We start from the raw sequence: 72,089 nt of genomic DNA, 5'->3' as shown, positions 1-72,089 counted from the left end.
TAACTATAATATTCTCCGATCTCTGGCTTAGATATCCTCTAAATTATAATTAAGTTATTATGTTTAATTAGTTCCCAAATACTCAAAAAAAAATTTAGGTTAGAATCCCAACCAGCCACTCAGGTCACAGCTTTTCTGTGATGTCACTTCAGTTTCCCCCCGACACACACAATTTGAAAAACAGGTATAAAAGTAAAAATCACTTGCTTACCTTCTGAGATGTTCTCAGGTTCTCTCGCTGACAGAGACTGCTCCTCCACCTCCAATCCTTGACCTGCACAATGCTAATAATATAATAATATAATATGGCACTTACCTTACACCAATGGGTCTTATTATTAGGTTAGAGGAGGAGGGCGGGTGGGAGACACTACACGTGTAGTGTCTCGGGTTTCCTCTCCACCAGAATTTATTGGTTGGGGGGGGGGGGGGACTTGCCAGAGGTCGAACTTCCGGTTCCCGCCGAAATCCAAAGGGCTGCCCCTGTAAAGGTAAGTGCTTTTAAACTAACTACTCACCTCCCAGAAGGCCCCTGCGCACCGCTGCCGCCGAAATCCAAAGGGCTGCTCCTGTAAAGGTAAGTGCTTTTAAATTCACTACTCACCTCCAAGAAGGCCCCTGCGCACCGCTGCCGCCGAAATCCAAAGGGCTGCTCCTGTAAAGGTAAGTGCTTTTAAACTAACTACTCACCTCCCAGAAGGCCCCTGCGCACCGCTGCCGCCGAAATCCAAAGGGCTGCTCCTGTAAAGGTAAGTGCTTTTAAATTCACTACTCACCTCCAAGAAGGCCCCTGCGCACCGCTGCCGCCGAAATCCAAAGGGCTGCTCCTGTAAAGGTAAGTGCTTTTAAACTAACTACTCACCTCCCAGAAGGCCCCTGCGCACCGCTGCCGCCGAAATCCAAAGGGCTGCTCCTGTAAAGGTAAGTGCTTTTAAATTCACTACTCACCTCCAAGAAGGCCCCTGCGCACCGCTGCCGCCGAAATCCAAAGGGCTGCTCCTGTAAAGGTAAGTGCTTTTAAACTAACTACTCACCTCCCAGAAGGCCCCTGCGCACCGCTGCCGCCGAAATCCAAAGGGCTGCTCCTGTAAAGGTAAGTGCTTTTAAATTCACTACTCACCTCCAAGAAGGCCCCTGCGCACCGCTGCCGCCGAAATCCAAAGGGCTGCCCCTGTAAAGGTAAGTGCTTTTAAACTAACTACTCACCTCCCAGAAGGCCCCTGCGCACCGCTGCCGCCGAAATCCAAAGGGCTGCTCCTGTAAAGGTAAGTGCTTTTAAATTCACTACTCACCTCCAAGAAGGCCCCTGCGCACCGCTGCCGCCGAAATCCAAAGGGCTGCTCCTGTAAAGGTAAGTGCTTTTAAACTAACTACTCACCTCCCAGAAGGCCCCTGCGCACCGCTGCCGCCGAAATCCAAAGGGCTGCTCCTGTAAAGGTAAGTGCTTTTAAATTCACTACTCACCTCCAAGAAGGCCCCTGCGCACCGCTGCCGCCGAAATCCAAAGGGCTGCCCCTGTAAAGGTAAGTGCTTTTAAACTAACTACTCACCTCCCAGAAGGCCCCTGCGCACCGCTGCCGCCGAAATCCAAAGGGCTGCTCCTGTAAAGGTAAGTGCTTTTAAATTCACTACTCACCTCCAAGAAGGCCCCTGCGCACCGCTGCCGCCGAAATCCAAAGGGCTGCTCCTGTAAAGGTAAGTGCTTTTAAACTAACTACTCACCTCCCAGAAGGCCCCTGCGCACCGCTGCCGCCGAAATCCAAAGGGCTGCTCCTGTAAAGGTAAGTGCTTTTAAATTCACTACTCACCTCCAAGAAGGCCCCTGCGCACCGCTGCCGCCGAAATCCAAAGGGCTGCTCCTGTAAAGGTAAGTGCTTTTAAACTAACTACTCACCTCCCAGAAGGCCCCTGCGCACCGCTGCCGCCGAAATCCAAAGGGCTGCTCCTGTAAAGGTAAGTGCTTTTAAATTCACTACTCACCTCCAAGAAGGCCCCTGCGCACCGCTGCCGCCGAAATCCAAAGGGCTGCTCCTGTAAAGGTAAGTGCTTTTAAACTAACTACTCACCTCCCAGAAGGCCCCTGCGCACCGCTGCCGCCGAAATCCAAAGGGCTGCTCCTGTAAAGGTAAGTGCTTTTAAATTCACTACTCACCTCCAAGAAGGCCCCTGCGCACCGCTGCCGCCGAAATCCAAAGGGCTGCTCCTGTAAAGGTAAGTGCTTTTAAATTCACTACTCACCTCCAAGAAGGCCCCTGCGCACCGCTGCCGCCGAAATCCAAAGGGCTGTTCCTGTAAAGGTAAGTGCTTTTAAATTCACTACTCACCTCCAAGAAGGCCCCTGCGCACCGCTGCCGCCGAAATCCAAAGGGCTGCTCCTGTAAAGGTAAGTGCTTTTAAACTAACTACTCACCTCCCAGAAGGCCCCTGCGCACCGCTGCCGCCGAAATCCAAAGGGCTGCTCCTGTAAAGGTAAGTGCTTTTAAATTCACTACTCACCTCCAAGAAGGCCCCTGCGCACCGCTGCCGCCGAAATCCAAAGGGCTGCTCCTGTAAAGGTAAGTGCTTTTAAACTAACTACTCACCTCCCAGAAGGCCCCTGCGCACCGCTGCCGCCGAAATCCAAAGGGCTGCTCCTGTAAAGGTAAGTGCTTTTAAATTCACTACTCACCTCCAAGAAGGCCCCTGCGCACCGCTGCCGCCGAAATCCAAAGGGCTGCTCCTGTAAAGGTAAGTGCTTTTAAACTAACTACTCACCTCCCAGAAGGCCCCTGCGCACCGCTGCCGCCGAAATCCAAAGGGCTGCTCCTGTAAAGGTAAGTGCTTTTAAATTCACTACTCACCTCCAAGAAGGCCCCTGCGCACCGCTGCCGCCGAAATCCAAAGGGCTGCTCCTGTAAAGGTAAGTGCTTTTAAACTAACTACTCACCTCCCAGAAGGCCCCTGCGCACCGCTGCCGCCGAAATCCAAAGGGCTGCTCCTGTAAAGGTAAGTGCTTTTAAATTCACTACTCACCTCCAAGAAGGCCCCTGCGCACCGCTGCCGCCGAAATCCAAAGGGCTGCTCCTGTAAAGGTAAGTGCTTTTAAATTCACTACTCACCTCCAAGAAGGCCCCTGCGCACCGCTGCCGCCGAAATCCAAAGGGCTGCTCCTGTAAAGGTAAGTGCTTTTAAATTCACTACTCACCTCCAAGAAGGCCCCTGCGCACCGCTTTCTTGCTTTTGTCCAAAGTTCAGCTTTTTTGTCCATCTTTGGACCAAAGCTGTAATGATATGAGGGGCTGAGTGGCTCTGACGAACCCAAACTGAGCAAAGGCGAAAGCTTGTTGCTGTGTTAGTGTAGCTTGTGGCAACTTTTCAGTTTGTCGAGTACACGCTACCGTTGTAGCTATCTTGTTTATGTTAGAACATTCCAATTATATTAAATGGTTTCCGAACAGCAGAACTGGCCACACAGACAGGGGGGATGTGGCAGCTACCAGACAGATGGAGAACTGGAGTAATTAAATCATGAAATGTCTGTTGATCAACAGACATTTCATGATCTAATTACTGCTCGAATCCTATTCTGTCCTGATGACATGATCAAAATGTATTCATGCGAACGTGATGTGAAAAGAGAAGAAAGCCTTTTAAGGAATTTAAGTATGCAGAAAATGAGGATATAAAGAGTTTTAAGAGAGAGATTTTGAAGAAGGAAAGAGGGAGGAACATCAGAAGCAGGCTTAGCTCGATACTGTGTCTTCCTTTCCGAATGTATGTAATATTCATCCATTAATGTGCGACTGTTATATCAGAGCATTAATATGTATTAAAATTTGTTAGCTTCTTTGCAATAAATGCGTGCTGCTGTTAGAAGCAATTACATTTGTAATGTCTTTTTAAGTCCTACAGGAGTTTGACATAAGACTGAATTAGGTGAGAATAATAGAGAATACAAAAAGGTCGAAGTTAAGTTTGGAGTGTAGGGCTGCAATATTTCAGGGAGTGGGGTGGAAAGTTGGAGGCAACACTGCCACTGCTGGCCCTTGAAGTCCTGACTGGATTTTAGGTTAAACAGGCTGTCAGTTGGTGGTCTTGTGGCTTCTGAGTCCTCTGAGAGTGATGCGCTAAGCGTCAAGAACCACAAAGACATGTGAGACTTTAACTCAGGCTTTAATATACTACAAGGGAGGCTGACCCGACACAGACGACCCCAGAAAGAATGGGGGCTGTCCCCAGAAGAGGTTCTTATACTGACTCCCGGGGGAGTGGCTAAGGCGGAGCTCTCCGTGGCCAGGTCGGGTTACCTACCAGTGACCGAACCTCTGCAGAGTTACAGTACAATACACAGTATTACAGGGCCACGTTACGCACAACTATTATATACTATGTACAATGGTAGGGAGGTACAGTGGTGTATCACCACAGAGAGAGAATATCCCTCTTCCATGAGCTGGCAGCCAATCAGATGATCCTCAGTCCCAGCAGCATCACTAGGGGTGTGGTCACTGCTGAGACAACAGCCGGCCCCAGACCAATAGCTTTTGAGCAGGCAATTGAGATTGGAACTCTGAGGTTAATCTGTCAAGCCCCAGCAACAAGGGAGGGATCAATTGTTAGGGCAGGGAAGGATCTTCCAGCAGGCGTGACATTTGCTGTTGGGAGTCGGCCTCCATGGGCCAGAGTGAACCTGATCAGCAAGCCCTCACTAAGCCTTCAGGAGATCAATAGAGTATATCTCGCTGCAGCGAAGTGCCCAACTGCCACTGGTAAAGTACCAATGGTGGTGGGAAGAGGGGCTTAAGTGACCTTTACTTGACCATTTAAGGATTTCAATTGGCTGAAGGATGGGTAGACTGCCTGCCACCTTTCCTGGCAGTGGAAAATTTCCAGTGGTGGTGGGAGCTCAGTTGGAATGGCACCTCTGGACATCCCTGCCTCCCAGCTTGCTTCCTGGGGCCCATGAAACCCTGGCCCATTAGTGTAAATGTGTGATGTATGATTGATGTGTGTTGGTGAGCTGCAGGCACAAATATCCATGTGGTAATATGATGGACAAGATTTTCCCAGAAATTGGCAAATGCGGGTGGGAATAGCGGCATTGAAGCTGTTGACGGCAATGGGGCTTTCTCCACTGTATAGTGCAGCACCTTGAAACAAAACCTTCAAGGATTGGGTCCACAACGTATCACTGGTGGGATGGCCTCTGATTCGTCTGCTCTGCCAGCAACTTGGAAGCGAGAATCGAGGTGCCATTTAAAAAACAAAAAATTTAGAGTACCCAATTCATTTCTTCCAATTAAGGGGCCATTTAAAGTGGCCAATCCACCTATCTGCACATCTTTGGGTTGTGGGGGTGAAACCCACGCAAACATGGGGAGAATGTGCAAACTCCACACGGACAGTGACTCAGAGCCGGGATCGAACCTGGGACCTCGGCGCCATGAGGCAGCTGTACTAACCACTGCGCCACACTGCTGCCCTTATAGGTGCCATTTCTAAAGACTGCCCTAGCACAGAACAAGCAAATCAGTTAACCCTGGAACTCCCTCCGGGCAACCGCAAGTATTACCTGGGCACTCCTAGAACTGCCCAGGAAACCCCTGGAACAAAATCCAGGCTGTGCCAGCGGGTACGCAGGCAGTGCCATGGGTGTCAGGGTAGGATCCAAGCGTGGCCCTCTCATCTCTGAGCTCTGCAGCCATCTGAGCTCCCCTGGGAGGCCTGCCAAATGCGCTCCTTTGGAGACCAGCCATGATTCACGTAATTCTGCCGTCATGCCGGACTTTCTGACAAGTGGGGGGTGGAGAGGTTTGCTTCCAGCATATAGGTCTGATTATCATGGATAGATTCTCTGGGCTGCCAGCCACGTGTTTCCCGGTGGTAGGTGGCATCACGCCGTTCTCTGGCGGCAGGATTCTCTGTACTTGCCACTGTCAATGGGAATTCCATTGAAGCCACCCAATGCCACCGGGAAACCTGCAGCCGGCGGGACCAGAAACTTCCGCCGCCAGCGAACAGCCGGAGAATTCTGCCCCATATATTAACTTATTCTGTTATAATGACATCCCCGATGTTCAAATGTCAGGAAACGCACCCTGTCACTGATGGGGGAGGGGCAATCTCGTTGTGAGTCATGTAAATCACAACTTTGCAGTTCTCAAGTTGTTTTATGCTCGCATCACCGAACCCATCCGACGTGAAAGGGAGTGGAAAATGGTGATTTATGACCTGCCGATCATTTGGTTTAGTGTGGGGGGTGGATTGGGTGCTTTGTATTCCGAGCTGCGAGGTAGTAAAAACATGTAGTGAAGGAGCAGATATGCAGAGGTTTAACACTTTTTATTAAGAAATATATTACAGTGCTAAAAACAGACAACTGGGGTGAAATTCAGATCCATAGCGCTACTGGAGATGGCATTATGATGCCAATCGCTTTGATCCGACTTTCATGAATTGAGATACCCTCAATTACGACTCAGGAGAGGCGTTTGATAATACAAAGGCTTTAATTACCAGAGAACCAGACAGCTGCCGAGAAGTGTGCTCACTGCACGCTGCCTACTGAACGTAACCTTATATACAGCTTCCTAGGGGCGGAGCCGGAGGCGGAGTCCACCAGGGTTCCAAACCCGGGCTTAAAGGGGCTTACGCATTAAAGGTACATGTGTATACAGATATCATTCATCACATGAATATATATGAAAGGCAGTCATTAAGGACCATGTCTGCATGTTGTGCCTCCACACACAGGTTACTTTTTTGGGGAGCAATTTTGCTCCCGCGTTCTCTGTCAGTGAGATCGGCAACAGGGGCGCAAAATGGCACAAGAGTCGGGAAACGAGATTCTCGCCGGTGAGATCTCATTTCCCGAAGTTCCCACCCAGAAAGGGCGGGAATCTCATTTACATCCATTTTAATGAATATGCATATCATTAAAAAGCCTACTCTTCACTTGATCCATCCTCACAGAATATTCAAACCTCACTGCCATCGGTGAGCTTCACATCAACGTTATTAAGTCGAGGCGATCCTGCCAGGGCATCAAGGTATGTAAGGTCACCGGGGTGAGGGGGACATGTCCAGACAGTACCCTGGCACTGCCTCATTGCATCGGTTGGCACTGTATGATTGGCAGTGCTAATCTGGCAGTTCTAGTCTGTGACAGCCTGTCCCAGCCTGTGCCAGGGGGGACTTGGCAGAGACAGAGGGAAAGGGCAATGAAGGGGGACCTGGCATTGGGGGCGGGGGTACCTGGCAATGAGGAAGAGGGAACCTGGCATTGAGGGGGGGTAGCACCAGCGATGCTGCTGCAGTGGTTGTTGGTTGTGGGGGGGGGGAATTGCACATGACACTGCATCCACAGCAATGTGGTTGACCTTTAACTGCCGTCTGAAATGACCCAGCAAGTCACTAAATTTAAGGGCAATTAGATATGGGCAACAAACACTGACTTTGCCAGTGAAGTTCACTTCCCATTATAGAATAAATTAAGAAAAACATACTTCCATGGGTGGGATGGAAAATTTGACAGATCATTTAAAGGTCCATTGACCTTGGATGAGAATTTCTGGTCTCAGGATGGGCACAACCAGAAAATCCTGGCTTTTGTGTCTATCTGTGTCCTGGCCTATTCACTTGACTCCTTGTATTGAAATATAATGTCGCCACAGTCCCAGAGGCCACTATCCCTTTGAATGAGGGCTGACTGGTGGGTTTTAATTTGTGGGCCAGGCAAGGGGCAAGGTTGAGAAGGGAGGGCCTTCAGGAATTGAACCTACTCTGTTGCCGTTGCTCTACATCACAAACCAGTCATACAGCCAACTGAGCTAACCGGCCGCCAAATATATATCATTAAATACTGCCAAACCCCTTAGATGCCTATTTTCTAGCCTTTACTTCCTTTGCCTTCCATACTCACCTACTAAATTTCTGACTTCTATTTTTAGATTTCCTTAACTCCCTTCTGAATGTATGGTTAGGCTCCCAAGCCCCTACCAAGTTAGTTTAAATTAACCCAACAGCATGAGAAAATCTGTTCTTTGCACCATTCAGGTGCAACCAATCTACCATGTACCAGTCCCATCTCCCTCAAAGCTGATCCTAATCTCCCAGGAATCTAAAGCCATCCCTCCTGCACTATCTCTCTAGCCATATGAATTGACTGGAGGTGATGGGCTGTTCTCCTCAGAACAGGGGAGCCTCAGAGGAGTTTTGACAGAGGTGTTAAAGGTCATGAAGTGTTTTGAGTAAGTATAGGGAAAGTGTTTCCAATGGCTGAAGAATCAATAACCTATGCATACAGATTTAAGTTTGTTAGCTAAAGAACTAGAGGTGCCATGAGGAAAAATATTTTTATGCAATTAAGGTTTCATATGCACAGTTTGATAGGGTGGTGGAAATAAATTCAAAAGGGAATTGGACGACAACTTGAATATTGCAGAAGTATGGGGAAAGTGCAAAGTGTAAAACTAGATTGCTCTTCAAAAGAACAGATGCAGGCCTGAAGGACTGAATGGTCTTGTACTGTGCTGTGTTGTTCTATGATACAACACTTGCATGTAAATTGAAGTTAAGATCCTTCATGCATGGAAATAACACTTCCATATATGTTTGCTGTTACTTCATGCACTTTGTGCACTGCTGCGTGTTGCTGTTTCTGACACTTTTTATGCCCTTTACACTGTTAAATAATTCTATTTTGTCTTTACGTTGTACCAATTTGTGCTGGTAAAACAAACTCTGACCTGCTCGTATGAGGACCCCTGGTGGTAAATAAGTGCAGAGCGAAGGCAACATTTGAGCAGCTAGCCTTGAAATAGTTTCTGTATTCAGAGATTCATAGAATCCCCACAGTGCAGCAGGAAGCCATTTGTGTAAAATGTTTTTATATAAAGCACTCTATCCATTTTTAAATTTGCTGGAAGACAGAAATATCACAGAACCTTTCATGGCTAACAGGTAATGCATTTTCTTAACATAGGGAAAGGCCACATTTTGCAGAGACAATGCACAATATTTTTTAAAATAAATTTAGTGTACCCAATTCATTTTTTCCAATTAAGGGGCAATTTAGCATGGCCAATCCACCTAAACTGCACATCTTTGGGTTGTGGGGGCGAAACCCACGCAAACACGGGGAGAATGTGCAAACTCCACATGGACATGACCCAGAGCCGGGATCGAACCTGGGACCTCGGCGCGTGAGGCTGCAGGGCTACCCCACTGTGGACAATGCACAATATTTGATCATGAATCATATACATGCTGCTTAATGTTCAGAATAAAGTTTCTAGAATGTTTCTCTCTGTCCCGAGAGGTAAATTCAATAAAACTCCAGAATGATTATGTAACCTTACATCCTCCATGACATGTCCTAAACCAATTATTTTCCTTGGCCCACAAGTTCAGAAGTCATCTTGGTTATACCATGTTTGATTAATGTGAACAATGGGCAGCATGGCAGCACAGTGACTATCTCTGTGGCTTCACAGCGCCAGGGTCCAGGTTCGATCCCTCCCTGGGTCACTGGCTGTGCGGAGTCTGCACGTTCTCCCCGTGTCTGCATGGGTTTTATCCCGGTGCTCCGGTTTCCTCCCATCGTCCAAAGACGTGCAGGTTATGTGGATTGGCCTTGCTAAATTGCCCTTAGTGTCCAAAACGGTTAGGACACATAAATATATTAACAAAGTACAGATACATCAATTGGCGTAGTGGGCAAACGGTAGAGGGGAGAATTGACGGAGTCAGGCGAACGGAGGAAGAACAGAGTGGCCTGAAGGCAGACCATGCCAGAGAGGTCCCCAAATAACAGTGCGGCCCGAAGGCAGATTCGCAGACCGGACGACCGGAAGACTTCGATCCGAAAATTGGCTAGACTGAAGTAAGACATCAACTTATTCAATTAAAGTCCCAAGCCGCAACGGCTCGTGGAACTTCCCCGACCGACAAAAGAACCTGAGAAGAAAAGGCTGAGATATTGGGTCTTGCAAGGACTTTAGTCAGTTACCTATCGGAAGAGTTAAAAGAGACGACAGTACAAAGTCCCCACTGTTGTGTTATGTACTCTTGGATTACACAGGCTGCAACTCAATGCAGCTTTGACCAAAAGATACTCCAGACTTTGAAGTAAGTTCAATGTGATTTATTGAGCCATTAGCACAGTTCTCTATGAGTTTGACTCTCCTGCTAATCTTGCTTTAGTAACTCAGTCTAACTAACCAGTCTGCTCTAAGCCACGTGGTGGGTGTGATCTGCCCCTGAACTACTCTCTAAGTGTCGCCTGTGGAAAGAGACAGAGCATGTGTGCCCTGCCCTTATATATGGGTTGTGTAATGCTCCCTTGTGGTAGTGTCACCTCTGGGTGTCTTGACTGCCCATTGGTCATGTCCTATTCTATGTGTTCATCAGCTGTATGAATGCAAATCATGACATCTCTCGTGCTCCCTCTAGTGTTTACTTAGTCGTAGTGTATTTACATTAACCTCTTGTGTATTTACAGTGATGTATATCACCACACCCACTTCTTCTGCACTCCATGGGCAGCACGGTAGCATTATGGTTAGCACAATTGCTTCACAGCTCCAGGGTCCCAGGTTCGATTCCCGGCTTGGGTCACTGTCTGTGCACCTTCTCCCCGTGTGTGCGTGGGTTTCCTCCGGGTGCTCCGGTTTCCTCCCACAGTCCAAAGATGTACAGGTTAGGTGGATTGGCTATGCTAAATTGCCCTTAGTGTCCAAAATTGCCCTTAGTGTTGGGTTGGGTGGGGTTACTGGGTTATGGGGATAGGGTGGAGGTGAGGGCTTGTGTAGGATGCTCTTTCAAAGAGCCGGTGCAGACTTGACGGGCCGAATGGTCTCCTTCTGCACTGTAAATTCTATGATTCTGAGCTGCGCGAAGAGTTAAAAGGGACAAAAAAAAGGGCCCCACTCCTCCTAAGTTTTGCGGAAGAGTTATGGGAGACAATAGTCCTAAAGAATTCTCCATTGCTCCCAAGGGTGCTGCAGAGCTTCTCTCGGTCTCGAGGGGCAGCCGAGCTCCATCAGTTATGTCTACTGAAAATTTTTTCAGAGATCTCGGGCGAAATTCTCCCCCAACGGCGCGATGTCCGCCGACTGGTGCCAAAGACGGCGCCAATCAGACGGGCATCGCGCCGGCCCAAAGGTGCGGAATGCTCCGCATCTTTGGCGGCCTAGCCCCAACATTGAGGGGCTAGGCCGACGCCGGAGGGATTTCCGCCCCGCCAGCTGGTGGAAATGGAGTTTGTTTCCCCGCCAGCTGGCGCGGAAATGCGGCGCATGCGCGGGAGCGTCAGCGGCCGCTGACAGTTTCCCGGCGCATGCGCGGGAGCGTCAGCGACCGCTGAAAGTTTCCCGCGCATGCGCAGTGGGGAGAGTCTCTTCCGCCTCCGCCATGGTGGAGACTGTAGCGGAGGCGGAAGGGAAAGAGTGCCCCCACGGCACAGGCCCGCCCGCGGATCGGTGGGCCCCGATCGCGGGCCAGGCCACCGTGGGGGCACCCCCCGGGGTCAGATCGCCCCGCGCCCCCCCCCAGGACCCCGGAGCCCGCCCACGCCGCCTGGTCCCGCCGGTAAGGTAGGTGATTTAATTTACGCCGGCGGGACAGGCAATTTATCGGCGGGTCTTCGGCCCATCCGTGCCGGAGAATCGAGCGGGGGGGCCCGTCAACCGGCGCGGCGCGATTCCCGCCCTCGCCGAATCTCCGGTGCCGGAAACTTCGGCAACCAGCGGGAGCGGGATTCACGCCAGCCCCTGGCGATTCTCCGACCCGGTGGGGGGTCGGAGAATCTCGCCCCAGCTGAAGTGTCTCATGCCCGAAACTTGGGCGTCATTCTCCGACCCCCCGCCGGGTCGGAGAATGGCCGTTGGCCGCCGTGAATCCCGCCCCCGCCGAAGTCTCCGAAGGGAGAAAAGTCGGCGGGGCGTTAATGGCGCCGCTGCCGCGGAGAATGTCACGGGTCTGCGCAAGGCAGCCGATTTTCGGCCTGCCGATATTCTCCCTTCCGGATGGGCCGAAGTCCCGTCGACGTGATGACCGTTCACGTCGACGTCAATCAAACCTCCTTTTCATCGGCGTGACCCGGTGCTCCAGGCTCACGCCGACCAGCGAGGAGGTGAGTGACGGCCTGGGGGGTTGGCTCTGGGCAGGAAATAGCGTGGCCGCAGACTGATTGCCTGAGGAGAGGTGTGTCTCGGCTTGTGTGTGTGTGCGGCGGGGGGGGTGGGGGGGGTGGTTAGAGTAGGCTGGGCTCTGGGGGAGTGCCGGGAGGGGGTCCGTGCCGGGGTGGAGGTTGGGGGTTGGGGAGGGGGTCCGTGCCGGGGTGGAGGTTGGGGGTTGGGGAGGGGGTCCGTGCCGGGGTGGAGGTTGGGGGGGGGTCCGTGCCGGGGTGGAGGTTGGGGAGGGGGTCCGTGCCGGGGTGGAGGTTGGGGAGGGGGTCCGTGCCGGGGTGGAGGTTGGGGGTTGTGGAGGGGGTCCGTGCCGCGGTGGAGGTTAGGGGGGGGGGGGTCCGTGCCGGGGTGGAGGTTGGGGGTTGGGGAGGGGTTCCGTGCCGGGGTGGAGGTTGGGGGGGGTCCGTGCTGGGGTGGAGGTTGGGGGTTGGGGAGGGGGTCCGTGCCGGGGTGGAGGTTGGGGGTTGTGGAGGGGGTCCGTGCCGGGGTGGAGGTTGGGGGGGGGGTCCGTGCCGGGGTGGAGGTTGGGGAGGGGGTCCGTGCCGGGGTGGAGGTTGGGGAGGGGGTCCGTGCCGGGGGGGAGGTTGGGGAGGGGGTCCGTGCCGGGGTGGAGGTTGGGGGGGGGGGGTCCGTGCTGGGGTGGAGGTTGGGGGTTGGGGAGGGGTTCCGTGCCGGGGTGGAGGTTGGGGGGGGGTCCGTGCTGGGGTGGAGGTTGGGGGTTGGGGAGGGGGTCCGTGCCGGGGTGGAGGTTGGGGGGGGTCCGTGCCGGGGTGGAGGTTGGGGGGGGGGTCCGTGCCGGGGTGGAGGTTGGGGAGGGGGTCCGTGCCGGGGTGGAGGTTGGGGGTTGTGGAGGGGGTCCGTGCCGGGGTGGAGGTTGGGGGGGGGGTCCGTGCTTGGGTGGAGGTTGGGGGTTGTGGAGGGGGTCCGTGCCGGGGTGGAGGTTGGGGGGGGGGTCCGTGCTTGGGTGGAGGTTGGGGGTTGGGGAGGGGGTCCGTGCCGGGGTGGAGGTTGGGGAGGGGGTCCGTTCCGGGGTGGAGGTTGGGGGGGGGGTCCGTGCCGGGGTGGAGGTTGGGGAGGGGGTCCGTGCCGGGGTGGAGGTTGGGGGTTGTGGAGGGGGTCCGTGCCGGGGTGGAGGTTGGGGGGGGGGGTCCGTGCCGGGGTGGAGGTTGGGGAGGGGGTCCGTGCCGGGGTGGAGGTTGGGGGGGGGGGGTCCGTGCTGGGGTGGAGGTTGGGGGTTGGGGAGGGGTTCCGTGCCGGGGTGGAGGTTGGGGGGGGGTCCGTGCTGGGGTGGAGGTTGGGGGTTGGGGAGGGGGTCCGTGCCGGGGTGGAGGTTGGGGGGGGGGGTCCGTGCCGGGGTGGAGGTTGGGGAGGGGGTCCGTGCCGGGGTGGAGGTTGGGGAGGGGGTCCGTGCCGGGGTGGAGGTTGGGGGTTGTGGAGGGGGTCCGTGCCGGGGTGGAGGTTGAGGGCGGGGTCCGTGCTGGGGTGGAGGTTGGGGGTTGGGGAGGGGTTCCGTGCCGGGGTGGAGGTTGGGGGGGGGTCCGTGCCGGGGTGGAGGTTGGGGAGGGGGTCCGTGCCGGGGTGGAGGTTGGGGGTTGTGGAGGGGGTCCGTGCCGGGGTGGAGGTTGGGGGGGGGTCCGTGCCGGGGTGGAGGTTGGGGAGGGGGTCCGTGCCGGGGTGGAGGTTGGGGGTTGTGGAGGGGGTCCGTGCCGGGGTGGAGGTTGGGGGGGGGGGTCCGTGCCGGGGTGGAGGTTGGGGGTTGGGGAGGGGTTCCGTGCCGGGGTGGAGGTTGGGGGGGGGTCCGTGCCGGGGTGGAGGTTGGGGAGGGGGTCCGTGCCGGGGTGGAGGTTGGGGGTTGTGGAGGGGGTCCGTGCCGGGGTGGAGGTTGGGGGGGGGTCCGTGCCGGGGTGGAGGTTGGGGGTTGGGGAGGGGTTCCGTGCCGGGGTGGAGGTTGAGGGGGGGTCCGTGCTGGGGTGGAGGTTGGGGGTTGGGGAGGGGGTCCGTGCCGGGGTGGAGGTTGGGGGTTGGGGAGGGGGTCCGTGCCGGGGTGGGTGATGGGAGGGCAAATGAGTTGGTCCACCTGGCCAGGTGCCAGCCTCCAACAGTTGGACCCATGCGGTCCATGCCACCTGGCTGGGGGGAGGAGGGGATATGGGCAATGATGACATGTCGTCGTTCCCCTCCCCCCCACCAGGTCGTCATGATTTCAGACCATCCAGCGATGTTCGCCGCCGTGGTGGCAGCCGCTCATGTCTATGTTGCCCTGGATGAGGAGGAGGAGGAGGAGCGTGCCAGAGAGGCGGCGCAGGCTGCCGCAGAGGGGCAGGCGGCAGCCGCCCAGGCTGGAGGGACACCTGACCGACAGGACGAGGAGGGGGAGGAGGACGTCGCGGCCCCACGGCAACGGAGGCACCCGAGGGCGCCCCGTGTGTACCGGCCCCGGCAGTCATACCAGGACCTCACGGACCGGGAATGCAGGAGGAGACTCCGGATGAGCCGGGAAACCGTGGCACACATCTGCCACCTGCTGGCACACCTGTCACCGCGTGGCACTGGCGGGGGACACCCTCTCCCCGTGTCCGTCAAGGTTACGGTGGCCCTGAACTTTTATGCAACGGGGTCATTCCAGGCACCGAGTGGGGACCTGTCCGGCATATCGCAGACATCGGTGCATCGGTGCATCCGGGCAGTGACAGATGCCCTTTATGCCATGGCGCACCGCTACATCCGCTTCCCCGTGGACCGGGCCAGCCAAGATGCCCGGTCCGTGGGCTTCTCTGCCATTGCCGGGTTCCCCATGGTCCAGGGCGCGATCGATGGGATGCACGTCGCCGTGCGGCCACCTGCAGATAACAGGGCCGTGTTCACTAATAGGAAGGGGACCTATTCGATGAACGTACAGGTGGTCTGCGACCACCGCATGATGATCCTGCACGTCTGCGCCCGTTACCCAGGCAGTGTACACGACTCACTCGTGTTGTCGCGGTCATCCATCCCCGGCATGTACGAGGGACGCCATCCCCGGCTGAGGGGCTGGTTGCTGGGCGACAGGGGCTACCCATTGCGATCGTGGCTGATGACGCCTATACGGAGGCCACGCAATGAGGCGGAGAACCGCTACAATGATGCCCATGTAGCGACAAGGGGAGTGATCGAGAGGTGCTTTGGCGTGCTGAAGATGCGTTTCAGGTGCCTGGACCTCTCTGGGGGCGCCCTCCAGTATCGGTCAGATAGGGTCGGCCGCATCATTGTGGTGTGCTGCGTCCTGCACAACATAGCCCAGCAGAGGGGCGATGTGCCGCAGGCAGAGGAGGGCGGAGTGGAGGAGCAGCAGGAAGAGGCCCAGTCCTCCCCAGATGAGGGGGATGGGGGCAATGGTCAGGGCAGACGGGGTAGACACAGACGGGTGGCTGTCCACCGTTACCGGCTGGCCCAGCGGGCACGGGACAGACTGATAGACGCCCGCTTCACTGACTAGATGGGCGTGGGAATCGGGTAGTATGGCCACAGACCGCACACCATGACAACAGCCGGCCACCCACACCCCCCACCCATCCATCCACCCAGCACCATCACCCCCCTCCCCAACCCCACACACCCCACCCGCATGCACACCACCCCCCCACTCCCAATTGCCGATCCACCGGCGGCACAACGGGCCGGGCTCACCCAGTTGCGGGTGGACGCGTGTCTATCGCAGGCCATGGAGAATGATGACAACTCGCCTCCGATGAGCTCCTGGCTCTACATCGTTGGACTATGTCTGACCCATGGCCACAGTACCACCATCCACCCGGACCATCCCTGCATGCGGCTGTGACACTGCAGCGCACGGTCCCGTCCTCTGCCCGGGGGATGTTGATGGCGGCCCAGGGGGAAGGGGGCAGACTCACCTGGGGCTGAGGTAAGACCACCCCTCACACACACACTTGCGCTCAACGTACATGACACCCCCGCACACTTTGGACAGAGCACAAAGGCAGCTTCGGTAGGTGTAACATTGACTTTAATAACCAAAGGAGTTCATGCACGTGCCCTCGCGCCTAAAATTCATCTGTGCCCTGCACCCGTGCCAACTTACTCAGTGTCTAATTGTTTGGCCTTACGGGCCCTTTGACTACGTCTACGTGGTTCCCCAGACGGTACAGCAGAACTGGAGGTGGACTCCTGTGATTCCTGCCCTCTGACACTGGATCCCTTTGGCGGCCGTTTCCTGGGGCGTCCTGGCCTAGATGGGCCAGGCTGCGGCCCGGGCGACTGGGATGGCGAGCTGCCAGCCTGTCCTGCCCGTTGCCCACCCGATGCACCTGGGACGGAAGGGGGGGAGTCCGAGGTGTCGCGGTGTACCGGGACCTCCCCTACAGAGGGAGCCGGGACGGACCACACCACCTCCTCCTCCCTCGGGGTGCCCGATGGCCCCCAGGCCTCTACATGGGTGGGGGATGCGAACGGACTGGCCATCCGACGCGCCCCCGACATCTGGCGCTGCCAGTCCTGGAGGCCCGTGCTGGTATCGACAGGGGTCTGCAGGTTTGCAGCCATGGAGCCCAGGGGGTTGTCGAACCCTGTCTGCGACAGTGCGACGCCAGCTCGCACATGGCCACTGGCGCCGATGCCCTCAGCGATGGCCTGCTGAGACTGGGCCATGGCCTGCAGAGACTGGGCCATGGCCTGCAGAGACTGGGCTATGGCCTGCTGAGACTGGGCCATGGCCTGCTGAGACTGGGCTATGGCGTTGAGCGCCTCTGCCATCTGGCGCTGGCACTGGCTCATGGCCTCCTGTGAGAGGGCAGCCATTTCCTGGGCCACAGACGCCGCCTGCACGGAAGGCCCCAGGCCTCGCAAACCGTTCCCCATGTCTGACACCGTCGCACCCATTGCCTCCACCGCGGACGCCACCCGTGCGGTGTCAGCCTGGGTGGCACGCATGACCGGGACCACTCCCAGCTCCTGGACGCGGGTGGACTCCTCCACCTGCGACCGCAGCCGCCGCAAGCCACCCGTCACCCTATTCGCTCGTCTCCGTGTCGGTGGTTGCATCGGATCTATGTGTGGGTGTGGTAACTGCAGGAACCCGGGATCCATCTGGGCGGCAGATGTTCGCTTGGCCTGGGCTGCCCTCCGACCGCCCGGTCCCTCTGCTGCTCCTACCTCCACCTGCTGTACCGGGACGGCTGTGTTGTGCGCACCAGTGAGTGTACCAGACGCCTCATCACTAAAGTGCCCAACCGTGGTGAGTGTTTCTGCGATGGTGGAGGGTGTTGGTGACAGCAGTGGCGTTGTGTCGTGCTCTTCGTCCCACTCTGAGTCCATGGCACTTTGGGGTGGGGGTTCGTCTCCACCCATCCACTCTGAGTCACTGTCCGGTCTTTCGTCTTCCCGGGTAGGGGTGTCCCGGGTAGTGCTGTCCCGGGTAGTGCTGTCCCGGGTAGTGCTGTCCCGGGTAGGGGTGTCCTGGGTAGTGGTGTCCCGGGTAGGGGTGTCCTGGATAGTGGTGTCCTGGGTAGTGGTGTCCTGGCTCGGATGTGACGGGGGCCTGTGGCTGCCCCCCTCATCGCTGGGTGGTCGCTCCCGCACGTGACGGGGGTGTCGTCTCCCTGTTGCTCCAGGTCTCTCCGTCTCCCGTGGTCTCCGAGGGGCATCCTGCGGGCGTCGCATGCTGGAGGGTTCGGGTCTCTCCGTCTCCCGTGGTCTCCGAGGGGCATCCTGCGGGCGTCGCATGCTGGAGGGTCCGGGTCTCTCCGTCTCCCGTGGTCTCCGAGGGGCATCCTGCGGGCGTCGCATGCTGGAGGGTGCGGGTCTCTCCGTCTCCCGTGGTCTCCGAGGGGCATCCTGCGGGCGTCGCATGCTGGAGGGTGCGGGTCTCTCCGTCTCCCGTGGTCTCCGAGGGGCATCCTGCGGGCGGTCTGCATCTGCGGGGATGGGTGCCTGGACGTTTGGTCCTGCGATACACAATGAAGCATGCATGGTTAGACATCAGGCAGTGATCAGGTGATACGGGAGAGGGGGATATAGGGGAGGGGGGATATGGGGACGGGCTGTTGGTGGCTCACTTGCTCGTGGGGCCCCGACCTCTGCATCAGCAACCTCCCGGTCCTCAGGTCCGCCAGCCAGTTCCAGGGCCCTTTCCTCGTGTACGGTCAGTGGCCTCTCATCAGCGGGCCCTCCTCCAGTCCTCACATGCTCCCTATTGTTGTGTGCGCGCTTCTCCTGGGGGGGGGGGGGTGGCAGGGGTAAAAGGCAACAGTGTTAGGCAGGTATATGAATGCACGCCATCGGTTGCGCGTGCATTGCAGAGGTTAAGGTTAGGGCTGGATTCACTTGGGGATATGGGGGATATGGGGGCGGGGGGATATGGGGGAGGGGGGATATGGGGGATATGGGGGAGGGAGGGTATGGGGGAGGGGGGATATGGGGGATATGGGGGAGGGGGGATATGGGGGATATGGGGGAGGGGGAATATGGGGGATATGGTGGAGGGGGGATATGGGGGAGGGGGGGATATGGGGAATATGGGGGAGGGGGGATATGGGGGATATGGGGGAGGGGGGATATGGGGGATATGGGGAGGGGGGATATGGGGGAGGGGGGGATATGGGGAATATGGGGGAGGGGGGATATGGGGATATGGGGAAGGGGGGGATATGGGGGAGGGGGGATATGGGGGATATGGGGGAGTGGGGATATGGGGGAGGGGGGGATATGGGGGATGGGGGGATATGGGGGAGGGGGGATATGGGGGATATGGGGGAGGGGGGATATGGGGGATATGGGGAGGGGGAATATGGGGGATATGGGGGAGGGGGATATGGGGGATATGGGGGAGGGGGGGATATGGGGGGGGGATATGGGGGAGGGGATATGGGGGATATGGGGGAGGGGGGATATGGGGGAGGGGGGATATGGGGGATATGGGGAGGGGGGATATGGGGGATATGGGGGAGGGGGGATATGGGGGAGGGGGGATATGGGGGAGGGGGGATATGGGGATATGGGGGAGGGGGGATATGGGGGAGGGGGGATATGGGGGATATGGGGGATATGGGGGAGGGGGGATATGGGGGAGGGGGGATATGGGGGATATGGGGGATATGGGGGAGGGGGGAATATGGGGGATATGGGGAGGGGGGATATGGGGGAGGGGGGGATATGGGGGAGGGGGGATATGGGGGAGGGGGATATGGGGGATATGGGGGAGGGGGGAATATGGGGGAGGGGGGATATGGGGGATATGGGGAGGGGGGATATGGGGATATGGGGGAGGGGGGATATGGGGGATGGGGGGATATGGGGGAGGGGGGATATGGGGGATATGGGGAGGGGGGATATGGGGGATATGGGGGAGGGGGGATATGGGGGAGGGGGGAATATGGGGGATATGGGGGAGGGGGGATATGGGGGATATGGGGAGGGGAGGATATGGGGGAGGGGGGATATGGGGGATATGGGGGAGGGGGGATATGGGGGAGGGGGGATATGGGGGAGGGGGGTATATGGGGGATATGGGGGACGCTCACCCTGCCTGCTCTGACGAGGTCGTTCACCTTCTTGTGGCACTGGGTGCCTGTCCGTGGTGTTAGGGCCACAGCGGTGACGGCCTCTGCCACCTCCCTCCACAGACGCCGGCTGTGGCGTGGGGCAACTCTGCGGCCGTGCCCGGGATACAGGGCGTCCCTCCTCTGCTCCACCGCATCCAGGAGCGCCTCCACATCGCGTGACTCGAACCTCGGGGCTGAGCGACGGCCAGCCATCAAGTCGGGTGTTGCGGTCGGCTGTTCCGGTCGGGTGGGGGGGAGCTGCGCGGCCTTATGAGCCGTCACGCCGTGCAGCGCGTATGACGCTGCACGGCGTGAACCACTGCGCAAGCGCGGATCCCGTTACGTCGCTGCTAGCCCATTTCGGGCCGCAGACTATCGGCCCATTTTTATGACGTGACGCAAGTGGCATTTGCGCCGTTTTTTGCGCCGATCGGCGGAGTTTCCGCCGATAACGGAGAATTTCGCCCCATGTTTTTTCCTGAATGAGAGGTAGAGGGCCTTCAGGACCTTCATAGAACAATGCATTCAACTGCATTGTTGAACATTGCATTCAACTGCTCCAGGAAGTTAAAAACCGTAACAGCCCTCAGCCCCAGCCCAAAGCAGCAGCCGCTGCCAGAAGCGCAGCAACTCCAGCAGTAATTACTCCTCCACCTCCGGTAACACCAACCCTAAACAATTCCAGAAAAGAGAGGAAATGTATTTTTTGTGGTGAAGACGGCCATTTGCGAATTCATGCCCTTTCAGATTGCAGGGGTTCAGATTACATGACTACAAAATGGATTCCTACGACCAAGACCCGTCCAAGTCACGTATCATAGGATACGTACAGGGAACTACATCGGCCCCGCCCACGTTCACCACGTAGTGACGAATTTGATGACAATGACGCATTGATCGACATGTTAAAAAAATTAACCAAAGAACTAACTAATCCCACTCTCATTCACGTAGCTTTAAATTATTTAATTGAAAACAAAAAGGATGGACTGTATTTATCATTGAGAGTGGGAGGCCAACAAATTGAATTTATTATTGATATTGGAACTATTTTTACCCATCTTCCTAAAACATTTGCCCCCTTGGTTTGATTAAAAAGACAGGAGATGGAAGTTTGTGCAGCAAAAGGTGAACCATTAACAAACAGAACCCATGTTGCTTGAATTCGGCACACATCAACTGATAGTCTCCATCTGGATAGGGCCAATAACACACGCCCTTCTGGGCATGGACATACTGGCACAATTAAATTTTTCTCTTAATTTTGAAAATGGAAAAGTCACATGGTCCATCAGACATTTCAAAAATAAACAACTGGAGCCACACACAATTTGGGCAAAGGACAAAAATAATTGTGGCCTATTCAACATGGAACCAACATCAGCAGTTTTGAAAGAAACTAATTTTTACTTCCACCATGCAAACACCGTAAATCCATCATCCTTGCTCCTTGGGGAAGAGCAAAAGGGGGTAGAAGACGAAAGACATGATTATGTGGAAGTAACAGAGGCAACTTCAGCCAGGAAGGCTACAGCCATCCAACACAATAGTTTCCTGCCAGGAACTATTGACTTATGAAAGCCAGACAGTGATGCTTCACTTAGTTATTGTCAAAAACTAACAGATGTTGTCAGTTCTGCTTATCAACAGGTTTTGACGGCCTGGAAAAATCTTCCTGAGGGGAGTCACGACTTGGGGCCCGGCAACCCATCTACATAAAAGAACTACAGCACTAGCCAGTAGGGACCAAGTGGGAAGGTCCTTATGCGAAGCGCGCGTATCAAAATCAGGGGCAAAATTCTCCGGTATCGGGGCGATGTCCGACGACTGGTGCCCAAAACGGCGCAAATCAGTCGGGCATCGTGCCGCCCCAAAGGTGCGGAATGCTCCGCATCTTGGGGGGCCGAGCCCCAACCTTAAGGGGCTAGGCTCGCGCCGGACGAGTTTCCGCCCCGCCAGCTGGCGGAAAATGCCTTTGGTGCCCCGCCAGCTGGCGCGGAAATGACATCTCCGGGCGGCGCATGCGCGGGAGCATTAGCGGCCACTGACGGCATTCCCGCGCATGCGCAGTGGAGGGAGTCTCTTCTGCCTCCGCCATGGTGGAGACTGTGGCGAAGGTGGAAGGGAAAGAGTGCCCCCACGGCACAGGCCCGCCCGCAGATCGTTGGGCCCCGATCGCGGGCCAGGCCACTGTGGGCCAGATCACCCCGCTCCCCCCCCCAGGACCCCGGAGCCCGCCCGCACCACCTTGTCCCGCCGGTAAGGTTGGTGGTTTAATCTACGCCGGCGGGACAGGCATTTTAGCGGCGGGACTTCGGCCCATCCGGGCCGGAGAATCGTGGGGGGGGCCCGCCAACTGGCGCAGCGCGATTCCCACCCCTGCCGAATATCCGGTGCCGGAGAGTTCGGCAACCGGCGGGGGCGGGATTAACGCCAGCCCCCGGCGATTCTCCGACCCAGCGGGGGGTCGGAGAATCTCGCCCCATAATCTGTAAAAATGTTTGCCACAATATTTATTTTCAGTTACATGATTGGCCTAACAGGCCTTACCCAGGAGTTAAATGACATTACGTTTCTTCATATGTCCAAAGTTTATGCTGAAAATTTTAACATCTCCAGATGTTGTGTATGTACTGCAATTCCTACCCACTCAGAAGGAGGCATTCCTTTCTTACATATTCCTTTTAACACTTCAGAAACAGCAGAATGGTATATTTTTCAGAGCGCCACCCGCTTATCACAGATCCGTGAAGGAGCAGACACATGCTGGAAAACTAAGTTTCAAACTATGACTCTGTCTGTGAAAAAGCATTTTTGCAAACTTTAAACCAAGGCCATTCAGAGCAAGTTGATAAGGACAAGTACAGCTCCCTTTGCGATTATGAAGGGAAAAGCTGCCCTAAACATTCAGTCATATATTCTCCCTTCCTGTGTACTGGCAAGTGAGCAACAGTTACTGTGTTTAGCTCTAAAATATATTTAAAATTAGATTGGATAGGCAATCAAACCTCATGCAATGTGAAACTCTGATTTTTAAAAAAAATTCAGACTGCCAGGATTCAAGAGAGAGGTTTGAAAGTAAGCAACCCATGTTTAGGTCAGACTGTTCCAAAACAAAGATAAGATGAATTTGGCAGCAATCCAATTTTAACTCCCCAGTCCATTTGGGTGATAAAAAAAAATGTTGATCACTTCGAGAGATGCAAATGGCATCATTCCAAGTTCTCCGCCCGCTCTCTGCCCCTTTTGTTTCTGCAGAAAAAGTTACCATTTCAGCAGGCATGTTGATCTGTTTGGATGGCACTTGACTATTTGCTGGCTGAAAAAGGTGGCACCTGTGCCCTGATTGGTGCAGAGTGTTGCACCTACATCCCAGATAATTCAGAAGATGTCAAAGACTTGGTAATACACATCCAAGACGAAGTTAAAAAAACTTGACCAACCCTCTGATTACACTCTTTGGGATTGGCTTTCCAGATGGTTGGGTGGCACAGGAGTTAACATAATTCAGGGACCTTTCCTATTTTGCATATTTAGACTTATCATTTACATACTGATGTTGCTGATCAGATGCTTTTACTAATGCAGGCCTACCCATAGTGCCACACCAATCCACGTGGTTCATGGTAATCCATATGCACCACCAGGCAATAACATCGAAATGAATAGTTTCTGTTGAACTATTATTTACTGCATTATTATTGCATTATTAATCATTTTATTACTGAATTAAATAATCAATTTACTCAACTTCAATTATTAATCATTTGTTATTTTACTTTATAATCATTTTATTTGCACACATGAAATATTATCAGAATGTTTATAATGCTTTGGAAAGCTTTGCCCGCTCCATTGTTGAAGGCTGTTCTCAAACAAGTGAACCATTAAAGACAATGTGAATGAGTTTCTCTCCACGATTATCTCTATCCTATTGCTTTTCTTCCTTAATTTCTATTTTATTTTGATTCATCTCATTTAACCTTTCGAATAATCAAAGGGGGGACTGATAGAAATCTACTTTTCTTATAGGTAATAAAAGTTTAAAGGAAGAAATGATTTAGTGACATTATACTATTAAAAGTCATATATTAGCCATGACAGCAGAAAAGGCTGAGAGCATGGGAAAAGATCAGATAAGGAAGTCAGTTTGAAAACGGACTATACACTACAAGGCCACGCTGCAGAGTAAACTCATTGTTATCATTTGTGGGCAAAAATCCCAGTTCTAGAAAACATGGTGGGCAACAGGTGGTTTGATCACACCATATTATGGAAACATTTAGAAATTATCTCATGCCACATTATCTCTTAAAACGTGATAGACCGACAGTTCGGTCAAATTAGATGAATTATAATTATTTTAACCCAATCACAGTCCGAAAATGGACAGAACCTTAAAGAGTATGATTTTCTTATGAGACCAGGAGAGAACCTTTTTGGGGGGCTCTCCATAGTCATCTTTAACCTAACCTTTAAAATCTGTTCTTTTTGCTTTAGCTTTGCAAACCAGGGGCTAGTTTAGCACAGGGCTAATTAGCTGGTTTTTAAGGCAGGCCAGCAGCACGGTTCAATTCCCGTACCAGCCTCCCTGAACAGGCGCCGGAATGTGGCGATTAGGGGCTTTTCACAGTAACTTCATTTGAAGCCTACTTGTGGCAATAAGCGATTTTAATTTCATTGTTCATTTTTCAAACTGCCATTTTGTTTTGTTTCATTTTTGTATTGTGCATTTTGATCTAAAGAAATTACCATGAACTGAATTGTATTTTGAATTCAACTCAACCATCTGTATTTGCGTTGGACAAACCAACTTTCTAGATTCTGTACTCACCTAAAATTTGACTTGATCAGTAGACTTTAAAACTGACATAAATAAAGCCATACTTTACTTCACCCAAGAAGCTCAATGATGCACTATCAATTACCACAAAGACGAGAGTAGTGGAGCAATCGAGGCTTTATTGAGCAAAGATGTTGCGCCTCCTGTCGCTTCCACCAGAATGGCTGCAGCACCGGCGAGCACACACATTTATACTCCGCCTACTGGGCGGAGCCAGCAGGCAGGGATTTACCCATGTACCTCTATTATATGCGTTATACCGTAATACATATAATACTGCTAGTGGTGACTACCGCACTCAGTCTCAAGTTCTGTCGGTCAATATAGTGCAGCGACACATAAATATATTAACAAAGTACAGATCCATCAGAGGGGTTATTGGGTTAGGGTGGAAGTGAGGACTTAAGTGGATCGGTGCCGACTCGATGGGCCTCCTTCTGCACTGTATGTTCTATGTTAGCACCGTGACTTCACAGTGCCAGGGTCCCAGGTTCGATTCCCGGCTTGGTTCACTGTCTGTGTGGTGTCTGCACGTTCTTCCCCTGGCTGCGTGGGTTTCCTCCGGGTGCTCTGGTTTCCTCCCACAAGTCCTGAAAGAAGTGCTGTTAGGTGAATTGGACATTCTGAATTCTCCCTCAGTGTACCTGAACAGGCGCCAGAGTGTGGTGACTAGGGGATTTTCACAGTAACCTCATTGCAGTGTTAATGTAATCCTACTTGTGACAATAATAAAGATTATTATTATCTCTGGGTCATTTTGAGATTGTTACGTAACATGTGGAATTTTTGAATTTATTAATCCATACCAGGGGATCAAATTTTAAGGCTAATGACAGTAATCAAAGTTTGAATGGTTGAATGTAATCACAGAATTTCCATCACATCACCACTGGCTCTTCGAATGAGCAATTTACTTAGTGCCATTCTCTCTCCTTCTCCCCATAATCCTGCATATTGTTCATTTTCAAATAACAGTCTAATTCCGTTTTGAATGCCTTGACTGATCCTACCTCCACCACATTCTCAGGGAGTGCATTCTAGATCCTAACCACTTGCTGCCTGAAAAGGCTTTATTCTCATGTTGATTTTGCTTCTTTTGCAAATTACCTTCAACCTGTGCCCTCTCGTTCTCGAGCCTTTCAGAAGCAGGAACAGTTTCTTCCTATCTACTCTGTCCAGATCCCTCATGATTTTGAACATCTCTATCAAATCCCCCTCAGCCTTCTCTTCTCCAAGGAAAATAGTCTTAACTTTGCCAATCTGCCTTCATAATTGATGTCCCTCATCCCTGGAACATTCTGCTGATTTGTTTCCTCACTATCTCTCATACCGTCACATCCTTTCTAAAGTGTGATGCCCCGAACTACAGGTAATATTCCAGCTGAGGTTGATTTAGCGTCTTATACAAGGTCAACATGATTTCCTTGCTCTTATATTCTAAGTCCTATTAATACATCCTATGATATAGTCTGCTTTATTTAACTGCTCCATCAACCTGTCCTGCCACCTTAAAAACTCATGTGCTTATACACCCAGATTCCTCTGCTCCTGTACCCCATTTAGAGCTGAACCCTTTATTTTATCTTATCTCGCCATGTTCTTCCTACCAAAATGAATCATTTCACATTTCTCCATATTGAACTTAATCTGCCACTTGACCACCCACTTGACTTGTTTATGTGCTTTGAAGATCGATACTATCCTGCTCACATTGTGCAATGCTTCCAAGTTTCATATCATCCACAAGTTTTGAAACTGCTCTGTACACCAAGGTGTAGGTCATTAATATATATCAGGAAAAGCAAGCGCCTTAACATTGGCCTCCACTATAAACATTCCTCCTAAAAAACATGCAAGAACCACTACTCACTGCTTCCTGTCACTCAGCTAATTTTGTATCCATGTTCCTACTTTACCTTTTATTTTATGAGCTATAACTTTGTTCGCAAGTCTGTTGTGCGGCATTGTATAAATAAAGTCCATGTACACCACATCAACAACATTGTCCTTATCAACCCTCATTGTCACCTCTTCAAAAAACTCCTGCACATTAGTTAAGCACAATTTTCCCTTGAGAAATACCTGTTGCCTTTCTTTAATTAACCTGAATTTCTCCATATGACTATGTAGTGCACAATGACTTACGAGAGAGACGAGAAGTGATGAAGTCGATTCAGGCTTTATTAAGCGAGACTTGTCCCCAGCAGCTCAGCAACAGAATGACGCTGCGGGGAGAAGCTCGGGTTCTTATACTCCGCCTTCAGGGCGGAGCCAGGAGTCGGCAGCCAACCAGGACCCGGGATCTGTCAGCCAATAGCATCACGGCTTCACAGTCCCACATGACCCCTAATACATACCACCACATTCACCCCTTGTTAAAAAGGAACCCGGCGGGGTGGTGGTTCGCATGGTGGTAGGGGTTTACAAGGCTGGCCCTGGAAGGAAAATTTCGGGCATGTTACTACAGTTTTAGCCCTACACTGGGCTATGTACAAGTTTGTGAAAACTATTTACAATATTAGCAAAAACATTTCTTTTTTGTTACAACAACATTCTTGGTGTCACGCGGATTCCACGAGTCGAGCGGGCGGTCTGGTCTTCCTCGTCGATCGCCTCAGCCCCGGTGGTGGTGCAGGTGCTTGTTCAGGCGTTGTCGTCTCCGGGAGCGTTTCGGTGTTTGTTCCTGTTTTACTCCTGGGCGGGCACGGGAGGAGGACTGATCCCCCCGGGAAGGGGGCGGTCGCGGGGTGCTCCGGTGGCAGGGAGGGGATGATCGGTGTCGGGGGGGGGGTGTGTTGCCGGCAGGCGCCAGGTCCCGCAGGGAGACCGTGTCCTGTCGGCCATCGGGGTACGCCACGTAGGCGTACTGCGGGTTCGCGTGGAGAAGGTGAACCCTCTCGACCAACGGGTCCGATTTGTGCGCCCGCACATGTTTCCGGAGCAAGATGGGTCCTGGGGCCGCCAGCCAGGTCGGCAGCGATGTTCCGGAGGAGGACTTCCTGGGGAAGACAAGGAGGCGCTCATGAGGCGTTTGGTTAGTGGTGGTACACAGCAGCGACCGGATGGAGTGGAGAGCATCTGGGAGGACCTCCTGCCACGGGGAAGCTGGGAGATCCCTGGACCGTAGGGCCAGTAGGACGGTCTTCCAGACCGTGCCGCTCTCCCTCTCTACTTGCCCGTTCCCCCGGGGGTTGTAGCTGGTCGTCCTGCTCGAGGCTATGCCCTTGCTGAGCAGGAACTGGCGCAGCTTGTCACTCATGAAGGAGGACCCCCTGTCGCTATAGATATACGTGGGGCAACCGAACAGTGTGAATATGGTGCCAAGGGCTTTAATGACTGTGGCCGCTGTCATGTCGGGGCAGGGGATGGCGAAGGGGAAACGAGAGTACTCGTCCACCACGTTCAGACTTGTCCCCAGCAGCTCAGCAACAGAATGACGCTGCGGGGAGAAGCTCGGGTTCTTATACTCCGCCTTCAGGGCGGAGCCAGGAGTCAGCAGCCAACCAGGACCCGGAATCTGTCAGCCAATAGCATCACGGCTTCACAGTCCCACATGACCCCTAATACATACCACCACAGACTATTAATTTTGTCCTGAAATGTTGGCTGAATTTTCCGCCGTCTTTGCCATCAGGATTTTCCGGTCCTGCTGTCAGCGCACCCCAACTGTGGGTTTCCCAGTTGCGAGGGGAGCATTCAATGTTGACAACAGTTCTGCAGCTGGAAAATGACAGGCCGCCTCCGCCACCCCAAAACATGCAACAGGTTGCGTGGCAAATCCCACCCACTGTTTCTAGAGGTTTCCCTGCTACTGAAGTTAAAGTGACTGGCCAGTATTTGCTAAGCCTATCGTGTTGTATGGATAATTTTCGTTGTAATTTACAACATTCCACTGTTGAATTTAGTTTTTTTTTCTGGAAAAGATAAATCAGGTTTGGTGAACTACAAAGTTACAGTTTGAACACTTTTGAAGCACTTATTTATTGAGGTATGAAGCTTGTCCAACACTGTTATTGTGCTGGCTGCCTCCTCCCCCAACTTCAATATTTTTCTTTGTAGTGAAGAAGTAATTTACTCCTTATTTTATTTCCAACATCAAATTGCTCAATGTCATGACAGGAGGCGAGAAACTCATCTGCCCTGATTTTGGACATCGGGGTTGTGATTCGTGAAATCCTGGGTCTGTTGAGATGGAGGTAGGCAATACACACATAGAAACATAGAAAGTAGGAGCAGGAGGAGGCCATTCAACCCTTCGAGCCTGCCCCACCATTCATTATGATCATGGCTGATCATCCAACTCAGTAACCTGTTCTGGGTTTCCCTCCATATCCTTTGCGCAGGCACAGTAGCACAGTGGTTAGCACAGTTGCTTCCCAGCTCCGGGGTCCCAGGTTCGAGTCCCGGCTTGGGTCACTGTCTGTGCGGAGTCTGCACGTTCTCCCCGTGCCTACGTGGGTTTCCTCCGGGTGCTCCGGTTTCCTCTCACAGTCCAAAGATGCGTGGGTTAGGTGGATTGACCATGCTAAATTGCCCTTAATGTCCAAAAAGGTTAGGTGAGGTTGCGGGTGAAGGTGTTGGGATAGGGTGGAGGTGTGGGCTTAGGTAGGGCGCTCTTTCCAAGGACTGGTGAAGACTCGATGGGCCAAATGGCCTCCTTCTGCACTGTATATTCTATGATTCTATGAACCCTTTAGCCCCAATCTCACTGGGCGTCAATGCGATTGAAAGTCTCTACGACCTTAACCATGGAACTATTGGTGGAGAGGAAACAGCTACAGTTGGAATTTTACCTGCTTTCTACCAGGAAAGCCGCGCATGAACTCCGCCAGACACGGGGGAACCTTTTATGAACGTGGACACAATGCCAGCCTCCTGCTGTTTCATTGACTGAGAAAGTAGGTGAAGGACAGGGACGGTAAGCTAGTCACAGTGCCAGATAAGATCAATGAGGCTATTGCAACTTTTTACTGGGAGCTGCACACTTCTGAGCCCCCAGGGGGACACTTGAAGATGGGGCAGTTTCCCAACAGGCTGGGCATGCCAGCTGTGGGGGAGGAAAAGAGGCAGGGTCCGGAAGCACCACTATAGCTGGGGGAAGTCATGCAGTCAGGGAAGACAGCGGCTCCAGGCAATACCCGGTCGGCTTCTATAAAAGATTTGCGGCAGCACTGGTCCCACACCTGCGGGAGATGTTCAATGACTCGCTAGCGAGAGGGACCCTGCCAGTCATGCTGGCATAGGCCTCGATATCACTGATCCCTAAAAAAGGCAAAGAGCCGACAGAGTACGGATCATATAGAACCATCCCGCTCCTAAACACTGATGCCAAAGTCCTGCCGACGGCCCTGGGGAGGCGACTGGAGAGTTGCAGGATGAGGTTGTCGCATGGTTACCTTCAGGTCTCATTACACATTCCCCGTTCTCAATCTATAGATATTCAAGTAATAATCTCCCTTCCTTTCACATAATCTCTCACATTTATCCAGGGCTGTTTAGCACAGGGCTAAATCGCTGGCTTTGAAAGCAGGCCAGCAGCATGGTTCAATTCCCGTAACAGCCTCCCTGAACAGGCGCCAGAATGTGGCGACTAGGGACTTTTCACAGTAACTTCATTTGAAGCCTACTTGTGACAATAAGCGATTTTCATTTCATTTCATTTTTCATTAGAACATAGAACATAGAACAATACAGCGCAGTACAGGCCCTTCGGCCCACGATGTTGCACCGAAACAAAAGCCATCTAACCTACACTATACCATTATCATCCATATGTTTATCCAATAAACTTTTAAATGCCCTTAATGTTGGCGAGTTCACTACTGTAGCAGGTAGGGCATTCCACGGCCTCACTACTCTTTGCGTAAAGAACCTACCCCTGACCTCTGTCCTATATCTATTACCCCTCAGTTTAAGGCTATGTCCCCTCGTGCTAGCCATTTCCATCCGCGGGAGAAGGCTCTCACTGTCCACCCTATCTAACCCTCTGATCATTTTGTATGCCTCTATTAAGTCTCCTCTTAACCTTCTTCTCTCTAACGAAAACAACCTCAAGTCCATCAGCCTTTCCTCATAAGATTTTCCCTCCATACCAGGCAACATCCTGGTAAATCTCCTCTGCACCCGTTCCAAAGCCTCCACGTCCTTCCTATAATGCGGTGACCAGAACTGTACGCAATACTCCAAATGCGGCCGTACCAGAGTTCTGTACAGCTGCAACATGACCTCCTGACTCCGGAACTCAATCCCTCTACCAATAAAGGCCAACACTCCATAGGCCTTCTTCACCACCCTATCAACCTGGGTGGCAACTTTCAGGGATCTATGTACATGGACACCTAGATCCCTCTGCTCATCCACACTTTCAAGAACTTTTCCATTAGCCACATATTCCACATTCCTGTTTTTCCTTCCAAAGTGAATCACCTCACACTTCTCTACATTAAACTCCATTTGCCACCTCTCAGCCCAGCACTGCAGCTTATCTATATCCCTCTGTAACCTGCTACTTCCTTCCTCACTATCGACAACACCACCGACTTTAGTATCGTCTGCAAATTTACTCACCCACCCTTCTGCGCCTTCCTCTAGGTCATTGATAAAAATGACAAACAGCAACGGCCCCAGAACAGATCCTTGTGGTACTCCACTTGTGACAGAACTCCATTCTGAACATTTCCCATCAACCACCACCCTCTGTCTTCTTTCAGCTAGCCAATTTCTGATCCACATCTCTAAATCACCCTCAATCCCCAGCCTCCGTATTTTCTGCAATAGCCTACCGTGGGGAACCTTATCAAACGCTTTGCTGAAATCCATATACACCACATCAACTGCTCTACCCTCGTCTACCTGTTCAGTCACCTTCTCAAAGAACTCGATAAGGTTTGTGAGGCATGACCTACCCTTCACAAAGCCATGCTGACTATCCCTGATCATATTATTCCTATCTAGATGATTATAAATCTTGTCTCTTATAATGCCCTCCAAGACTTTACCCACTACAGACGTGAGGCTCACCGGTCTATAGTTGCCGGGGTTGTCTCTGCTCCCCTTTTTGAACAAAGGGACCACATTTGCTATCCTCCAGTCCTCTGGCACTATTCCTGTATCCAATGATGACATAAAAATCAAAGCCAATGGTCCAGCAATCTCTTCCCTGGCCTCCCAGAGAATCCTAGGATAAATCCCATCAGGCCCCGGGGACTTATCTATTTTCAGCCTGTCCAGAATTGCCAACACCTCTTCCCTACTTACCTCAATGCCATCTAATCTATTTACCTGGAGCTCAGCATTCTCCTCCACAACATTATCTTTTTCCTGAGTGAATACTGACGAAAAATATTCATTTAGTATCTCGCCTATCTCTTCAGACTCTACACACAACTTCCCATCCCTGTCCTTGACTGGTCCTACTCTGTCCCTAGTCATTCGCTTATTCCTGACATACCTATAGAAAGCTTTTGGGTTTTCCTTGATCCTTCCTGCCAAATACTTCTCATGTCCCCTCCTTGCTCGTCTTAGCTCTCTCTTTAGATCCTTCCTCGCTACCTTGTAACTATCCATCGCCCCAACTGAAACTTCACACCTCATCTTCACATAGGCCTCCTTCTTCCTCTTAACAAGAGATTCCACTTCTTTGGTAAACCACGGTTCCCTCGCTCGGCACCTTCCTCCCTGCCTGACCGGTACATACTTATCAAGAACACGCAATAGCTGATCCTTGAACAAGCTCCACTTATCCAGTGTGTCCAAAACTTGCAGCCTACTTCTCCACCTTATCCCCCCCAAGTCACGTCTAATGGCATCATAATTTCCCTTCCCCCAGCTATAACTCTTGCCCTGCGGTGTATACTTATCCCTTTCCATCCTTAACGTAAACGTCACCGAATTGTGGTCACTGTCCCCAAAGTGCTCACCTACCTCCAAATCCAACACCTGGCCTGGTTCATTACCCAAAACCAAATCCAATGTGGCCTCACCTCTTGTTGGCCTGTCAACAAACTGTGTCAGGAAACCCTCCTGCACACACTGAACAAAAAACGACCCATCTAATGTACTCGAACTATATCTTTTCCAGTCAATATTTGGAAAGTTAAAGTCTCCCATAATAACTACCCTATTACTTTCACTCTTATCCAGGATCATCCTCGCCATCCTTTCCTCTACATCCCTAGAACTATTTGGAGGCCTATAGAAAACTCCCAACAGGGTGACCTCTCCTTTCCTGTTTCTAACCTCAGCCCATACTACCTCGGAAGACGAGTCCCCATCTAGCATCCTCTCCGCCACCGTAATACTGCTCTTGACTAGCAGCGCCACACCTCCCCCTCTTTTGCCTCCTTCCCTGAGCTTACTAAAACACCTAAACCCCGGAACCTGCAACATCCATTCCTGTCCCTGCTCTATCCACGTCTCCGAAATGACCACATTATACTGCATCTGCACTGTGACCACATCGCTTTATGTGCTATCAATGATATTCGCAACCTCGCGGGTGATCCACAGTGTCCCAAGATGTTATTCAGATAATAATCTCTCTTCCGGTTTTTGCTAGCAAAATAGATAACCTCACATTTATCCACATGATGCTGCATCTGCAGTGTGACCACCTCTCTGCATGTGCTATCAATAATATTCTCGGTCTCGCGAATGCTCCACAGTGTCCCCAGCTGCTGCTCCAGCTCTGAAATCCAGGCTTCCAGGAGATGCAGATGGAGACTCTTCATGCCCACATGCTGACCCCTAGCACTAGAAATGTTCCTGGCTTCCCACCTAGAGCAGGAGTACACCACGACTTTGACCTATCCTGCCAAGAATTATCCCTTAAATTAAACCTTTTGGCAAATACCTAAAATCAAATAATATCAAATTACTCTTGGCCATTCTTCCCTGGTCCTTGTCACTACAGAATATAACCCTTACAAACTGGAAACCGCAGAATAAAGACTTTACAAACTGTAAGTGATAAAGGTACGAAATACTCACAGACCGTACTCGCCCAATCAGTTGATTCCACTTGCCCCATGTCACTTTTGAATCCTCATGAGTTCCAAACTACAAGCTAGCATTCAGATTTCCCACTGTACTCTCTCGCTGTTTTCAGTCTCCTGACAATCAGCCCTCCCTTGTCACCTCTACTCTAGCACTAGGTGCTACTGACCGTCTGTCCCAATGTCCTCCTCTCGCATTCCAATCTAGGTGCTGCAATATTCCAGGTGACACAACATGCATAAACCCATCTGATCTTGGCATGGTGGCACAGTGGTTAGCATTGCTGCTTCATAGCGCCAGTGACCCAGGGTCAATTCCGACCTTGGGTGACTGTCTGTGTGGAGTTTGCACTTTCTCCCTGTGTCTGCGTGGGTTTCCTCCGTGTGCTCCGGTTTCCTCCCACAGTCCAAAGGTGTGCAGGTTAGGTGGATTGACTATGCTAAATTGCCTCTTAGTGTCCAGGGATGTGCAGTTTGGGTTACAAGGAAAGGGTGGGTGGGGGAAATGGACCTGGGTTGAGTGCTCTTTGGGAGGGTTACTGCAGACTGAATGGATGGAATGGCCTCCTTTTGCACTGTAGGCATTCTACGATTCTATGGCATTCTATAATCTGAATGTTTGTGGCACCAGCCAATTCACCTCTAAAGTTTATTTCTGCCTTTTAATGCTGCTAAAGAGCTCTGCACATAACTGGAGGCCCCAACAGTGTTGTTGATCACATGGCACAGACTGCCTGTTCTCTTTTTAAGGGCAGGCTGTATTGATAGGAAATCGGCAGAATGAAGTTGCCGCAATGGAAATCCTTGGACTCTGGACACCGGGGCAGACTTAAGGATTCATAGTGATTGTGGTGTTGGGTGCTCTGATGTACAGATGAGCCAACACGGTTGTATTTGGTACAACGCTGTTTTATTCTAACATGCTATTTACAGTTCTGTCTTGATACTCTGCACGTGGTGACTCCCTGAGTGTGTTGTTAATCAGGTCCTGTCCTTGTCCTGGTCTCTCGATGGACTGGCCACCAGGTGTCGTGTTTCTTCTCTTATACTGTCTCTGTCCTTGTCTGTGATTGGCTGTCGTGTTGTGTGTGCTGATTTGTCTGTTGGTCTGTCTATCATGATGTGTGTGTTTGAATATCATGACATGCCCCCTTTTTTACAAGATTATGTGCCTACGTGGTTATAAATATGAATGTGTCCTGAGTGCAGCTAAAAGTGTGTGTGCGTGATATTTACAGCATGTACATGTGGCGTAACTATATACATGGGGCGATGTCGGGTGTGTCATGCTAACGAGGTTGTACCATAACAAAACAAGAAGAAAAAACTTTGAAGTGTGGCCCGGTCAAACGAGATCTGGAATGATAAAACAGTAACATGTTACAATACAATAGTTTCTAAACTTTAACGTGTGAACAGTCTCATAAGTCCAATCTAGTAGGTGTGCGACGAATTCGGGTTGACCGTCAGGGTGGCACTCCATTCATCGGCCGGATTGATGGTGTTGACCCTGTTCACATCAATGACTGCAACCCGGAAGGCATCTTGGTCATCTGTGTCATCGGGCTGGATGTCCTGATGTGCGCCAGTGACAGTGCGTCATCAAAAAACACGCGGCTGAGGAGGTGGAAAATTCACATTAAGATCTCTGTTCATCGTTATCACCCACAAAGCACACATGGTACAAAGCACACAATTTTAATTTCCATTGACATTTGGATAAATCCAAAATCATATACTCGTATTCCATGGGATAATTTCAGATTCTTTGTCAGATTAATTTACTTTTATCATGCAAAACTAACATGTTTTACTGAATTATACTCACTCATTTGTTATCGGTAGCGCCAGAAGCATTAACCACCTTGGTCAATAACTTATTCTTCCCACTTCCTGTTCAGTTGTATAAAGACTGCTGTTGCTTCTGTGCTGAACATATAGAACTGTCAAAATGAGAAATTTACTATCATTGGTCATCACCGCAGCCTTCTGCCTGTCCATGCAAGATTGTAAGTATGCAAAATAAGTCCTTTTGTATTTTTAAATCTTTGGTCTGCGTTTTATTATTGCATCTTGACACGATTTGATATTGTGAAATAAAACTAATCAAACTTAGCTGCTTACACTCCATAATTTAATCTTTGTTTCTCCATTGTAGGTGATTGTTTGGATATAATTGGGGGTTATGATGTTAAGAATCATTCAAGACTTTACATGTCCTGGATGTCCTGATGTGCGGGCTGGACGGTCCTTACGTGTCTGCAAGGTTGTTGGAGATGTGTAGGATCCATCGGTTGAGCCGCTCGACAGTAGGCAGCGTAGTGGCCCATCTTGCTACAGCGTAGGCATTGTCGGTTTTTTGCAGGACATTGGCCTTTTAAATGTGCAGCTCCACAGTTGCCGCACGTCATGACGTCACGGCGTTCGTTACGCCGCTGCGCATGTGCAGTTCGGTCTTGCATCGGGCGTGCCTGCGCAGTGCGTCCCTCGATGTTGCCGTTGGTTTTGGCGCGCACAAGCGCGGGAGACCTCGAAAAGCGCGCGAAACGGCCGCCCTCGTCCGGGCCGCGGGCCGGGAGATACTCGATTGCCTGGATGCCTTCGGCCTCGTGGGTGGCCTGGCTTGCCGATTCGATCGCTAGGGACCCCCTCCGTGCCGATTCGGTCGCCTGAAATTGGGCAAAGCGGCTGGTCGCATTTTCATGGAGGACACAAGCTTCCACCGCAGATGCTAAGGTCAGGCCTTTAATTTTAAGAAGCTGCTGGCGTAGTCCACTGGAGGCAACCCCAAAAACGATCTGGTACCGGATCATGGACTCTGAGGTGTTGCCGTAACCGCAGGACTGCGCGAGTATGCGGAGGTGCGTCAGAAAGGTTGAAAGAGCTCATCCTTACCTTGCAGGCGTTGCTGAAAGATATACCTTTCAAAGCTTTCATTTACCTCAACGTTGAAGTGCTGGTCGAGCTTGAGGAGGACCGTGTCATACTTGGATTGGTTCTCGCCTTCCGCGAACACCAATGAGTTGTATACATCGATGGCGTGCTGACCTGCGGTAGTGAGGAGCATCGCAATCTTTGTCTCGTCCGAGGCACTCTGTTTTTCGTTGGCTCGCATGTACAGTTCAAATCGCTGCTTGAAGAGCTTCCAATTGGTGCCCAGGTTCCCAGCGACTTGCAACGGCTGCGGTTTGTTGGTGATGTCCATGGCTCAGGATGGCAGCTTTGCCGGCAGGTATCGATCCACTCACTAGGTACCATGTGGTGTTGGGTGCTCTGATGTACAGATGAGCCAACACGGTTGTATTTGGTACAACGCTGTTTTATTCTAACATGCTATTTACAGTTCTGTCTTGATACTCTGCACGTGGTGACTCCCTGAGTGTGTTGTTAATCAGGTCCTGTCCTTGTCCTGGTCTCTAGATGGACTGGCCACAAGGTGTCGTGTTTCTTCTCTTATACTGTCTCTGTCCTTGTCTGTGATTGGCTGTCGTGTTGTGTGTGCTGATTTGTCTGTTGGTCTGTCTATCATGATGTGTGTGTTTGAATATCATGACAGTGATGGATGCAACACTGGAGGTCACAGTGGTGAATGTTGACAGAAAAAGAATTTCCATGGTCCTGTGGCGGGTTCGAAGGCCCTCAAGGACCACCCTTGGAAGAGAGTGGAAGCAGATGGTCAAGAAAGTCAACGCCTGGAGTCTGGGCCTGAGGACCAGGCAGCAGTGCCACAAGTAGCCTAATGACTTCACTCAGGTGCTCAACATTAATGAATGAATCTTCACATGAAATCTACCCACTAATCAACTGGCCTCTCACAGCAAGCAATGCATCACATGGGTGCCCGGTAGCACAGTGGTTAGCACAGTTGCTTCACAGCTCCAGGGTCCCAGGTTCGATTCCCAGCTTGGGTCACTGTCTGTGCAGAGTCTGCACGTTCTTCCCTGTCTGCGCGGGTTTCCTCAGGGTGCTCCGGTTTCCTCCCACAGTCCAAAGATGTGCACGTTAGGTGGATTGGCTATGCTAAATTGCCCCTAGTGTCCGAAAAGTGGGGTTACGGTGATAGGGTGGAGGTGTGGGGAAAGGATGGAGGTGTGGGCTTGGGTAGGGTGCTCTTTCCAAGACCCACTGCAGGCTCGATGGGCCGAATGGCCTCCTTCTGCACTGTAAATTCTGTGATTCTAGATTCTATGATCACATGCCTATCATTCATACAGCACCACTCAGAATTCATGCCTATCAACCAGATAATCCACCTCACTCTCACACAGCTATGAATGCTGTGAGCCTCCCACCCAGCTCTGCCTGCCTCCATATTCTGTTATCTGTGGTAGACACATCTCACAAACACGTTACTACACAATCAGACATATTCTGCCCTCTGTCTTGCAGGAGAAAGTGACACACAATAGAAGGCAGCAGACGCAAACTGCCACATGGCAAGGTAACCTGAATTTCCTGAGCCCTATGGAGGAGCTGACTCTAGGCATCATGAGGGAATCCTGCAGCATCCGGCATCGCTTTATGTTGCTTCCCAACTCCCAGCTCTCCATAATCCTACTTTAATTTTTTTATGAGTAAGCTCATGATGCTGTGAATTTTGAGGTCCTGATTCCCATCCCAAAACTCTTCCCTCACGCCAACCTTCCCCTTCCGAGTTCCTGCTTTCCAACATCCCAGGAGGTGGAAAGAGAAAAACTGCACAATGCACTGCACTTAACATGGACCGAGTCCAGGGATGGGAGCACAACATTGTGAGTCATTTAACAAGAGTGGGTTGGAATTAGGCCAGGGGAAATGGATGGTTCATTTGCCCTTTCAGTGGAGGACGAGATGGCGCACAAGTACTGCTGCAGAGGACTCAGATGTAGCCCTCAATGTGCAGTGCACAGAGGAACATTCTGGGCATTTGACCTGAGATGCTGGGGTATTGGCTGGCCAGCCAGACAGTCACCTGCCAATGTCCAGCAGCATAGAGAAATTCAGTTCCAACATGATAGGGGGCATTTAGTAGAGCTGGCCCTCTCTACATTCACTGCTCCAACTCTCTGTTGTGCTGCAGACCCTGAGCTACAGCCATAGCTGTCATCTACTCCCCACAATCCCAACGAGGATGTGGCAACACTTTCTGGCAGTTGCAAGAACTCACCAAAGCATCTTCAAAAACACTCCTGAGTAGTTTAATTCAGTTCACAAAATGTTCCAAAAATGTAATTCATCTGCAATCAAGGTGCCTGGTTGTTGAAATAACATCATGCTGCTTTATGCTTCTTTATTTAAAAGTGGACATTGCATAGCAGACATTGACACAAGCTTCCCCACACTAAACAAAAGAAAGCAAAACAAATCAGTGGCATCCAGCTGGGAATCAAGAACTTGGGACCAAATGGATGTGATCGGTTGACTTCTTTCTTTGCTAACATCGATGTTACTGGTGTCATTCGATGGAGACTGAGGTAATCACCACAAGCCTGGGAAAGCTCCTGCTGACCCAGCTACTTATTGGTCCATTTCACTGTGGTATGTGGTGATATGTCCGTGCACAGTTTTGTAGATAGTTAGTAATGCGACCTCCAACCTGCTGGTGGCATCAGACATCCTTCACGTGACTTGAGATACCCGCCGGCTGGTAGTACGACGCACGAGAGGATAGTCGCACTTAGAGCAGTTCCAGGAGAATTCACTGAATTCATTTAGTAGTTATTGTCTGTATAGTAATCTATTAGTTATCTTTCCATATGTTCATTAATAAATAATCTTTCTCGTCAAACAACTAGATGTTCTGCGTATCTCAGTATAACAGCCATATCACTGAACACGACATGGTACCAGGTGTAATGAACGTTTAAAGATAACAACAGAGAAGATGAGGCGAAATAGGCTGAAGAACGAAAAGAGAAGATTCTTCCGCTGATCTGGTGAATTACATCTACACCTCAATGCAACAAACGACGGTGAATTTCAAGATGGAAGGTTTAAAGGCATCCCACCAGCTTCAAGTCTCGGGTAACGTAAATGAAAACTGACGTGTTTTCAAGCAATAATTTAGACTCTGGACTGGATTCTCTGCACCATGACACCAAAATCGCGTTTGGTGACGGGGCGGAGAATCCGTTTTCCCGCATGAAATTGAGACCGGCGCCGATTCTGCTATTCTCTGCCCCCCAAAATGCGGCGTACACGGGCAGTACGCCATGCCGAATATCCACCGCCTCAAGCCATTGCCTGAGGCCAGGCCCGCTATTCCCCGTCTCCAACCAGCTGAATTCCCGATGGCGTGGTTCTAATCTGGTCCTGCCATTCGGGAACCTTGCGTGGCGGCTGCAGACTCAGTACGGGGTTGCCACAGCCGGAGGATGGGCGATCAGAGGGCAGGCGGGGGGCTTCATTTGGGACTGGGAGCTATGTGGGCAGGCGGTCCGGGTTGGGCGAGCGGCCAATGCGGGCCCTATTTCGGCAGTCCAGGTCCGCGGGCTGAGTCCGCCATGGAGCACGGCGCAGCCGCTGGAGGTCGCCGCTGTGCGCATGCGCGGCCTCTGACCTGGAAGTGCGGGGGGGGCCATATCGGCAGCTGGAGCTGCAAGCTCCACGTCAGCTGCCTGCTAGCCCCGTGCAAGACAGCGAATCTGTAGCCCTTTGACGGCAGTTTTCCTGGTGTAAAAGACCACAGTTTTCACAATGATGTGGGGACATAGCCTCAAAAACGGAGAATTCAGCCCTCAGTGTTTCAGTCCTTGGCCTATGGCACAGTCTGATGAGAGGCGTATTGCATCGCTGCTCACGGTAGCAGGTCCTCAAACAATAGAAATATACAATACCTTTGCTTTTGACAGTGAAGAGGAAAGTAAGAGCTCCGATGAAGTGATAAAGTACTTCGATCAGCATTGTTCTCCGAAGAAAAACAAAACATTTGAACGATACACATTTCATACGCGACCCAAAAACAAGGCAAATCTTTTGATAGCTTTGTGACCGACTTGAGGCTGAAGGTTCAGTCCTGCAATTTCAGTAATCTAAAGTCGTCGATGATCTGCGACCACATAGCGTTTGGGATATCGAATGATAAACTCCATGAGAGATTGTTACTGGCAGAAGACCTGAAATTTGAAAATGCTATTAAGATTTGCCATGCGGGTGAGTTGGCTGCACAGCAGATCAGTACACTCAGCTTGAAACATTTTGGTGCCGAATTGGAAGAAGGCGCCAGCACCATCAGCACTGTGATGCAGTTCAATAAAATATGTGGCGTCAGTGCCGGTGGCCATTTTAAGTGGCTGTCCTGGTCTGCCACTTTATGCCAGAGATGCGGCAATTGTCACGGGCCACGGCAATGTCCAGCATATGGAAAAGTATGTTCCAAGTGTGTCTGTACAAATTATTTTGTGAAGCAATGTTTTTTGCATCCTACAATGGACGAAACAGAGTCAGTTAATCCGATTGATGAGATGCCCCTTGAAGAATTATTTTTCGTTGATCTGATTTCAACCAATGATAAACTCCGTGAGAGATTGTTATGAATCTGCACATGACAACTGAAGAAGTCTTACTGACCAGTTTTCACAATAGTGATGATGAAGCTGATACCAGAGTAAACTGATGGACAATTCCAATGATGTTGACCGACACATTGATAAAATGCAAGCTCGACATGAGTGCGAGGGCAAACCTCCTCAGTTTGTCCGATTTTCATGGGCTGCGGGTCAAACCAAAAGTCGTCGATCAAACGAGATTGCGGAAAGACTACAGTGGGAATGCGATTGAGACGTGGGTGTATGTAAACTCGAAGCATGGGGACACAACAGATGTCACATCGTACCATTTTCCATTGTGGACAGGAAATGCAAGTCCATCATAGGAGAGGATGTGTGTGAAGCCCTAAACCTAGTTGAGTGGCTGTACATTCCAGACTGCGAAGCAACAGAAGATCATTGCGACTCGTAACGAGATACAGCGGCGCAATTATCCAATGAGATACAAGCGATAGTGAAAGTGAGGAAGATCAACCAGAGACAGAGATGGAGGATCCAAAGGGAACTCCAGAGTCCTGGTTAGTGGTCTTCAAAAATGAGGATTTGCTCAGTGGTATGATACAGGAGCATGATAAGCCTATCCTGAAGCATCTACAAGATGTATTTGTAAATGTTTCAGATCCGGGACAGCCAATGAGCTTTACTCTGGAGTTTAAGTTTGAACCGAATGAGTACTTCACAAAGGAAGTACTCACAACAACATACCAGATGGCGTCACGGCCTGATGGCTCAGATTTCTTTGTATTTGCAGTCACGGGATGCACAGGGTGCCACATTGACTGGAATAAAGGAAAAATTGTCACACTGAAAATCATTAAAATAAAGCGGACGCATAAGAGTCGGGATACTCGTAAAACAGTTACGAAAACTGAATTAAATGATTGCTTCTTCAATTTCTTCACTCCTCCTGAGTTTCCAGAGCATGGATTGCTAGATGGAAGCTCTGCAGCAAGACTCGCTGATGACTTGAAAATTGTTCATTTCCTACATGAACACATAATTCCACGAGCAGTGTTATACTTCACGGAAGACAATATTGCAGACAATGATGATGAGTACGGTGATGCTGACTACGGTGATGATCATTACAACAATGAAAACCACGACAACCATCGAAAAAGGCTAAACAAAGTGTTCAGGAAAAAAAGACGGGCAAGAAAGCCGGTATTCCAGAAGCATAAGTGACGTTGAGAAGCTGGCAAGAGCCCAGAAGATCAACGGGGCGATGCTGTCGTAGATGTACAATAAACTGTGCACAAGGAAACGGTCATCAGGCATATCATGTTCTTAAAAGCACAGTTGTATATATATATATAAAACATGTGTTAAATAATAATACAGATCATGTTTTTGCAAGACAGTTATATTTAAATATAAACATGAACATTTCCAAAGGAAGAGGGATGTGGGGATATGCCTATGTAGTTTTGTAGATAGTTCGTAATCATAGAATTTACAGTGCAGAAGGAGGCCATTTGGCCCATTGAGTCCGCACTGGCCCTTGGGAAGAGCACCCGACCTAAGTCCTTACCTCCACCCTATCCCCTCACCTCCACCCTATCCCCGTAAACCCCACCTAACTGTTTTATTTGGGCACTAAGGGCAATTTAGCATAGCCAATCCACCTAACCTGCACATCTTTGGACATCTTTGGACCTCCAACCAGCAGGTGGCGTCAGACATCCATCATGTGACTGGAGATACCCGCCAGTTGGTAGTAGGACGTACGAGAGGATAGTCACACTGAGAGTAGTTCCAGGAGAATTCACTGAATTCATGTAAGTAGTTCTTGCCTGTATAGTAATCTGTTAGTTATCTTTCCATGTGTTTGTTAGTAAATCATCTTTCTAGTTAAACAACTAGAAGTTCTGTGTATCTCATTACAACAGCCATATCACAGAACACAACACGGTATACCTCTTAGAAACTGGTTGAGCATTTTTTAAATGTATTTTTCACACAATGGAGGTGTTGCTTGCCAGACCGTCATTTTTTGCACATCCCTAATTTCCCTTGAGAAGGTGGTTATAAGCCACCTTCTTGAACCGCTGCAGTCCACATATTGTAAATACACCCACTGTGCTGTGAGGTCAGAAGTTCCAGGATATTGAACCGGCGACAGTGAAAGAATCACGGTATTGTTCCAAGTCAGGATGTTGTGTGGTTTGGAAGCAAACTTGTAGTTGGTGATGTTCTCATGCACCTGCTGCTCTTGTCCTTTTAGGTGGTTACAGGTTTGGAAGGTGCTGTTAAAGGAGCCTTGGTGAGTTGCTGCAGTGCACCTTGTAGATGACACAAAATTCTGCTCAATTGTAACTCCCAGGATGTTAATGGTAGGAGATTCAGCAATGGTAATGTCATTGAATGTCAATGGATGATGGTTAGATTCTTTTTTGTTGGAGATGGTCATTGCTTGACACATGTGTGGTATGACTGTTCCTTGCCACTTATTTGCCCAAACCAAAATTTTGTCTAGGTCTTGCAGCATATGGATATGGACTGCTTCAGTATCTGAAGAGTCGTGACCATTGTGACCATTGTACGATCATTAGTAAACATCCCCACTTCTGAGTTTGCAATGGTCCCGGTCTGGCTCTCTTGACTGGTGGAGCCCAGCCTTTCTGAGGAATAAGCCATTTTCAGACCTGATAGGACGTGAATTTTCCACTGGCGGAATTTTCCGATTCGCCGGCAGTGCACCCCACCCGCGTGTTTTCCAACAGTGTGGGGTAGTTACAATGGGAATTCCCATTGGCTAGCGGTCGGAATGGAGAATCCCACGGCCAGTGACAGTGCGTCATCGAAAAACACGCGGCTGGGGAGGTGGAAAATTCACATTAAGATCTCTGTTCATCGTTATCACCCACAAAGCACACATGGTACAAAGCACACAATTTTAATTTCCATTGACATTTGGATGAATCCAAAATCACATACTCGTATTCCATGGGATAATTTCAGATTCTTTGTCAGATTAATTTACTTTTATCATGCAAAACTAACATGTTTTACTGAATTATACTCACTCATTTGTTATCGGTAGCGTCAGAAGCATTAACCACCTTGGTCAATAACTTATTCTTCCCACTTCCTGTTCAGTTGTATAAAGACTGCTGTTGCTTCTGTGCTGAACATATAGAACTGTCAAAATGAGAAATTTACTGTCATTGGTCATCACCGCAGCCTTCTGCCTGTCCATGCAAGATTGTAAGTATGCAAAATAAGTCCTTTTGTATTTTTAAATCTTTGGTCTGCGTTTTATTATTGCATCTTGACACGATTTGATATTGTGAAATAAAACTAATCAAACTTAGCTGCTTACACTCCATAATTTAATCTTTGTTTCTCCATTGTAGGTGATTGTTTGGATATAATTGGGGGTCATGATGTTAAGAAGCATTCAAGACTTTACATGGCATCTATTCAGGTTAACAAAAAACACAATTGTGGTGGAGCATTGATTCACCCTCAGTGGGTATTGACTGCAGCACACTGCGGCACGTAAGACACTGACATTTATTTTACGTCCAGAATATGTTCCATTTGCAGGGGGCAATGCAAGTTTGGAATAAAACTTTAGCTGTCAGAATTGGCTCAGTGGTAGCCTTCTTGTCTATGAGTCAGAGGGCCCTCTCAAGAGGCATGGCCACATCCCCGCGGCTCTCAATTCAGTCCAGCACAGTCAGAGATGCTATCTTCTGGGTGTGATTTTAAACAGATCTCTTCTCAGATATATTTGTTCCTGAAATAAGAATAGTTCAGGTCATTATCGTGTGATCAATTTCAAAGTGCTGTTGGCAGGTGCCTGACAAGGTTTTTGCTTCCCTCCATCACTCTATGTATTAACTGTGGTATTTTGTTAAATCCATTCATTGAATTCCATTTTATGTGACCTGTGATTCTTGCCCCAGTCTAACCCAGCAGTAGCGTAAATGCATTAAGTAGCCAATTTGACAGAAAGCTTATAATAGAATTGAACTTCATTGGGCTGCATTGGGGTTAAGGTTATTTTCCTTGCAATAAAAAAAAATTGTCACTTTTGACTTGAAAGTAATGAAATTGTGCTCAAAACAATTATAGAGATGTACACGTGGAAGGACTAGATGTGGTTCTTGGAACTCATTCACTTTCCAAACAAGAAAGCAAACAGAAAATAAAGGTGATGAAGATGTTTCCACATCCAGGCTTCAACCGTCCAGCTGGAGCAAATGACATCATGCTGCTTCAGGTAGAATCTTCATATTTAGAAGAATATCTAATGGGTTAAAAATTCATTCAGTTAATACCACTATGTAGGCTTACCGTGATTCCCTGCCAGCACGCAACACCATGGACAACGAGCTACGTGACTTTTGCACCATTCTACTGCACCGCCCCTACCCCTCCCCCTTTACACCTCTGGTGAGCTGACAAGGGAACCATCATTTACCCCTGATATGTTGACAGCCAGTGACTCACCATGTCCTGATCTCAACTCAAAAACTAGAATCCAAGGTCAGTGGAGTTCCATTGTCTCAGCTAATTGCTGCGAGTGTCACTTCTAAGGATAATGAATGAAATGAATGAAAATCGCTTATTGTCACAAGTAGGCTTCAAATGAAGTTACTGTGAAAAGCCCCTAGTCGCCACATTCCAGTGCCTGTTCGGGGAGGCTGATATGGGAATCGAACCACGCTGCTGGCCTTGGTCTGCTTTCAAAGCCAGCGATTTAACCCTGTGCTAAACAGCCCAGGCCTCTTCATCAGTTCTGTGCTGCTACTTTCTTTCCTCCCGGAGCTGCTGGGTCAGGGAAAGTGTAGTTCTTGGGTGTCTGAAAGTAGTAGTTCAAGAAGGGAAAGCTGTTGTGAAGGAAAACGCATGGGATGAGATGATGCAGGAGAGGCCATGGTGTAGTGTCATTGGCACTGGACTAGTAATCTAGAGACCCAGAATAATGCGTGGTGGGTTCAATAATAAGTCGTGGGTTCAAATTCTACCATGGCAGATGGTGAAATTTGAATTCAATTTAAAAAAAAACTAAATTAAGGCTAATGATAACCATGAAAGCTGCCTTCCTTACTCGGTCTGGCCTACATGTGACTCCAGACCCATACAGCGATGTGGTTGACTCGTGACTGCCTACCCACTGAAATGGCCTAGCAAGCCACTCAGTTCAAGGGAAATTAGGGATGGGCAACAAATGCTGGCCAAGCCAAATGATGCCCATATCCCAAGAACAAATATCCCAAGAACGAATTTAAAAAACAACATTTTATCTCTAGGGTTCAAGAGATACAGGTATCCTTGTCCCCTACCAACACTGACCACCTCCGTCACTGCCACTTCTACCATGAGGCGAGTGTGAGAGGAAGACCTTGGGACAGGCAATCAGTAGAACCTGGAGGTGACAGCAAGAGGAGGATTCTGGGTCAGGTAGTCAGCAGCATCCTGAGGAGACCGCAAGAGGAGGACCCTGGGTCTGGCAGTCAGCAGCACATAGTAGAGAGTGTGAGAAGAGAAACCTGAGACAGGGTGCCAGCAGAACCTAAAGGAGTGTGCAGGTAAAAGAAAAATAAAAGGTTCACGAGAGGGGTGTGTTTTGAAAACATCCAAGAGTGATGTCACGGCGAAACAGAAGTTCATCAGTTGGGACCTGGAGCCAGTGTGAGGGGAGCTGTGGCCTTGGTAAGTAGGACCTGGTGAGTATTTCTACTGTATAGTCTTTAAAGTAAAAATTGGCCTTAGTTCAGATTAAGTTGCATTTGAAGTATAAGAAGTAATTATATTTAAAATTCTTTAAACTAGGGGAATAAACTTAAAGGGGGCAATTTAAAGATAAACATTTGCAGGGCAGCTTGGTCATGTGGAATGCTCCTCCTATGAGATGTGGGAAGTCAGGGTCATTTTCATTGTCCAGAGCTCCCCTATGTGCAGAAAGTGTCTCCAGCTACAGCCACTTGAAATCCACATTTAAGACCTGGAGTAGTGGCTAGAGTCACTGGAGCATCCATAGACAGCATGTACATCAAGGTGGTCACACCGCAGGTAAAGAGTGAGCTGGCAGAATGGATATGGGTGATTGCCAGACTGATTAAAAGCACAAGGCAGATAATGCAGGAGTCCCCTGGGTCCATCTCCTTCTCAAACAGATTTTCCATTTTGGATACTTCTGGAGGACATGGGTTCTCAGGGAACTGGAGCAAGAGCCAAATCTATGGCACCACAAGTGGCTCAGTTGCGTGAGGGCGGAATAAAGTGCGGGAGAGCAATGGTGATAGGAAATGCTGCTGTAAGGAGAACAGATAGACATTTTGGCGGCTGCAGACGTGACACCAGGATGGTATGTTGCATCCCTGGGTCAAGGATGTCACTGAGTCGCTACAGGGGGAGGGTGAACAGCAAGATGTCGTGGTCTATGCTAGTGCCAATGACAAAGGTAAAAAGAGGGATAAGGTCCTGCAAGCAGAACATATGGAGCTAGGAAATGCATTGAAAAGCAGTAATGTGTGAGAGGGTTTAAACTAGTGTGGCAGGAGATGGGAAAGTAAGTGGGGAACCGCATCAGAGAGAAATGAAGAGAGAAATGAAAGATAGAAAAGTAGAAAGCAAAAGTGGAAGAAAGAGGAAACAAACAGCAAACAGCGGCAGAGTACAAAATAGAATGTGTAAAAATGTTAAAAAGACAAATCTAAAGGTAGTGTATCTAAATGCACAGAGCATTTGTAATAAGATTGACGTAGTAACAGCACAAGTAATTGTAAACAGGTACGATTTGATTACAATTACAGAGACATGGCTGCAGGGTGACCAAGGCTGAGAACTAAATATCCAAGGGTGTGGTAGTCACCACTGATGTATATATTGTAGATATAGGATGTTGATATATGTGCTTTATGGTAAGGCCCCTGTACTACAGGTACGGGGGTAGTCGGTGGAAGATTTCTAGCGCGCCCTGCTCCCCCTAGTTAGAGACTATGACTGTCAGGCCTTTTCGGCTACGGAACACTTGAATTTGCTAATGAGAGACGCATTTGTTGCGGGCATAGGGTCTGACTCCATCCGCCAGTGCCTCTTAGAGGGGGCCACGCTCCACCTCGCGGTGACCAAAAAACTAGCAATTTCACTTACGGTCGCATCACGCAACATTCAGGCCTATGCCCCTGACCGCGCAGCCCACCACCCATGTGCATTGTGGACTCCGCAGATGGCTGCCCCATCGTGGAACTCATCAGCGACCATCCTCAGCTAATCCCACGCCTGTGCCGCGCGGCAGCCAACCAACCCCGGGGATCCCAAATGCTACTTCTGTGGGCAATCAAAACACCCCCGACAGTGCTGCCCGGCGCGGAGCACCCTCTGCAAGGCCTGTGGCAAGAAGGGACATTTCGCTGCAGTGTGCTAGGCCCACTCAATCGCCGCTATTGTCCCGGCGCCGCCCCCCCACGTGCAGCCAGTGGGCGCCGCCATCTTCCCCTCCTAGGACCACGCACGGCCAGTGGACGCTGTCATCTTGCTCGACTCGCAACATGTGCGGCCCGTGGGCACCGCCATCTTGTTCCTCCTAGGACCAACGGGCGCCGCCATCTTGCTTTCCCCACGACACATGCGGCCCGTGGGCGCCGCTATCTTACCCGACTCAGGGCCCATGCCCGTCGGGCACCTCATCCGGCCCCTCATCGCCTGCAACCGCCAATGACCAGCCGCGTCTTGCCTCTGTCACGATTGACCAGTCTCGACCACACAACCTCGCGACTGCGTCAACTAAAGTGAAGGTCAACGGGCACGAGATCTCCTGCCTGCTGGACTCCGGGAGCACTGAGAGCTTCATTTACCCCGATACGGTAAGGCACTGCTCCCTCGCGGTATACCCCGCTAACCAGAGAATTTCCCTTGTCTCCCCGGGTCCCACTCCTTGGCGATCCGGGGGTACTGCATCGCCGCTCTCACTGTCCAGGTCATGGAGTTCAGTGGCTTACGCCTCTACGCCCTCCCCAACCTCTGCGCTGCCTTGTTACTCGGCCTGAACTTCCGTGCAACCTCCAGAGCCTAACTCTGAAATTCGCCGGGCCCCTACCACCCCTTACTGTGTGCGGCCTCGCGACCCTTAAGGTCGACCCACCTTCCCTTTTTGCAAACCTAACCCCGGATTGCAAACCTGTCGCCACCAGGGGCAGATGGTACAGTGCCCAGGACAGGACCTTCATTAGGTCTGAAGTTCAGCAGCTGCTTCGGGAAGGCATCATCGAGGCCAGCAACAGCCCCTGGAGAGCCCAAGTGGTAATGGTCAAAACTGGGGAGAAAAACAGGATGGTCGTTGACTACAGTCAGACCATCAATCGGTACACGCAGCTCGACGCGTCCCCCTCTCACGCATATCTGATATGGTCAATCAAATTGCACAGTATCGGGTCTTCTCGACAGTAGGCCCAAAATCTGCCTACCACCAGCTCCCCATCCGCAAGGCGGACCACCCATATACTGCGTTCGAGGCAGACGGCCACCTTTACCACTTTCTTAGGGTTCCCTTTGGCGTCACCAATGGGGTCTCGGTCTTCCAACGGGAGATGGACCGAATGGTTGACCGGTACGGGCTGCGGCTACTTTCCCATACCTGGATAATGTCACCATCTGCAGCCACGATCAGCAGGACCATGACGCCAACCTTGCCAAATTTCTCCACATCGCCAAACTCCTCAACCTAATGTATAACAAGGAGAAGTGCATGTTCGGCACCAACTGCTTAGCCATTCTTGGCTATGTGGTGCAAAATGGAGTTCTAGGGCCCGATCCCGATCGCATGCGCCCCCTCATAGAACTCCCCCTCCCCCACTGCCCCAAGGCCCTCAAACGATGCCTGGGGTTCTTCTCATACTATGCCCATTGGGTCCCTAACTATGCGGACAAGGCCCGCCCACTCATTCAATCCACTGTTTTTCCTCTGATGGGCGAGGCTCACCAGGCCTTCAACCGTATCAAGGCCAACATAGCCAAGGCCGCGTGCATGCGGTCGATGAGACGCTGCCCTTCCAAGTCGAGAGCGATGCATCAGATGTCGCTCTGACTGCCACCCTCAACCAGGCAGGCAGGCCCGTGGCATTGTTTTCCCGCACCCTCCATGCCTCCGAAATTCGGCACTCCTCTGTCAAAAAGGAGGCCCAAGCCATCGTTGAAGCTGTGCGACATTGGAGGCATTACCTGGCCGGCAGGAGATTCACTCTCCTCACTGACCAACGGTCGGTTGCCTTCATGTTTAAGCATGGCAAGATCAAAAACGATAAAATCTTGAGGTGGAGGATCGAGCTCTCCACCGACAATTACGAGATTCTGTATCGCTCCGGTAAGCTCAACAAGCCCCCCGATGCCCTATCCCGAGGTACATGTGCCAGCGCACAAGTGGATCGACTTTGGAACCTGCACGACAACCTCTGTCACCCAGGGGTCACACGTTTTTACCATTTCATCAAGGCTCGCAACCTGCCCTACTTCATCAAGGAAGTCAGGGCAATCACCAGAGACTGCCAGGCCTGAGCGGAGTGTAAACCGCAATTCTACCGGCCAGACCGCGTGCGCCTGGTGAAGGCCTCCTGCCCCTTTGAACGCCTCAGCGTGGACTTCAAAGGGCTGCTCCCCTCCACCGACCGCAACACGTACTTTCTCAGTTTGGTCGATAAATATTCCCGATTCCCCTTTGCCGTCCCATGCCCCGACATCTTCACTCTGTTCGGCTTCCCCGCCTATGTCCACAGCGACCGGGGATCGTCATTTATGAGCGAGGAGCTGCGCCTGTACCTGCTCAACAGGGGCATTGCCTCGAGCAGGACAACCAGCTACAACCCCAGGGGAAACGGGCAGGTGGAGCGGGAGAATGGGATGGTCTGGAGGGCCGTCCAGCTGGCCCTACGGTCCAGAAATCACCCGGCCTCCCGCTGGCAGGAGGTCCTTCCGACGCACTTCATTCCCTTCGGTCGCTCCTGTGCACCGCGACCAACGAAACCCCCCATGAACGTCTCTTTGCCTTCCCCAGGAAGTCCACCTCCGGGGCTTTGCTCCCAATGTGGCTGGCAGCTCCAGGACCCGTTCTCCTCCGCAAGCACGTGTGGCTCCACAAGGCGGACCCGTTGGTTGAGAGGGTACAGCTACTCCACGCAAACCTGCAGTACGCCTACTAGCGCCAAGACACAGTCTCCCTCAGGGACCTGGCACCAGCTGGTTCCACACACACACCCCCATCCGACCCGGCGCCACCCTCCCTCCCCCCCGGCCCACCCCACCGCAGCCCCCGCTCCGGGACAATCCGTCCTTCCCTTGCTCACACATTAGTGGAAGTTGCCTACAGGCCTCTAAACATTAGTGGCAAGGCTGGGAATGGCATAAAACAGGAAATTAGAGATGAATGTAATAAGGATTCTGCAGTAATCATGGGTGACTTTAATATACATATATGGCAAACTACTTCAGCAACAATACTGTGGCGGACAAATCCCTGGCGTATATGCAGGATGTCTTTTTGGGCCTGTATGTTGGTGAGCCAGCTGGGGAACATGCTATCCTAGATCTGGCATTGTACTTTGAGCAGGGGTTAATTAGTAATCTTGTTGTGAGGAGTCCTTTAGGGAAGAGTGACAATAACATAATAGAATTCTTCAACTGGTCCAATCTGAAACGAGGGTCTTAAATCTAAACAAAGGAAACCAGAAGGTATGAGGGGTGAGTTGGCAGCAATAGATTGGGAAAGTTAATTGAAAGGCAGGATCTCCAGGAAACAGGGCTCCAGCCTCAACGCCAGCATCTTGGTCAAAAGCTATTCGTCTGCATTGAGCAATAGAATTGGGCGATATGACTAGCATTCTATGGGATCTTTGTCCTTTTTCAGGAGAAGGGAGATGGATGCCTGCCCAAGCGTCTCAGGGAGAGAACCCTGCGTCAGAGAATCATTAAACATCCTCATCAATAACAGAACCAGCTGATCCCCAAACTTCTTTTGAATTCCACTGGGAAGCCATCCAGCCCCAATGTCTTTCCTTACGACGTTCGAACCTCCTTCAAACCCAGCGGGGTCTCCAGATCTTCCCGCAATTCCACCCCAACCCTTGGGAAAACCAGACTCTCTAAAACTCTGCCATTCCCAGCTCGTCCTCTGGCGGCTACAATCTATAAAGCCTCTCTTGCAAGGCTCAAACTGCCCACTCACTTTGTCTGGGGCAGAAACCAGCCTACCCTCCGCCTTCCTAACCTGAATAATCTCTCTAGAAGCCTCCTGCCGCCTTTGCTGGTGAGCCAACAAATGGCCTTCTCGTCATATTCATACAGTGGCCCCTTCAGCTGCCTCAGATGGTGCACCGCCCTGCTCATAGACAGCAGGTCAAACGGCATTTGCAGCTTTTTCCTGCGTACTAATAGTTCCCGAGTTGGGTCATTCACATACTTATTGTCCACTTCCAGGATCTCATCCACCAACTTCTGTCGCTCCTTCTTAGCCTCCCCGTCCAGGTGTGATACGATCTCCCCTCTAATCACATGCCTTCAACGCCTCCCACAGAGTAGAGGGCAAGACCATCCCATTCTCATTGAACTGCACATATTACCTTATGACTCCCAAGACCTTCCCAAAGAACCCAATATCTGACAAAAGCCCTACAACTAACCTCCATCCTGTGTGCTGCGCCTGGCCCGCCTCCAACACTCGGTCTACCAAATGTGGAGCATGGTCAGAAATAACCACCGCCGAATATTCCGCCTTTCTCATCCCGGGGGGGGGGGGGGACACCCATGACAAAACAATCTGTCCTGGAGTACACCTTGTGTACCAGGGAAAAACATAGAACTCCTTAACCCCAGGGTGCATAAACTGCCAAGGGTCCACACCTCCTGAGTCCTCTATGAATGCACCCAGCAGCTTCACCATCCAAAAGGGGCCATGACTTCGGCTTGGAGCGATCCAGCTTCGGGTCAAATACACAGTTTAAATCCATGCCCCCAGAATCAGTTGGTGTGTTATTAGAGGTATTACGGTACCTGATAGGCTGGAGCACCATTGGTGGAAACTGTATGTTTTCCATTGGTTAGGATGTATGGTAACTCCGCCCTGCTAGGCAGGGTATAAGAGCCCGTGTCGCCCCAGCAGCCCTCATTCTGGACCTGAGCTGCTGGGGGAAACATCTAGCTTATTAAAGCCTTCAGTTGGACTACAACCTCGCTTTAGTGGTCATTGATCATGCATCAAATTAATAAGCTAGTTTTTTTTAAAAAAGGGATGGAGCTTCGAATCAAGCCAGAGTGTCTGCAACTCAGCCCCCAGGCGGCGAACTCAGCGGCAATCTTCAAGCACTTGCTGGCGTGCTTTAAAGGGTATCTTGAGACGGCCAAAAACACACCCACCGGAGAGCAGAAAATGCAAGTCCTGCACTCAAGGGTGAGCCCGGAGATTTACACCCTCATCAAGGAAGCGGAAGACTTCGATGCAGCAATAGAGCTGCTAAAAGGACATTATATTCGCCCGGTAAACCAGGTCTATGCCCGGCACCTGCTTGCATCAAGGCGACAAACCCCTGGGGAATCGCTGGAAGAATTCTACCGTGCACTCCTGGTGTTGGGGAGAAACTACAGCTGCCTGCAAGTTTTGGCGAGCGAACACACTGAACTCTTGGTCCGGGACGCTTTCGTGGCAGGTATGCTATCCTCACAAATTCGCTAGCGACTGCTAGAGAAAGACACTCTGGGTCTCAAGGAGGCACGGGCCCTTGCCGACTCCCTGGACGTGGCCTCCAGGAACGCCCGCGCTTACGTTCCCGACCGCGCAGCAGCCCCATGGGCAGCGTGGCACCCCTCCGCAGCCGACCCCGAGACATCCCCCAGCCCCCCCACAAGCCTGTGCTGCAAGGTGGCCTGGCAACCCCGGGGGGCCCCGCTGCTACTTTTGCGGGCAGGCCAAGCACCCCCGCCAGCGATGCCCGGCCCGCTCATCCACCTGCAAGATAAATGCATGTTTAGCACCGACCGCCTAGCCATCCTTGGCTACGTAGTGCGAAATGGAGTTATAGGCCCCGACCCTGAACGCATGTGCCCCCTCATGGAGTTCCCCCTCCCTCACTGCTCCAAGGCCCTGAAGCGCTGCCAAGGGTTTTTCCATTACTACGCCCAGTGGGTCCCCAACTATGCGGACAAGGCACGTCCCCTGATCCAATCCACAGTTTTTCCCCTGTCGATAGAGGCCCGCCAGGCCTTCAGCCACATCAAAGCAAACATTGCAAAGGCCACAATGCACGCAATCAACGAGTCCCTCCCTTCCAGGTCGAGAGCGATGCGTCTGACGTAGCTCTGGCGGCCACCCTCAACCAAGCGGGCAGACCAGTGGCCTTCTTCTCACGTACCCTCCATGCTTTCGAAATCTGCCACTCCTCAGTCGAAAAGGAGGCCCAGGCCACAGTAGAAGCTGTGCGACATTGGAGGCATTACCTGGCCGGCAGGAGATTCACTCTCCTCACTGACCAACGGTCGGTTGCTTTCATGTTTGATAATGCACAGCGGGGCAAGGTAAAAAACGACAAGATCTTGCGGTGGAGGATCGAACTCTCCACCTACAACTACGAGATCTTGTACCATCCCGGGAAGCTAAATGCGCCTCCTGACGCCCTGTCCCACGGCACATGTGCCACCGCACAAGTGGACCGCCTCCGAGCCCTCCACGAGGACCTCTACCACCCGGGGGTCACTCGCGTTTTCCATTTTGTCAAGACCCGCAACCTGCCCCACTCCATCGAGGAGGTCAGGACAGCCACCAGGGACTGCCAAATCTGCGCGGAGTGCAAACTGCACTTCCACCGGCCAGAGAAAACACACCTGATAAAGGCTTCCCGTCCCTTTGAACGCCTCAGCATGGACTTAAAAGTCCCTTCCCTCTACCGACCGCAACACGTACTTCCTGAACGTGATTGATGAGTACTCCTGGTACCCATTCACCATCCCCTGCCCCGACATGACCGCACCCACCGTCATCAAGGCCCTCCATAGCATCTTTGCACTGTTTTGTTTCCCCGCTTACATACATAGTGATAGGGGGTCCTCCTTATGAGCGACGAACTGCGTCAATTCCTGCTCAACAAGGGCATCGCCTCGAGCAGGACGACCAGTTACAACCCCCGGGGTAACGGACAGGTAGAGAGGGAGAACGGAACAGTCTGGAAGACCGTCCTACTGGCCCTACAGTCCAGGAGCCTCCCAGTCTCCCGCTGGCATGAAGTCCTCCCGGATGCCCTCCATTCCACCCGGTCACTGCTTTGTACCACCACCAACCAGACACCTCACGAACGTCTCCTTGTCTTCCCCAGGAAGTCCCTCTCTGGGACCTCGCTCCCGACCTGGCTGGCAGCACCCGGACCCATCCTGCTCCGAAAACAAATGCGGGCGATCAAGTCGGACCCGTTGGTCAAGAGGGTCCATCTCCTCCACGCTAACCCCCAGTACGCCTACGTGGCGTACCCCGATGGCCGACAAGATACGGTCTCCCTATGGGTCCTGGCGCCCGCCAGAGCCCCACACACATCCCAGCCACGAGTCCCACCCTCCCCTCCACCGGGGCACCTTACAGTAGGATCGGTCCTTCCGTCGGCCCTGTCTAGGCCCCCCCACCAACCGACGCTCCCCGCAGGCGCTCCCTTCCCAGGTCAGCTGTTTGCCCTACCAGCGCCGTCTAGGAGTGCCGAAGCTGCCATGGAGATCGAAGCCACGCTCCCGGAGTCACAGACGCCCGAGCCTCCACCGGAGTCACCACCGAAGCTGCGACGATCACAGAGGACGACTAGGGCTCCCGATCGATTGATTACTTCATTTTAAATTGTAAACTGTAAACTGTAAACTGATTGCTCCATTTTAAATTGTAACCTGCAAACTGTAAACTGTAAATTTAAATCATCAATAGTAAATAGCTATCAGAATTGTAAATAGTTACAAAACACTGTACGGAGGTATTACAGTGCCTCCATAACTAATTCTACCACGTTGCCATGATTGTAGTATCAGGCCACCACCCCCGCCGGACTCTTTTTTAACAGGGGGTGAATGTGGTATTAGAGGTATTATGGTACCTGATAGGCTGGAGCACCATTGGTGGAAACTGTATGTTTTCTATTGGTTAGGATGTATGGTAGCTCCGCCCTGATAGGCAGGGTATAAGAGCCCCTGCCGCCCCAGCAGCCCTCATTCTGTACCTGAGCTACTGGGGGAAACATTTAGCTTATTAAAGCCTTCAGTTGGACTACAACCTCGCTTTAGTGGTCATTGATCGTGCATCAGTTGGTGAATGTCTAAATCCAGTACTGCGGCCTACGACTGCTTTATAAATATTCCATCCTCTCAATTCAGGGTGTTAACATTCACCAAGACCACTGACTTTCCCACCATGTAACGACCCCCTGATCAGCCAGAACTTCCCCGTCTGGAAGCAAACCCTTCTATTGATAAACCCCCCCCCCCCCCCCCCCACCCCCCCCACACCCCCTGCCAACACCCATCACTCCCCGGGACCTGGCTCACCCAGCCTTCCACAGCCTGGGCCCCGCAGGGAGCGTCATTGAGACAGCCGACCAATTTGTTTTTGATAGCGAAGCCCACCCCATAGAGATGACATTCTTCTTCTGGTTTACCTTTCAGAAGAAGGTGTATCCACCACCTTGTTCTTTAAGCCTGGCCTTTTCCTGCCTGTCTTGTCTCGCTCAGGGCGGTGATGTCAATGTTGTGGCGTCAGAGTTCCCGGGCTATTATGGTGGTGCGTCATTCAGGTCTATTACTGGTGGGGTTTCCCATAAGGGTCCTGACGGTCCCGGTCCTGAAATTCATATGGGTGGGTGAAATTAATTTGGGTTCCTTCCTAAGAAAAGATATACTTGCCATCGAGAAATGCAGCAGAGGTTCACTGGACTGATTCCTGGGATGGCAGAATTGTTGAATAAGGAGAAATTGGATTAACTGGGCCTGTGTTCACTGGCATTTAGAAAAATGAGGGGATCTAACTGTAATGTATAAAATTCTGAGATGGCTGGATATACAAGGTGTCGGGACGTTGCTTCCCTGGCTGGGGTGCCTTGATCAAGGGTTCATGGTCTCAGGATATGGGGTAGGCCATTTAGAACTGGGATGAGGGTGGTGAACCTATGAAATTCTCTATCATAGAAAGCTGTGGAGGCCAAGTCACTTCATATACTTAAGAAAAAAATAGATTTCTAGACAATAAAGGCATCAAGGGATATGGGGAGGAAACAGGAGTATGGTGTTGAGAGAGAGGATCAGCCATGGATCGGATTGGATTGGATTGGATTTGTTTATTGTCACGTGTACCGAGGTACAGTGTAAAGTATTTTTCTGCGAGCAGCTCAACAGATCATTAAGTACATGGGAAGAAAAGGGAATAAAAGAAAATACATAATAGGGCAACACAAGTAGCATTGTGGATAGCACAATTGCTTCACAGCTCCAGGGTCCCAGGTTCGATTCCGGCTTGGGTCACTGTCTGTGCGGAGTCTGCATATCCTCCCCGTGTGTGTGTGGGTTTCCTCCGGGTGCTCCGCTTTCCTCCCACAGTCCAAAGATGTGCAGGTTAGGTGGATTGGCCGTGATAAATTGCCCTTAGTGTCCAAAATTGCCCTTAGTATTGGGTGGGGTTACTGGGTTATGGGGATAGGGTGGAGGGGTTGACCTTGGGTAGGGTACTCTTTCAAAGAGCCAGTGCAGACTCGATGGGCCAAATGGCCTCCTTCTGCACTGTAAATTCTATGATAATCTATGACAAGGTATACAATGTAACTACATAAGCACTGGCATCGGATGAAGCACACAGGGTGTAGTGTTAATGAGGTCAATCCATAAGAGCGTCATTTAGGAGTCTGGTGACAGTGGGGAAGAAGCTGTTTTTGAGTCTGTTCGTGTGTGTTCTCAGACTTCTGTATCTCCTGCCCGATGGAAGAAGTTGGAAGAGTGAGTAAGCCGGGTGGGAGGGGTCTTTGATTATGCTGCCCGCTTTCCCCAGGCAGCGAAAGGTGTAGATGGAGTCAATGGATGGGAGGCAGGTTCATGTGATGGACTGGGCGGTGTTCACGACTCTCTGAAGTTTCTCACGGTCCTGGGTCAAGCAGTTGCCATACCAGGCTGTGATGCAGCCAGATAGGATGCTTTCTATGGTGCATTAGTAAAAGTTGGTAAGGGTTAATGTGAACATGCTGAATTTCTTTAGTTTCCTGAGGAAGTATAGGCACTGTTGTGCTTTCTTGGTGGTAGCATCGACGTGGGTGGGCCAGGACAGATCTTTGGAGATGTGCACCCCTAGGAATTTAAAACTGCTAACCATGTCCACCTCGGCCGGTTGATGCTGACAGAGGTGTGTACAGTACTTTGCTTCCTGAAGTCAATTACCAGCTCTTTAGTTTTGCTGGCATTGAGGGAGAGATTGTTGTCGCTACACCACTCCACTAGGTTCTCTATCTCCCTCCTGTATTCGGACTCATCGTTATTCGAGATCCGGTCCACTATGGTCGTATCGTCAGAAAACTTGTAGATGGAATTGGAACCAAGTTTTGCCACGCAGTCGTGTGTGTACAGGGAGTAGAGTAGGGGGCTAAGTACGCAGCCTTGCGGGGCGCCGGTGTTGAGGACTATTGTGGAGGAGGTGTTGTTGTTCATTCTTACTGATTGTGGTCTGTTGGTCAGAAAATCGAGGATCCAGTTGTAGAGTGGGGAGCCAAGTCCTAGGTTTTGGAGCTTTGATATGAGCTTGGCTGGGATTATGGTGTTGAAGGCGGAGTTGTAGTCAATAAATAGGACTCTGATGTAGGAGTCCTTGTTGTTGAGATGCCCTTGCAATGAGTGTAAGGCCAAGGAAATGGTGCCTGCTGTGGACCGGTTGCGACGGTCTGCGAATTGCAGTGGATCAAGGCTTTCTGGGAGTATGGAGGTGATGCGCTTCATGATCAACCTCTCGAAGCAGTTCATTACGATTGAAATCAGGGCCACTGGACGGGTGTCATTGAGGCACGTTGCCTGGTTCTTCTTTGGCACCGGTATGATGGTGGTCTTCTTGAAGCAGGTAGGGACCTCGGAGTGGAGTAGGGACAGGTTAAAGATGTCCACGAACACCTCTGCCAGCTGGTCCGCGCAGGCTCTGAGTTCACGACCAGGGATCCCGTCCGGGCCTGTCACCTTCCGAGGGCTCACTTTCAGGAAGGCCGATCTGACTTTGGAAGCTATAATGGTGGGTAGGATTAATTATGGGCTGCTGAGGCACTCTACAGCGGATTGTTGGTTACCTGCTGGAACCGAGCATAGAATGCATTGAGTTTATCGGGGAGGGGTGCGCTGCTGCCGGAGATACTGCTCGGCTTCGCTTTGTAGCCCGTTATGTTGTTTAGTCCTTGCCACAACCGCCGAGCGTCTGTCTGTGACTCTAGCTTGGTCTGATATTCTCTCTTGGCATCTCGGATGGCTTTGTGGAGGTCGTACCTGGATTTCCTGTCTAGGCCAGGGTCGTCTGAGATCTGTCCTTCAGTAGGGAGTCAATCTCGCGATTGAGCCATGGTTTCCGGTTGGGCAACGTACGTACTGCTTTCTTTGGCACGCAGTCGTCCACACATTTGCTGATGAAGTCTGTGACGGTGGTGGCATACTCATTTAAGTTGGTCGCTGAGTTCTTAAATATGAGACAGTCCACTGTCTCTAAGGAGTCACGTAAGAGCTCTTCTGTCTCCTCGCACCAGCACTGCACAACCTGCTTAGCTGGATTCTCCCGCTTGAGTTTCTGCTTGTATGCCGGGAGAAGGAGCACCGTCTTATGGTCTGATTTCCCAAAGTGCGGTCGGGGGATGGAATGGTAGGCGCCCTTGATTTTTGAGTAGCAGTGGTCAAAAGTGTTGTCGCCCCTGGTGGGACAGGAGAGGTGCTGGTGGAATTTTGGCAGTACACTCTTGAGGTTGGCCTTGTTGAAGTCCCCGGCCACGATGAACAAGGTCTCCGGATGTTCTGTTTCATTATTGTTTATAACTGTGTACAGTTCGTCCAGCGCCTTCCTCACTTCTGCCTGGGGTGGGATGTAGACCGCTGTGATAATTGCTGAAGTGAACTCACGTGGAAGATAGTATGGGCGGCACTTCACAGTCAGGTATTCCAGGTCCGGGGAGCAGTAGGTCGCCAGGGTCGCCACATCCAAACACCAGGAGGAGTTGATGAGGAGGCACACCCCTCCACCCTTCACTTTGCCTGATGATGCCGTGCGGTCCGCCCAGTGAATTGAGAAGCCTTCAGGTTGTATGGCACAGTCCGGTGAGGCGGGGGTGAGCCATGTCTCTGTGAAACAGAGCACACAGCAGTCTCTTACTTCCCTCTGAGAGGTAAGTCTGGTGTTAAGTTCATCCAGCTTGTTTTCGATCACTTGGACGTTTGCCAGGAGTATGCTGGGGAGAGGGGTCTTGAAACCACGTTGCTTCAGTCTACCCTGCAGACCGCCACGTTTCCCTCGCTTCCTCAGTTGGTGGCTATGGCTGGATGGTCCCGGGATCCGATGGGAGAAGTCTGACCTTGTGAAAGGTAGGTGGTTGCATCTGGTGGGGTCCTGGGCGCTGGCGGGGATCAGGGCTCTGGTTACATTTCCGGGGTCATGTCTGGCAGGGCCCCGGGCTCTGGTTGAGGTAGAGGGGTTGCTAGGGGAGCATGTTTGCGATCCGGATGGGTCCCGGCATTCTGCGGGCATGGGAATACCTTGCAGCGCGTTCGTGTCCTCGTGCGGGGTCTCCGCCATTTCGGGGGTCCTGGGTCGTGGACAGGGGCTTCCTGAGGCAGGTTGGGCTGAGTCCCGTGGTCTGTTCCCTCCCTAGGCGCTCCTGGAGTTGGGTCTTGAAGTAGGCCCAGACGGGCCTCCACGTAGATTTTTCTTTCTTCCATCTCCAGGTAGGTCGGGTTGCTGGGCGGGCCTCTCGGGGTTGAGTTGGGCCGGGTCTCGTCATCGGGGGTTGGGTCGGGAGCTCCGGGGGCTGGGCCGGGCGATCCGGGGGCTGGCGTCGATTGTTAGGCCGGGTTGGGAGCTCCGAGGTCTGAGTCGGCTCCAAATCGAGGTTGGGCTTCACTTTCGGTTTGGGCCCGATCCACTTCCAGGTCGTGGAGGTTAGGTCGAGTCGGGTCAAAAGGTCTCCACGGGCCTCGGAGGATGTTCAAGCCTGCAAGAAAAGATAAAAGAGAGAAGTTAGTAATAATGTTAGAATTAAATTTTGAAAGATTAGAACGAGTATAAGTTATGTAAAAAGTGGATCTGTTGGGGAGAGCTTGCAGAGTGTCGCCCCGCTCCAGCGCCATCTTCTGGTTTAACGCACTGTTCTTCGATTCTTTGTTTCTATAATATTTGAATCATTATCCTCTTGTCCTTTCCTTTCTTAGTCCTTTCTCCAAAGAACAAAGCACCCCGGCTTCACAGTGGCACAGTGGCTAGTACTGCTTCCTCACAGCGCCAGGGACCTGGCTTCGATTCCAACCTTAGGTGACTGTGTGGAGTTTGCATGTTCTCCCCGTGTCTGCATGGATTTCCTCCAGATGCTCTGGTTTCCTCCCACAGCCCAAAGATGTGCAGATTAGGTGGACTGGCCATGCTAAAATTGTCCCTTCGTGGCCAAAGATGTGCAGGTTATGTGGGGTTATGGTGATAGGGTGGGAAGTGGGCCAAGATAAGGTACTCTTTCAGAGGGTCAGTGCAGGCTTGATGGGAAGGGTGGCCTCCTTCTGCACTGTAGGGATTCTATGGATTCTATGGGATGCTTTGGAAAACCTGGGGGTCCTCCCGAATGCTGGATATCCCTTTTCCCATCATAACTAGCCTCCTCCGAACAGTAATGTGATCAATTATTCAGGGAGTACAAACTTGAAACGCTTTTACAGACAAAAGGGTGGTAGAAGTTTGGAACTTTATTACCTTTTAATCTGCGATTGTAGACTTTTGTTAACCAAGGGAATTGAGAGGATATGGGGAGAGAGCAAGTATATATGAAGTTAGAATGCCGATCAACCATCATCTCATTCAATGGCAGACCAGGCTCGGGGGACTAAGTGGCCGACTCTTGTTTCTATGTTCCATCTGATGCCCTAAAACTGCATCTCCTTTATTATAATTCCATGTAACTCGAATAATTAACTCCCTGAAATTGTGCCTTTACCTTTTGCAGCTGAAGAATAAGGCCATTATAAACAAGTCGGTCTCGACTCTGGAGCTGCCTCAATCAAAAATAAGTCTCAATCCTGGGACCAAATGCAGTGTCGCAGGATGGGGGGCAACTAGTAAAACTCACTTGCTCTCTGCTACCCTAAAAGAAGCAAATGTGACCGTCATGAAAATCAAAGTCTGCGCGAAAATATATTCAGTTAGACTCACAAGAGACATGATTTGTGCTGGTGATGAAACTAAAAAACAGGATGCGTGCTTGGTAAGTTGACAGCTTATGTTAGAACAATTGACTCTAAAGTCAGCATTTGAAGCTTCCTTTCTTTTACATTTCTTCTCTGAATGTTAAGGCGAGGGATAAAATACTGTCAATCTTGGGTCAGCAGTATGGTCTCCAGATGCTGAGTAAAATTCCCTCCGTTTTAATTGTCCCAACCATGCGCTTCAAGCAGATTCCAGAACATGTCAATTTCCCATTTGCTATGTGCACCGTCCTTTGGTCTTTACTCAGTGATGTTTCCAAGTGGCAGCATTTTTGAGCAACTTTGGATTGCGGCTCATGCCCATTCAGGAAATCGATTGAAACTGATCAGACTCATTTCACATCTGAGGCAGGATTCTCCGAGCCCACGCGGTGAAATCGCGATTGGCATGGGGCGGCGAATGGGTTCCAGGAGAATCGCCGCGAATCACGCGGGTAGGGTGCCATTGACAGAGCCTCCCCCCACGATTCACCAAGTGTAACTGGCCGAGTTGCCAGCGTCGTGGTTCTAACCACGTTGTGCTTGTCGCGAATAGCCGATGGCAGCTGCGGACTCAGTCCGCAGCCGCCCTGGTGGGGGGGTGGTGGGATCCTTCACTGGGGGGGACCTCATGGGCAGCCAGGCAAGCGATCGGACGGCACTGATCCGCGGGCGCGCGCGATCTCGGGGGGGGGGGTGGGGCTACATTTTTGGTGCGGCTCCGCGGTGCGAGTCCGCCACGTCGCCGCAGGCTGCCGTCGTGCGCCTGCGAGGACTCCCGACCAGAAGTGCAGCGTCCCGTATCTGCAGCCAGAGCTTTCTTAAACAAAGTCCAGAGTGAAACGCCCGTGTTTTGTCGCTGGCGTGGGGACATAGCCCCATTATTGGAGAATCCCACCCCTGACCTTTGCAGCCAGTAGCTACAGGAGGCTTGCATCCATTCACACTGCATTATATTTAAACCCAGGGCTCCAAAGCTAAAGGCAGAAATTGACTTCCTTTTCTTAAAGTTCAATAGGAATATATATTTGAGAATAGGTATGATGTGACAGAATTGCTGTGATGGACAAAAGTAACAAAACACATGGGGCTGGATTCTCTACCCCGCCCCGCCACATTTCTACCCCGACCCGCCGGCGGGATTCTCCGTTACGCTGGCCGGTCAATGGGGTTTCCCATTGTGGGGCAGCCCCACACCGTCAGGAAACCCCGGAGCGCCGGCAAAACGGAGCATCACGGCGGCGGAGAATCCCGCCCATCATCTTCCATTGGCCAGCATTGTCTTATTCACACTACAATTCATATCCAACAAGTTTTTAGACAATGTTATTCAAGATAGGAAGAGCTGAATATGATCTGACGTAATAACGCTGTTAGGAAGATTGAATCGGCAAGAAATTAATTTAAATAAATCTCACTGAAACATGAAGTCAGCTTCAAGTTTGCCAAAGAGCTTTAAATAATATTAAACTGCAATCAACAAACGTAGATAGCATGTTAAAGGACAAGCAACAACTGCAACATAGAATAGAAAAGAGAACAGTTCACCAGAACAGATCAAAACTGTGTGCTGTGTGCAATAATAAGCCAGTTTAACAAGTCATGCATGATGCAAAACTGAGACGTTCAGGTCTCAGAACCCAAACTTATTTATAGTTTGAATTAATATAATATGAAATTCAACTTTGGTGGGGGCACAAAACAGGGAGTAAGCAATCATCTCCTTTCGACAGACTATTTGATTTTTCTTTCCACTGACGATTAAAATAGTCAGAGTGACTTTCCCTCTCCACTTACCTTGCTGTTCAGCAGTTTGCAATTATAACCTGCTCCTCTGAGCGGACCATTAGAGCATTCGCTGGAAATCTGATTTCAAATAGGCAGAAGCTAATTATTTTACCAGGCTTTGTCTGATATATATTAAATGAAGGCAAAAATGTTTAGATACATGCGGTTGTCTTGTTGTTGAAGGAAGTTGAAGTCATCACAGTGAGTTTGTAAACGTGTTTCAACTGTGGAAGATGTGACAACAATTCAATATTTTTTATTTTTGGGCTGGTCCTTTGTTGTGTTGATTTTCTTTTGCACGAAATAATCGGAATAGCCTCAGGCATAGAACGATTGTTTATTGACCAAAGTGTTGGGAGGGCACAATTCCAGAGAAAGACCTTCTGAGATGACGTGAAATCAAGTACCATTTCTAGAGTGCAAGTTACACAGTCGTAGATATTGTTTACATTTAAGCTTTATCTGTTTTAAACTTTACATTTAAACAAGTTACATATGTGCATCCAGGCAGAGTGAGCGTTATCTACTTTTATCTACACTTCAGCTTTCTATGGATTCCTCCCAACCTCCCTACTTGGTGCCAGAACCGATAAATGCGTCTGGTCTGTCGGCCAAGTTCGGAAAACATGTTGTTAACCTTTATCCTAACTATTTGTAGGCTGTGTCTTAAGAACAATCTGTTAAGGTCACTGAGAACTGGTTAAGCTGGAACCATGTTGCTTGACTCTTATGCTAACTGCTGTGGATGGTGCTACATCCGCTTTTAGCTGACATCTTTGAAAAACGATCCTTTATTATTTTAGTATACTGTACTATACTATATAAATTCAAAAATCCCTAAGAATAACTTTTGATTGCCCTAATAAATTGTTGTTTGTAAATCCTAATCATTTGCCTCCTCACAATGCCCTTCCTGTCACAATGCATCAGAGAATTGGAATTCCAGGGGCTTTCCCGTGTATTCCCGCTGTAGACATAGGCAGCAGTGGGGTGAAAGGGGAAGGGTTCCACATTAGACTGAGATCCAGATAGATTGAGTCCCACCTTCTGTTGGAGTTTGGGTTGTGTCATGGAAGAAGTTGATCATCCCCCCCCTACCACCCCCCACTCCCCATCACACTCCCCTCTCCCCCATCCTCCCTGCACTGATCCCAAACAAAGCCATTGATGTAGATGGGGAAGGTGCTGAGTGCTGCGACTCACATGCTGGGAGATCCCAAGTTCCGGGCATGGTGTAAAATAGACCTGCTGCTACACCAATGGAAACCAAACATGGGGAGTACCTGATGGGGGGCCCAGCTCCTTTGCCTCCTGTTATTGGCTAATTTTCTGGCGCAAGTCCGATTATAGTCTTCCCTGATGCTGTGGTCATCTACATAAGATAGTAAGCGGCAGTAGCACATTGGTTAGCACTGTTACTTCACAGCACCAGGTCCCAGGTTCGATTCCCGGCTTGGTTCACTGTCTGTGCGGAGTCTGCTCATTCTCCCCTTCCATGCGTGGGTTTCGTCCGGGTGCTCTGGTTTCCTCCCACAAGTCCCGAAAGACATGCTGTTAGGTGAATTGGACATTCTGAATTCTCCCTCTGTGTACCCGAATAGGCGCTGGAGTTTGGTGACTTGGGGCCTTATTCATTTTGGGAAATTAGAAGCATTCTTGCTGTAAATAGAATATGTTATATCACTATTCATTTTTGCTCATACACCTTTTGCTACTGCACAAGAAATTGTGTAGGTATTAACCTGCATTGGTTCTTAAAGATGAAGGCTTGCTTATGGGAATGATAGTGGTCTCTTAGGATCTGTCAAATATCAGAATAAAAATTCCATAATGCCTTCATTAAATAATCAGGGACAATTTATGCAATAGTCACAATATTCTACCATAACCTCCGCAAAATATTGGTGAAATCTCCACAAGAACCACTGGAGACATGGTAGGTGATCACAAGAACCTCCCCCATCTCAGAAAATCCAGGCATTAATACAGTGAGAAATATCATGACAGATCTGCTAATATTTCCTATAATTATGATCGTTGCCTGATGGATTTATGCTTTTGCTAACATTTGTTTTAAAAGGGCGATTCTGGTGGTCCATTATTGTGTAAAAAGAAGTGGTCTCGTCAAAATGGGTATAGTGGCATTGTTTCATTTGGAAGTGACTGCAGTGACCCCACCAAACCTGGTGTTTACACACAATTATCAAAGAAATATCTCTCTTGGATCAAGAAAGTAATGCGAAATGAATGCCATGGTATGATAAAGGATCAATTTTATTAGGAAAAAACACTGTTTACATTTGTGGAATATCACAATATTTCTTCTTAATCGTTTTATTTCTATATTGGTTGAGCAGAAAATGGTTGAAAACCTGAAATTGAAAACATCTGGGTTATTTAAATGATTTTGACAATTTTCAGAATTCCACTTTTTGCATGTTTAGGTGTAATTTTTTAAATGTTTATTCTTTGAAATTTGCAACAGGAGAGAGCTTAAATGTTAAATTAACACCACCAGTAAAATATCAGCTAAACTAGTAATCCACTGTATAATTTTAATGCATAGTAATTCTATTTTAAATGCATGTATTCTTTCTATCTCTAGTTTAACAGTTGCATTGTGAGTGACAATTGATATGTTATTGATACAAATTTCTCAAGTGTACAATGTTATCTTGATTTTGCAAATAAATGTGTTATAATCAAAATGCCGTTATCAGAATGTACAATACAGTATTTAACTGAAAGCAATCCTTTCAAATATTTTACATATCACATGCTGGTGTAATGTGTATAACATTGATTAAAAACGAAAGGGCTGTAATTATTGACGGGTGGCAGGGAGGGAGTTATGGGTTGTGAGAGGATTGAAGCTCAGAAGCCCAAAGAGCTGATTTTTATATTGTCCTGGCAAATTGAATGGGTGGAGCTGATTACAACTTGCTTTTCACTGTTACCAGCCCCACAGCACCAGTCAGCCAGAATGAGAGGCTGCCTGAATGCTGGGCAGCCAGGCTTCATTATCAGGCTGCAACCAGTCAACAGAGAGGAGGGAGTGGGGGAGGTGGACGGCATGGTAGCACAGTGTTAGCACTGTTGCTTCACAGCACCATGGTCCCAGGTTCGATTCCCGGCGTGTATCACTGTCTGTGCGGAGTCTGCACATTCTCCCTGTGTTTGCATGGGTTTCCTCCGGGTGCTCCAGTTTCCTCCCACAACTCCCGAAAGACGTGCTTGTTAGGGAATTTGGACATTCTGAATTCTCCTTCGGTGTATCCGAACAGGCGCTGGAATGTGGCGACGAGGGGATTTTCACAGTAACTTCATTGCAGTGTTAATGTAAGCCTACTTGTGACACTAAGAAAAGATTATAAGTTGCTGGGGAGGCAGGGAGAGGCGTGTCCAATTAGGGATGGTGTGGGGTTCACGGGGTGAGAGGTGCATATAGACCATTGCTAGAGCAGCTGACTGCCTTCACTGGAATTTAAATTAAATGAATCAATCTGAGTTTAAAAGCTGGTCTTGGTATTAATGACCATGAACCCATTGTCAATTGGCATAAAACTCATCTGTTTCCTTAAAACCTTCAGGGAAATCTGTTGTCCTTAACTGGTCTGGGGCCTTCATGTGACTCCAGAACCACACCAATGTGGTTACCTCTTAAAATGGCCTAGCAAGCCACTCAGTTACACCAAACCACTAGGAAAAAGTAGAACCAGACGGATCATTCAGCATTGACCTATGCACTGGAAACGACAATGGCACATCCAACCTTATTGACCCTGCAAAGTCCTCCTTATTAACACGTGGGGCCTTGGAAGAGCTGTCCCACAGACTAGTCAGGCAACAGCCCGACATTGTGCTGCTCAGTGAATCATACTTTACAGACCGGGGCGAGATTCTCCGACCCCCCCGCCGGGTCGGAGAATCGCCGGGGACTGGCGTGAATCCCGCCCCCGCCGGTTGCCGAATTCTCCGGCACTGGATATTCGGCGGGGGCGGGAATCGCGCCGCGCTGGTTGGCGGGCTCCCCCCCCGCGATTCTCCAGCCCAGATGGGCTGAAGTCCCGCTGCTAGAATGCCTGTCCCGCCGGCGTAGATTAAACTACCTACCTTACCAGCGGGACAAGGCGGCGCGGGCGGGCTCCGGGGTCCTGGGGGGGCGCGGAGCGATCTGGCCCTGGGGGGTGCCCCCACGGTGGCCTGGCCCGCGATCGGGGCCCACCGATCCGCGGGCAGGCCTGTGCCATGGGGACACTCTTTCCCTTCCGCCTTTGCCATGGTCTCCACCATGGCGGAGGCGGAAGAGACTTCCTCCACTGCGCATGCACGGGAATGCCGTCAGCGGCCGCTGACGCTCCCACGCATGCGCCGCCCGGAGATGTCATTTCCGCGCCAGCTGGCAGGGCACCAAAGGCCATTTCCGCCAGCTGGCGGGGCGGAAATTCGTCCGGCGCTGGCCTAGCCCCTCAAGGTTGGGGCTCGGCCCCCAAGATGCGGAGCATTCCGCACCTTTGGGGCGGCGTGATGCCCGACTGATTTGCGCCGTTTTGGGCGCCAGTCGGCGGACATCGCGCCGATACCGGAGAATTTCGCCCAAGGTCCCTGAAACCACCATCACCATCCCTGGGTATGCACTGTCCCACCGACAGGACAGGTCCACCAGAGGTGTTGGCAGTGTGGTGTAGAGAGGGTGTTTTTCTGGTAGGCCTCAACATTGACTCCGGCCCTCAAGAAATATTATGGTATCAGGTCAATTATGGACAAGGAAACCTCCTGCATGTAACCACGCTCTGCACACCGTCCAACCCCATGCTCTTCAACTGATGAATCAGTATTCCTCCATGTTGCACACCATTTGGAAGAAGCACTGGGGTTGGCAAGGGCACAGAATGTACTCTGTGCAGAAGACAAATGTGCATCACCAAGAATTGTTTGGTAGCACAAAGTGAAGGTGTTTACTTTGGCAGGAAGAATAAAAAAACAGAGCATTACTTAAACAGAACAGCTACAAAATTCTGAGTTACAGAGGGTTCTAGGCGTTCTAGTGCATGAGTCACAAAAAGTTAGTATCAGGTACAGCAAGTAATGAAGAAGGCTAATGCAATGCAGCCCTTTTTTAAGAGAGGAATTGGGCATAAAATTAAGGATGTTATGCTTCAGATATATAGGGCATTGGTGAGGCCATGGCTCGAATACTGTCTGCAGTTTTGCTCTTCGTATTTAAGAAAGGATGGCAATGTATTGGAGGCAGCTCAGAGGAAATTTCCGAGATAGATATTTGGAATGAGCAGTTTGTCTTATGAGGGAAGGTTCAACAAACTGGGTGTGTTGCCACTGGAGTTTAGAAGAGTGAAGGGTGACTTGATTGAAGTGTAGAAGATCCTGAATAGTCTTGACAAAATGGAGGTGGAAAAGATGTTTCCTCCCGTAGGTGAGTCTAGAGCAGAGGGCACTGTTTTCAAATTAGGGGTGACGCTATTAGGACAGAGATGAGGAGGTTTTTCTCTCTCAGAGGATAATGCAACTTTGGAACCCTCTGCCTCAAAAGGTAGTTGAGGCGGAGCCATTGAATATTTTAAGGTATAGGTATATACATTTTTGGTAGGCAAGTGAATTAAAGGTGATAATGGGTAGATGGGAATGTGGAATTTGAACACAAACAGATCAGTCACGAGGTGGGTGGCATGGTGGCACAATGATTAGCACTGCTGCCTCACAGCATCAAGGACTCAGGTTCAATTTCAACCTTGGGTGACTTTCTGTGTGGAGTGTGCACACTCTCCCCATGTCTGTGTGTGTTTCCTCCAGGTGCTCCAGTTTCTTCTCACAGTCCTACGATGTGAAGGTTAGGTGCCCCTTAGTGGCTGTGACATTATACAAATGTACAGCATGTGAAGAGTTAATGTTATGTTAAGCCTAGCCACTAGAGGGAGCTAAAAGTTAGAACTATAAATTGCACTGGCTCTTGGGCTTCAGGGAAGAGGAGATTAGATTAGAGCTGAAGAAGACAAAATCCATAGTGTACTGCAGAGCTAGTTAAGATATAATAATTATAGTTAGTAGATAGAGATAGTGTTAGTGAGTGTAGTTTAATTTTTACATATATGTTTGCTATTTAGAATAAGTGTTGAACTCAAATATAGTAGCATTAATAAAATTTGTTTAGTTCTTCAAAAGAGCTTCATGGAACTATGCCTTCCATCCTGGAAATCCCTCACAAATATCACCACATGGTACCAGGTCGTGTATTCCAGAAAAGCAAGCAGTAAGAAAGAAGAAAGAAAATAAATCAGCGCATCGGTACACATGTTGGACTTTAACCTGGTATTGTAAGACTTCTTACTGTGCTCACCCCAGTCCAACGTCGGCATCTCCACATCATGGCTACCATGGAAATGAAATAGCAACAAAAGATTCATGCTACCTCAGAGTTAAAATGGTGACATTAAAATTCCACTTGATTTGGAAATTGTGGGTGACACAAAATCCCCACTTATTGGAGTAGATGCATGTATCCAGCCAGACCTGATTCAGAGAATTCACACTGCCAAATCTTTCACTGATTCACTAAACAACAGCATTGAATCCATTTTGAGCAACTTCATGCATGTGTATAATGGAATAGGGACATTACCATTTACCTACAGCATCAAGTTAAAAGGAAATGCTAAACCTGTTATTCACGCTCCCAGACGAGTACCAGCACCTGTGAGAGAATGACTAAAGGAAGAATTATCAAATATCACCGACCCAAAGGACTGTGTTAAAAAACCAAATGGCGACCTGAGAATCTGTATGGACCCCAAGGATTTAAATGAAAATATCAAAAGGGAAAATTATCGGATTCCAAAGCGGAAGAAATTACAGTGGAAAAGGCGCATGCCAAGTTCTTCACCAAACGTGACACGTCTAAGGGACTTTGGCAACTATGTCTGAATGAGAAGACTCTGAACTTTCAACACTCCTTGTGATTGATATTGCTTTGATAGATTGCCCTTCGGCATCATTCCAGCTTGTGAAATATTTCACCGTGCCATGGAAACAATCATTGAAGGCATTCCAGGTGTACGCGTATGTGCTGACAATGTCATCATATCGTCCAACACACAAGAAGAACACTGAGAGACTACTTAAAGTTCTCAACAGAATTGACTCCTATGGACTGAAACTAAATCAAGAAAACTGCCAATTTGGTGTTCAAAAACTAAAATTTTGGGGCGATGTCATCTCTAAAAATGGAGTGCAACCTGACCAATCAAAAGTCGAAGCTGTTGGTCAAATGCAAACACCATAGGACAAGAAAGTCATATCGAGAATGCTCGGGGTTGTCAACTTTATGGGGAAATTCATTCCGACCTTATCAAGAAGGACAACTGCATTAAGAACCCTGATAAAGAAAAATGCTGCATTCATCTGGACTCCACAACATGAAGAAGAATGGCAAGATCTGAAGTCATCTTTAATCACCGCACAAGTTCTAGCATCCTATAACTCAACACGAGTCACCAAAATATCAACAGATGCAAGTCAAGATGGTATTGGCGCAGTTCTACTACAAAAAGCAGACGACGATTCATGGAAGCCTGTTGCGTCCGCATCTCACTCTGTGACGCAAACTGTATGCTCAAATTGATAAAGAGTTCCTCGGTCTCTCGACGGGCATCATTAAATTTCACTACCATCTCTATGGACTGCCACACTTCTTCTTTGAGATAGATCACCATCCAGTGGTCAATATAATCAAGAAAGGTTTAAATGACATGACGCTGAGACGTCAACGCATGATGCTGAAGATGCGTTGATATGACTTTAAACTAATATATACAGCA

General features: G+C 50.4%; 1 protein-coding gene across 1 annotated transcript; it reads left to right on the top strand.

The window, feature by feature from the left end:
• Positions 1-44,430: 44,430 nt before the first annotated feature.
• On the top strand, positions 44,431-66,897 carry LOC140409017 (granzyme K-like). The gene is made up of 4 exons (XM_072497045.1): positions 44,431-44,565; positions 45,145-45,292; positions 62,232-62,489; positions 66,338-66,897. Exons 1-4 carry the CDS (start codon positions 44,477-44,479, stop codon positions 66,536-66,538), a joined length of 696 nt encoding a protein of 231 aa, XP_072353146.1. The 5' UTR covers positions 44,431-44,476; the 3' UTR covers positions 66,539-66,897.
• The last annotated feature ends 5,192 nt before the right edge of the window (positions 66,898-72,089 follow it).

This window comes from Scyliorhinus torazame, chromosome 3 (genome assembly GCF_047496885.1).
Source record: "Scyliorhinus torazame isolate Kashiwa2021f chromosome 3, sScyTor2.1, whole genome shotgun sequence".
Classification (NCBI taxonomy): domain Eukaryota; kingdom Metazoa; phylum Chordata; class Chondrichthyes; order Carcharhiniformes; family Scyliorhinidae; genus Scyliorhinus; species Scyliorhinus torazame.
This window is presented reverse-complemented; position numbering and strand designations above follow the sequence as displayed.

Coding starts and splice junctions, on each gene's coding strand:
- LOC140409017 (XM_072497045.1), top strand. CDS start 44,477: ATGGCATCTATTCAGGTTAACAAAAAACACAATTGTGGTGGAGCATTG. Junction 44,566..45,144: donor ACTGCAGCACACTGCGGCAC/GTAAGACACTGA, acceptor AAACAATTATAG/AGATGTACACGTGGAAGGAC. Junction 62,490..66,337: donor AAAAACAGGATGCGTGCTTG/GTAAGTTGACAG, acceptor TTGTTTTAAAAG/GGCGATTCTGGTGGTCCATT.